Raw genomic sequence first — 63,988 nt, forward strand, 5'->3', positions numbered from 1 at the left:
GGGATGGGGAGACGAATCGAACCCAGACAGGTTCGTTGGAAAATGTGAGACCCAGACAGGCCGCACATTTTCTGGTTCGTCCTCTTAAAAAAGGATCTCAATTTTAGGAGACACATGGTCAAAAATTCCCCTTTATCTAACCACTAGGTGACTGCCTTAGACCAGGATTAAACTCCGTGATTCGATCCTCACCACAGGCCAAAATACTTAACCATTGGGGGGTTTTGCGATGCTGGGTCAGGATTATCGAGCTTCGGCCTGATTCGCTGATCCAGAGCAAGTTCAGACCGGAAACTTCGCAATTCCTAAAAACCAGAAAGGGAAACAAAAATAATCATAAAATTATCAGTAAAGGTTAGCCATGACCCCACTAAAACTTACTCATCGAACTAACCCAACCGAACGAAACGGATAACAAAAACCACACCTACTTTTATAACCTTCCACCTAACTGAATAAGACAAAAAACCACAGAAGTTTCATAAATGAACAAAAGGATATATATATATTTAAAAAATTATACGCCACCCACCTGACCCAAAAGCCCAAAAAAGGCACTGCTCCTAACGGGAGCCAATCACAGGCGACAACAGTATAGTCTGGCATGCGCAACCAGAGTCATCAGACTAAGACATACTGTCCCATGCACATGATCCGGTACAAATGGGCCCACTAATTAGATAGAAGATCCTCATCCCCTCCGGTTTCTCTCCTGCCCTCCGTGGTTGGTAGAGAAACGGGATGGGGAGACGAATCGAACCCAGACAGGTTCATTGGAAAATGTGAGACCCAGACAGGCCGCACATTTTCTGGTTCGTCCTCTTAAAAAAGGATCTCAATTTTAGGAGACACATGGTCAAAAATTCCCCTTTATCTAACCACTAGGTGACTCCCTTAGACCAGGATTAAACTCCGTGATTCGATCCTCACCACAGGCCAAAATACTTAAACCATTGGGGGGTTTTGCGATGCTGGGTCAGGATTATCGAGCTTCGGCCTGATTCGCTGATCCAGAGCAAGTTCAGACCGGAAACTTCGCAATTCCTAAAAACCAGAAAGGGAAACAAAAATAATCATAAAATTATCAGTAAAGGTTAGCCATGACCCCACTAAAACTTACTCATCGAACTAACCCAACCGAACGAAACGGATAACAAAAACCACACCTACTTTTATAGCCTTCCACCTAACTGAATAAGACAAAAACCACAGAAGTTTCATAAATTAACAAAAGGATATATATATATATATATATTAAAAAAAAAAAAAAAAAAAAAAAAAAAAAAAAAAAAATTATACGCCACCCACCTGACCCAAAAGCCCCCAAAAAAGGCACTGCTCCTAACGGGAGCCAATCACAGGCGACAACAGTATAGTCTGGCATGCGCAACCAGAGTCATCAGACTAAGACATACTGTCCCATGCACATGATCCAATACAAATGGGCCCACAAATTAGATAGAAGATCCTCATCCCCTCCGGTTTTCTCTCCTGAACTTTCATAAATTAACAAAAGGATATAAAATAAATCAATACACCACCCACCTGACCCATAAGCTAAAAAAAGGCACTGCTCTTAACGGGAACCAATCACAGGCGACATGTGTAACCAGAGTCATCGGACTAGACATACTGTTCCATGCACATGATCCCTCTCAAATTTTAGGAAATACATGATCAAAAAATCCCCGTTCATTATTAAACTACCCCTTAACCTACCCACCCCACTCCACTCCACCCCTTAACCTATCCACCCCCCCACAACCTACCCCTTAATCTAAAAACTACCATCTTGCAAACCACACACTCTAAACACAAAACTACGGAAAACTTAGTTTACTGTTTCTTTAAGGGTACGATAAACGACATTCGTTGTCAAATTTCGATAAATGGCATTTGCCACCGTGATCCGAAAAATGACACTCATCGCCAACAATCCATGAGCCGACTTTTACCGTCAACCTTTCAGGAATCGTTTTTCGCTTAAAGACAATTCAGAGGTCGACCTTTACGATCGCCTTTTCATGAATTGTTCTTCAACCATCGACTTTCGTCGACAACAATTCATGGGTCAACTTTTACCGTCGACTTTTCATGAATCGTTATTCACGAACACATGTTCATGCAATTCATGTATTGACTTTTACCGTCAACCTTTCATGAATGTCGTAGTCATTATTTGAACTAAAAAACCAAGACAGAGTGACTCAGCGGAACACCTTTTCTATCCACGGTGACACAAAATGCCTTCTGGGAAATAACTTATAAAAACTTATCATCCTGAAAGTACACCTTCTAAAAATAAAAAATCAATCATCTTTTCTTTTAAAGAAGGGATAAACAGCGTTTACCGAAGAGATTTGTTCACCATTTAGGGCCTTTTTTAATGATATGCGAAATCCACAAATACAGGAGTTGTTTTTTACCTTTAAACTTTCAAAAATCGTTTTTCGTTTATCAAAGATGATTCAGGGATTGACGCTTACCATCAACCCTTCATGAATCATTCTTCGATCATCGACTTTCATCGACAAACAATTCATGAGTCAACTTTTACCGTCAACCAATCATAAATCATTATTCACGAATAAACGTTTGTGAGTATTTCATGGATTGACTTTTACCGTCAACTTTCATGAATCTCGGGATTTAAACTTAAAAACCGCAGTACAGCGATTCAACGGAACACCTTTTCTATCCGCGGTGACACAAGATGCCTTATGGGTAATAACCTATAAAACTTACCCTCTTGCAAACAACACGCTCTATACATGACACTGCGGAAAACTTAACCGCCTTTTTTTAGGGTTCAGGCTCCCAACGGTTGTCCTTGGTAAGGATGATGTCGGTTTGGTTCTAGCTTGCGCCTTAGGGGGAAAGGCTGGTAGAAGCTTGATGGGCTCTTCGGGGCTCATTCGCCAGTCTGACCCTCGACCTGGCCCCTTAAAAATCCATTCATTTATTATGGTGAATGGGGAGGTCAGGGTTGCCCCATTCGGGGGGCTCCCTGGGCCGTTGAGCTCGGCGGCCGGGGGTGGTGGCGGTTGACTTCGCTATCTGCCCCAGGGCCGTGGTGTCTCTGTGGCTTTCGGGGGGTCCTTTGAAGGGTCTCCCGGCACTCTGGGGGTCTGGAGACCTGGGGAGGCTGAAAGTAAGTTTTGGCTATCCCTGGGTGGAAGGGCCTTCGGGGTCTTGGGGCCGAGAGGATTTGGAATCTCTCGACCCTGGGGACTCCCGGGTTCCTATCGGTTCACGAGGATGGGAATCTCGTGTCCGGTGGGGGCCTTGGGTTTCGGCTTGGGTGATCTTTAGGGGCTAAATCAGCAAGGGGGAGTTGGGCGGCGGTGATCCGTTCGCTGTCTGCCTTTTTTTCCCCCTGGGTCCCACGGGACCCAGCTGATTTGGGCAAGGGACCCCTTGGTGCCCTTCTGGAGGCCCTGCCTCTGGGGGGCACGGGGGGGTTCCTACTCCCCGGATTAGCCGGGGAAGGCCCCACCAAAATCAGCAGGGGCTAAGGGGGAAGGACGATCTGATCGTCGCGGACCCTGGATCCCTAAGTTCCCTAAGAACTTGGCTGATTTGGGCACAGGACCCGGGGGAGACCGGTTAGTCCATTCGGCTGTAACATGGTTGCGGCCGGTGGGCTCTCTCGGTGCCCTTGGATCCAGCTCTGGGAAATCGGAGAGTGTTCCCTGTGGGGCTCTTAACGAGCATTGCGGGACCTCTTCCGATGGATCGGAGCTAGCCCCAAGAAGAGACCTTTTAGTCACAGACTCTTCTCGGGTGACCTGGGCAACCTAACGGTGATAACAAAGGGTCACTTGGGGGAGTGGTAAGTATCCAGCCTTCCCGGGGTAACACCCGGTTGGGTGGCCTAGGGCGATGGGCCTTAATTGGAGCCCAATTTTTTACGGTGACTATTGCCACTCACGCAACAGCACATTGTGCAACCAACATCCAACACACTGACATGTTTCTTCCCAGCTACTTTTTGCTTGTCTTCATTGCTGGACTTTGAGTTGTTCAACTCAAAAAATACATTCTTACTTGACTCGTGGAGTCCACTTCCCGATACACATAGATTTCCTCTGACCCATACCCCTTCCTCCGACCCTGACCCCCCACCCCATCCCAACCCCAACCAACACACTAACCTTGGCCTACCAAAAAAAATACTACAAACAAACCACTGACATCTACCTAAAAGATCAGGATTAGTTCACCATACATTAGAACCCAAAAAACAATTGTGGTTCTTTTTAGAAAAAACATAGCAATTGGGCTGGAGACACACGTTTGGGACTGATCCCCCAGACGGGCCGCCTCAGAGGAGGGTGTCTAGTGTTTAAAGAGCCGAAACACCCGATGATACTGAGGTACGCTACTGAAGATGTGTCTCAAACATTTCCCTCAGACATCTCACTTGAGGGAGTAAGAATCTCAAAGCAATACACTATCATTACCCACACTCCCACACTAACTCTAGCCATCACAAATCCACTCGCATCAACCCTACCAAACCCATTTTTTACACCAAAAAAACTTACCCACTAAGGCATCTTTTGACCAGAAAACGCTTTTCAAAAAACCATAAAATATAGAACTACCCCCACTCCTACACTAACCCTACCCATCACAAAACCTATTGGCATTAACCCTATCGACTAAAACCCTAATGTGAAACTCCACAAAACAAAAATAGATATTTTAACATAACCCTTATTCCAACCCTAACCCTACCCATCACAGACCTACTTGTATCAACCCCATCCACTAAAACCCTAATTTTGACAAAAGTAGATACTAATGTAACCCTTACTCCTACCCTAATCCTACCCATCACAAACCCACTCGCATTAACCCTAATTTCAAACTTCATTGGACAAAAAATAGAGGCTAACCTAACCCTTACTCCTACCCTAACCCTACCCATCACAGACCCACTCGCATCAACCCTATCGACAAAAACCTTAACTCCAAACTTCACTAGACAAAAAAATAGATACTAACGTAGTCCCTACTCCTACCCTAATCCTACCCATCACAAACCAGTTTGCATTAACCCTAATTTGAAAACCCATCAGACAAAAAAATAGATATTAACCTAGCCCTTACTCCTACCCTAATCCTACCCGTCACAAACCCACTGGCATCAACCTTATTGACAAAAACCTTAATAGACACTAACGTAGCTCCTACTCCTACCCTAAACCTACCCATCACAAACCTACTCGCATCAACCCTAATTAGAAAATCCATTAGACAAAAAAATTAGATACTAACCTAGCCCTTGCTCCTACCCTAATCCTACCCAACACAAACCCACTGGCATCAACCCTATTGACAAAAACCTTAATTCAAAACTCCATAGACACTAACGTAGCTCCTACTCCTACCCTAAACCTACCCATCACAAACCTACTCGCATCAACCCTAATTAGAAAATCCATTAGACAAAAAATTAGGTACTAACCTAGCCCTTACTCCTTCCCTAATCCTACCCGACACAAACCCACTCGCATCAACCCTATCGACCAAAACCCTAAATTCAAAATTCCATTAGACAAAAAAATAGATACCAATATAAGCCCTACTCTTACAATACCCATTGTAAAAAACCATATAGGCTATACTTGCGCGTCAAGTAACCAATTAACCAAAAAAATCCCAAAAGCAAACTCCTAATTCAACCCATACAACTAATATTATCTAGGACAGGGTGACTAACAACCCACACACAAACTCCACCCACAAACCCAATTCTTGACCAAGATTTTAACCCTTAAAGCCAGACAGGAAGTTGTCGTATTTCATTAACGAAAGATATTACCGTATCGGGACAAAGACCAAAAGTACCGTCCTAATCACCACTCCTGACCACCCCAAACCCAATCAACTCGGACCTTTCCTTCAAAATATGCGTCCGTTTTTATAAGAGCACTTTTTCTATTAAAACGCCTATATCTCGGAAAAGAAAGCACGCACCAAGGCCAAACTCAACCTCATAACATCTCTCTGTAATACCTGTCACACCATAAAACCCTGAACTTCTGGGACCTTTCCTTACTAAATGCACCATTTCCTATCAAGCCACACATCGCGGCCTAAGGGGGCGCTAGAGTCTCACACGGGGGCACGTTCAATAGGCCCTATCCTCACCCTTCTTTGACACGAATATCAACACTATAGCCCAACTCAACACAGAGATATAGTCCATCTAAGTGGACACCTCGATAATCACCCTTTCAATCATTTAATCACCTTTTACGTAGACTTCAAATTCCCTGACCTGTTACATAGACTTCAAATTCCCTGACCTTTTACCACATACCAAAATACTCCACCTATGGGAGGATTGCAATGCTGGATCAGGATTATCGGGCTTCGGCTTGGTTCGCTGGTCCAGAGCAAGTTCAGATTGGAAACTTTGCAATTCCTAAAAACCAGGAAAGGAAACAAGAACAATCACTTCCCTCAGTAAAACTTACCCATCAGACTAACCAAACCGAAAAGAACGGATTATAACAAACTTTACCCCAGTGTTCATAATTGATGGAAACATAAAGACAGAAGTTTCTTAAAACAACAAAACCAAAAGATAAAATAAGCTACTCACCTTGCCCATAAGCCAAAAAAGGCATTGCTCCTAGACGGGAGCCAATCACAGGCGACACAGTATAGTCTGACAGGCGTCGGCCAGTGCCCCTCCTCATTCTCCCTACTTCAAACCTTTCCAGACGAGTTCTGGCTTGGGGGGAGATGTTGTAATTTTCCCTAACCTAACCTTGGCCAGAGCCATCGGACTAGACATACTGTTCTATGCACAGGATCCTGAACAAATGGGCCCACAAATTAGATAAGATCCTCATCCCCTCCGGTTTCTCTCCTGCCCTCCGTGGTCGGTGGAGAAACGGGATGGGGAGACGAATCGAACCCAGACAGGTTCGTTGGAAAATGTGAGACCCAGACAGGCCGCACATTTTCTGGTTCGTCCTCTTAAAAAAGGATCTCAATTTTAGGAGACACATGGTCAAAAATTCCCCTTTATCTAACCACTAGGTGACTGCCTTAGACCAGGATTAAACTCCGTGATTCGATCCTCACCACAGGCCAAAATACTTAACCATTGGGGGGTTTTGCGATGCTGGGTCAGGATTATCGAGCTTCGGCCTGATTCGCTGATCCAGAGCAAGTTCAGACCGGAAACTTCGCAATTCCTAAAAACCAGAAAGGGAAACAAAAATAATCATAAAATTATCAGTAAAGGTTAGCCATGACCCCACTAAAACTTACTCATCGAACTAACCCAACCGAACGAAACGGATAACAAAAACCACACCTACTTTTATAACCTTCCACCTAACTGAATAAGACAAAAAACCACAGAAGTTTCATAAATGAACAAAAGGATATATATATATTTAAAAAATTATACGCCACCCACCTGACCCAAAAGCCCAAAAAAGGCACTGCTCCTAACGGGAGCCAATCACAGGCGACAACAGTATAGTCTGGCATGCGCAACCAGAGTCATCAGACTAAGACATACTGTCCCATGCACATGATCCGGTACAAATGGGCCCACTAATTAGATAGAAGATCCTCATCCCCTCCGGTTTCTCTCCTGCCCTCCGTGGTTGGTAGAGAAACGGGATGGGGAGACGAATCGAACCCAGACAGGTTCATTGGAAAATGTGAGACCCAGACAGGCCGCACATTTTCTGGTTCGTCCTCTTAAAAAAGGATCTCAATTTTAGGAGACACATGGTCAAAAATTCCCCTTTATCTAACCACTAGGTGACTCCCTTAGACCAGGATTAAACTCCGTGATTCGATCCTCACCACAGGCCAAAATACTTAAACCATTGGGGGGTTTTGCGATGCTGGGTCAGGATTATCGAGCTTCGGCCTGATTCGCTGATCCAGAGCAAGTTCAGACCGGAAACTTCGCAATTCCTAAAAACCAGAAAGGGAAACAAAAATAATCATAAAATTATCAGTAAAGGTTAGCCATGACCCCACTAAAACTTACTCATCGAACTAACCCAACCGAACGAAACGGATAACAAAAACCACACCTACTTTTATAGCCTTCCACCTAACTGAATAAGACAAAAACCACAGAAGTTTCATAAATTAACAAAAGGATATATATTTATATATATATATTAAAAAAAAAAAAAAAAAAAAAAAAAAAAAAAAAAAAAAAAAATTATACGCCACCCACCTGACCCAAAAGCCCCCAAAAAAGGCACTGCTCCTAACGGGAGCCAATCACAGGCGACAACAGTATAGTCTGGCATGCGCAACCAGAGTCATCAGACTAAGACATACTGTCCCATGCACATGATCCAATACAAATGGGCCCACAAATTAGATAGAAGATCCTCATCCCCTCCGGTTTTCTCTCCTGAACTTTCATAAATTAACAAAAGGATATAAAATAAATCAATACACCACCCACCTGACCCATAAGCTAAAAAAAGGCACTGCTCTTAACGGGAACCAATCACAGGCGACATGTGTAACCAGAGTCATCGGACTAGACATACTGTTCCATGCACATGATCCCTCTCAAATTTTAGGAAATACATGATCAAAAAATCCCCGTTCATTATTAAACTACCCCTTAACCTACCCACCCCACTCCACTCCACCCCTTAACCTATCCACCCCCCCACAACCTACCCCTTAATCTAAAAACTACCATCTTGCAAACCACACACTCTAAACACAAAACTACGGAAAACTTAGTTTACTGTTTCTTTAAGGGTACGATAAACGACATTCGTTGTCAAATTTCGATAAATGGCATTTGCCACCGTGATCCGAAAAATGACACTCATCGCCAACAATCCATGAGCCGACTTTTACCGTCAACCTTTCAGGAATCGTTTTTCGCTTAAAGACAATTCAGAGGTCGACCTTTACGATCGCCTTTTCATGAATTGTTCTTCAACCATCGACTTTCGTCGACAACAATTCATGGGTCAACTTTTACCGTCGACTTTTCATGAATCGTTATTCACGAACACATGTTCATGCAATTCATGTATTGACTTTTACCGTCAACCTTTCATGAATGTCGTAGTCATTATTTGAACTAAAAAACCAAGACAGAGTGACTCAGCGGAACACCTTTTCTATCCACGGTGACACAAAATGCCTTCTGGGAAATAACTTATAAAAACTTATCATCCTGAAAGTACACCTTCTAAAAATAAAAAATCAATCATCTTTTCTTTTAAAGAAGGGATAAACAGCGTTTACCGAAGAGATTTGTTCACCATTTAGGGCCTTTTTTAATGATATGCGAAATCCACAAATACAGGAGTTGTTTTTTACCTTTAAACTTTCAAAAATCGTTTTTCGTTTATCAAAGATGATTCAGGGATTGACGCTTACCATCAACCCTTCATGAATCATTCTTCGATCATCGACTTTCATCGACAAACAATTCATGAGTCAACTTTTACCGTCAACCAATCATAAATCATTATTCACGAATAAACGTTTGTGAGTATTTCATGGATTGACTTTTACCGTCAACTTTCATGAATCTCGGGATTTAAACTTAAAAACCGCAGTACAGCGATTCAACGGAACACCTTTTCTATCCGCGGTGACACAAGATGCCTTATGGGTAATAACCTATAAAACTTACCCTCTTGCAAACAACACGCTCTATACATGACACTGCGGAAAACTTAACCGCCTTTTTTTAGGGTTCAGGCTCCCAACGGTTGTCCTTGGTAAGGATGATGTCGGTTTGGTTCTAGCTTGCGCCTTAGGGGGAAAGGCTGGTAGAAGCTTGATGGGCTCTTCGGGGCTCATTCGCCAGTCTGACCCTCGACCTGGCCCCTTAAAAATCCATTCATTTATTATGGTGAATGGGGAGGTCAGGGTTGCCCCATTCGGGGGGCTCCCTGGGCCGTTGAGCTCGGCGGCCGGGGGTGGTGGCGGTTGACTTCGCTATCTGCCCCAGGGCCGTGGTGTCTCTGTGGCTTTCGGGGGGTCCTTTGAAGGGTCTCCCGGCACTCTGGGGGTCTGGAGACCTGGGGAGGCTGAAAGTAAGTTTTGGCTATCCCTGGGTGGAAGGGCCTTCGGGGTCTTGGGGCCGAGAGGATTTGGAATCTCTCGACCCTGGGGACTCCCGGGTTCCTATCGGTTCACGAGGATGGGAATCTCGTGTCCGGTGGGGGCCTTGGGTTTCGGCTTGGGTGATCTTTAGGGGCTAAATCAGCAAGGGGGAGTTGGGCGGCGGTGATCCGTTCGCTGTCTGCCTTTTTTTCCCCCTGGGTCCCACGGGACCCAGCTGATTTGGGCAAGGGACCCCTTGGTGCCCTTCTGGAGGCCCTGCCTCTGGGGGGCACGGGGGGGTTCCTACTCCCCGGATTAGCCGGGGAAGGCCCCACCAAAATCAGCAGGGGCTAAGGGGGAAGGACGATCTGATCGTCGCGGACCCTGGATCCCTAAGTTCCCTAAGAACTTGGCTGATTTGGGCACAGGACCCGGGGGAGACCGGTTAGTCCATTCGGCTGTAACATGGTTGCGGCCGGTGGGCTCTCTCGGTGCCCTTGGATCCAGCTCTGGGAAATCGGAGAGTGTTCCCTGTGGGGCTCTTAACGAGCATTGCGGGACCTCTTCCGATGGATCGGAGCTAGCCCCAAGAAGAGACCTTTTAGTCACAGACTCTTCTCGGGTGACCTGGGCAACCTAACGGTGATAACAAAGGGTCACTTGGGGGAGTGGTAAGTATCCAGCCTTCCCGGGGTAACACCCGGTTGGGTGGCCTAGGGCGATGGGCCTTAATTGGAGCCCAATTTTTTACGGTGACTATTGCCACTCACGCAACAGCACATTGTGCAACCAACATCCAACACACTGACATGTTTCTTCCCAGCTACTTTTTGCTTGTCTTCATTGCTGGACTTTGAGTTGTTCAACTCAAAAAATACATTCTTACTTGACTCGTGGAGTCCACTTCCCGATACACATAGATTTCCTCTGACCCATACCCCTTCCTCCGACCCTGACCCCCCACCCCATCCCAACCCCAACCAACACACTAACCTTGGCCTACCAAAAAAAATACTACAAACAAACCACTGACATCTACCTAAAAGATCAGGATTAGTTCACCATACATTAGAACCCAAAAAACAATTGTGGTTCTTTTTAGAAAAAACATAGCAATTGGGCTGGAGACACACGTTTGGGACTGATCCCCCAGACGGGCCGCCTCAGAGGAGGGTGTCTAGTGTTTAAAGAGCCGAAACACCCGATGATACTGAGGTACGCTACTGAAGATGTGTCTCAAACATTTCCCTCAGACATCTCACTTGAGGGAGTAAGAATCTCAAAGCAATACACTATCATTACCCACACTCCCACACTAACTCTAGCCATCACAAATCCACTCGCATCAACCCTACCAAACCCATTTTTTACACCAAAAAAACTTACCCACTAAGGCATCTTTTGACCAGAAAACGCTTTTCAAAAAACCATAAAATATAGAACTACCCCCACTCCTACACTAACCCTACCCATCACAAAACCTATTGGCATTAACCCTATCGACTAAAACCCTAATGTGAAACTCCACAAAACAAAAATAGATATTTTAACATAACCCTTATTCCAACCCTAACCCTACCCATCACAGACCTACTTGTATCAACCCCATCCACTAAAACCCTAATTTTGACAAAAGTAGATACTAATGTAACCCTTACTCCTACCCTAATCCTACCCATCACAAACCCACTCGCATTAACCCTAATTTCAAACTTCATTGGACAAAAAATAGAGGCTAACCTAACCCTTACTCCTACCCTAACCCTACCCATCACAGACCCACTCGCATCAACCCTATCGACAAAAACCTTAACTCCAAACTTCACTAGACAAAAAAATAGATACTAACGTAGTCCCTACTCCTACCCTAATCCTACCCATCACAAACCAGTTTGCATTAACCCTAATTTGAAAACCCATCAGACAAAAAAATAGATATTAACCTAGCCCTTACTCCTACCCTAATCCTACCCGTCACAAACCCACTGGCATCAACCTTATTGACAAAAACCTTAATAGACACTAACGTAGCTCCTACTCCTACCCTAAACCTACCCATCACAAACCTACTCGCATCAACCCTAATTAGAAAATCCATTAGACAAAAAAATTAGATACTAACCTAGCCCTTGCTCCTACCCTAATCCTACCCAACACAAACCCACTGGCATCAACCCTATTGACAAAAACCTTAATTCAAAACTCCATAGACACTAACGTAGCTCCTACTCCTACCCTAAACCTACCCATCACAAACCTACTCGCATCAACCCTAATTAGAAAATCCATTAGACAAAAAATTAGGTACTAACCTAGCCCTTACTCCTTCCCTAATCCTACCCGACACAAACCCACTCGCATCAACCCTATCGACCAAAACCCTAAATTCAAAATTCCATTAGACAAAAAAATAGATACCAATATAAGCCCTACTCTTACAATACCCATTGTAAAAAACCATATAGGCTATACTTGCGCGTCAAGTAACCAATTAACCAAAAAAATCCCAAAAGCAAACTCCTAATTCAACCCATACAACTAATATTATCTAGGACAGGGTGACTAACAACCCACACACAAACTCCACCCACAAACCCAATTCTTGACCAAGATTTTAACCCTTAAAGCCAGACAGGAAGTTGTCGTATTTCATTAACGAAAGATATTACCGTATCGGGACAAAGACCAAAAGTACCGTCCTAATCACCACTCCTGACCACCCCAAACCCAATCAACTCGGACCTTTCCTTCAAAATATGCGTCCGTTTTTATAAGAGCACTTTTTCTATTAAAACGCCTATATCTCGGAAAAGAAAGCACGCACCAAGGCCAAACTCAACCTCATAACATCTCTCTGTAATACCTGTCACACCATAAAACCCTGAACTTCTGGGACCTTTCCTTACTAAATGCACCATTTCCTATCAAGCCACACATCGCGGCCTAAGGGGGCGCTAGAGTCTCACACGGGGGCACGTTCAATAGGCCCTATCCTCACCCTTCTTTGACACGAATATCAACACTATAGCCCAACTCAACACAGAGATATAGTCCATCTAAGTGGACACCTCGATAATCACCCTTTCAATCATTTAATCACCTTTTACGTAGACTTCAAATTCCCTGACCTGTTACATAGACTTCAAATTCCCTGACCTTTTACCACATACCAAAATACTCCACCTATGGGAGGATTGCAATGCTGGATCAGGATTATCGGGCTTCGGCTTGGTTCGCTGGTCCAGAGCAAGTTCAGATTGGAAACTTTGCAATTCCTAAAAACCAGGAAAGGAAACAAGAACAATCACTTCCCTCAGTAAAACTTACCCATCAGACTAACCAAACCGAAAAGAACGGATTATAACAAACTTTACCCCAGTGTTCATAATTGATGGAAACATAAAGACAGAAGTTTCTTAAAACAACAAAACCAAAAGATAAAATAAGCTACTCACCTTGCCCATAAGCCAAAAAAGGCATTGCTCCTAGACGGGAGCCAATCACAGGCGACACAGTATAGTCTGACAGGCGTCGGCCAGTGCCCCTCCTCATTCTCCCTACTTCAAACCTTTCCAGACGAGTTCTGGCTTGGGGGGAGATGTTGTAATTTTCCCTAACCTAACCCTAACCCTAACCCTAACCCTAACCCTAACCCTAACCCTAACCCTAACCCTAACCCTAACCCTTACTTGACTCGTGGAGTCCACTTCCCGATACACATAGATTTCCTCGAACCCATACCCCTTCCTCCGACCCTGACCCCCCACCCCATCCCAACCCCAACCAACACACTAACCTTGGCCTACCAAAAAAATACTACAAACAAACCACTGACATCTACCTAAAAGATCAGGATTAGTTCACCATACATTAGAACCCAAAAAACAATTGTGGTTCTTTTTAGAAAAAACATAGCAATTGGGCTGGAGACACACGTTTGGGACTGATCCCCCAGACGGGCCGCCTCAGAGGAGGGTGTCTAGTGTTTAAAGAGCCGAAACACCCGATGATACTGAGGTACGCTACTGAAGATGTGTCTCAAACATTTCCCTCAGACATCTCACTTGAGGGAGTAAGAATCTCAAAGCAATACACTATCATTACCCACACTCCCACACTAACTCTAGCCATCACAAATCCACTCGCATCAACCCTACCAAACCCATTTTTTACACCAAAAAAACTTACCCACTAAGGCATCTTTTGACCAGAAAACGCTTTTCAAAAAACCATAAAATATAGAACTACCCCCACTCCTACACTAACCCTACCCATCACAAAACCTATTGGCATTAACCCTATCGACTAAAACCCTAATGTGAAACTCCACAAAACAAAAATAGATATTTTAACGTAACCCTTATTCCAACCCTAACCCTACCCATCACAGACCCACTTGTATCAACCCCATCCACTAAAACCCCAATTTTGACAAAAATAGATACTAATGTAACCCTTACTCCTACCCTAATCCTACCCATCAAAAACCCACTCGCATTAACCCTAATTTCAAACTTCATTGGACAAAAAATAGAGGCTAACCTAACCCTTACTCCTACCCTAACCCTACCCATCACAGACCCACTCGCATCAACCCTATCGACAAAAACCTTAACTCCAAACTTCACTAGACAAAAAAATAGATACTAACGTAGTCCCTACTCCTACCCTAATCCTACCCATCACAAACCAGTTTGCATTAACCCTAATTTGAAAATCCTTTAGACAAAAAAATAGATATTAACCTAGCCCTTACTCCTACCCTAATCCTACCCGTCACAAACCCACTGGCATCAACCTTATTGACAAAAACCTTAATAGACACTAACGTAGCTCCTACTCCTACCCTATACCTACCCATCACAAACCTACTCGCATCAACCCTAATTAGAAAATCCATTAGACAAAAAAATTAGATACTAACCTAGCCCTTGCTCCTACCCTAATCCTACCCAACACAAACCCACTGGCATCAACCCTATTGACAAAAACCTTAATTCAAAACTCCATAGACACTAACGTAGATCCTACTCCTACCCTAAACCTACCCATCACAAACCTACTCGCATCAACCCTAATTAGAAAATCCATTAGACAAAAAATTAGGTACTAACCTAGCCCTTACTCCTTCCCTAATCCTACCCGACACAAACCCACTCGCATCAACCCTATCGACCAAAACCCTAAATTCAAAATTCCATTAGACAAAAAAATAGATACCAATATAAGCCCTACTCTTACAATACCCATTGTAAAAAACCATATAGGCTATACTTGCGCGTCAAGTAACCAATTAACCAAAAAAATCCCAAAAGCAAACTCCTAATTCAACCTATACAACTAATATTATCTAGGACAGGGTGACTAACAACCCACACACAAACTCCACCCACAAACCCAATTCTTGACCAAGATTTTAACCCTTAAAGCCAGACAGGAAGTTGTCGTATTTCATTAACGAAAGATATTACCGTATCGGGACAAAGACCAAAAGTACCGTCCTAATCACCACTCCTGACCACCCCAAACCCAATCAACTCGGACCTTTCCTTCAAAGTATGCGTCCGTTTTTATAAAAGCACTTTTTCTATTAAAACGCCTATATCTCGGAAAAGAAAGCACGCACCAAGGCCAAACTCAACCTCATAACATCTCTCTGCAATACCTGTCACACCATAAAACCCTGAACTTCTGGGACCTTTCCTTACTAAATGCACCATTTCCTATCAAGCCACACATCGCGGCCTAAGGGGGCGCTAGAGTCTCACACGGGGGCACGTTCAATAGGCCCTATCCTCACCCTTCTTTGACGTGAATATCAACACTATAGCCCAACTCAACACAGAGATATAGTCCATCTAAGTTGACACCTCGATAATCACCCTTTCAATCATTTAATCACCTTTTACGTAGACTTCAAATCCCCTGACCTGTTACATAGACTTCAAATTCCCTGACCTTTTACCACATACCGAAATACTCCACCTATGGGAGGATTGCAATGCTGGATCAGGATTATCGGGCTTCGGCTTGGTTCGCTGGTCCAGAGCAAGTTCAGATTGGAAACTTTGCAATTCCTAAAAACCAGGAAAGGAAACAAGAACAATCACTTTCATCAGTAAAACTTACCCATCAGACTAACCAAACCGAAAAGAACGGATTATAACAAACTTTACCCCAGTGTTCATAATTGATGGAAACATAAAGACAGAAGTTTCTTAAAACAACAAAACCAAAAGATAAAATAAGCTACTCACCTTGCCCATAAGCCAAAAAAGGCATTGCTCCTAGACGGGAGCCAATCACAGGCGACACAGTATAGTCTGACAGGCGTCGGCCAGTGCCCCTCCTCATTCTCCCTACTTCAAACCTTTCCAGACGAGTTCTGGCTTGGGGGGAGATGTTGTAATTTTCCCTAACCTAACCTTGGCCAGAGCCATCGGACTAGACATACTGTTCTATGCACAGGATCCTGAACAAATGGGCCCACAAATTAGATAAGATCCTCATCCCCTCCGGTTTCTCTCCTGCCCTCCGTGGTCGGTGGAGAAACGGGATGGGGAGACGAATCGAACCCAGACAGGTTCGTTGGAAAATGTGAGACCCAGACAGGCCGCACATTTTCTGGTTCGTCCTCTTAAAAAAGGATCTCAATTTTAGGAGACACATGGTCAAAAATTCCCCTTTATCTAACCACTAGGTGACTGCCTTAGACCAGGATTAAACTCCGTGATTCGATCCTCACCACAGGCCAAAATACTTAACCATTGGGGGGTTTTGCGATGCTGGGTCAGGATTATCGAGCTTCGGCCTGATTCGCTGATCCAGAGCAAGTTCAGACCGGAAACTTCGCAATTCCTAAAAACCAGAAAGGGAAACAAAAATAATCATAAAATTATCAGTAAAGGTTAGCCATGACCCCACTAAAACTTACTCATCGAACTAACCCAACCGAACGAAACGGATAACAAAAACCACACCTACTTTTATAACCTTCCACCTAACTGAATAAGACAAAAACCACAGAAGTTTCATAAATTAACAAAAGGATATATATATTAAAAAAATTATACGCCACCCACCTGACCCAAAAGCCCAAAAAAAGGCACTGCTCCCAACGGGAGCCAATCACAGGCGACAACAGTATAGTCTGGCATGCGCAACCAGAGTCATCAGACTAAGACATACTGTCCCATGCACATGATCCAGTACAAATGGGCCCACAAATTAGATAGAAGATCCTCATCCCCTCCGGTTTCTCTCCTGCCCTCCGTGGTTGGTAGAGAAACGGGATGGGGAGACGAATCGAACCCAGACAGGTTCATTGGAAAATGTGAGACCCAGACAGGCCGCACATTTTCTGGTTCGTCCTCTTAAAAAAGGATCTCAATTTTAGGAGACACATGGTCAAAAATTCCCCTTTATCTAACCACTAGGTGACTCCCTTAGACCAGGATTAAACTCCGTGATTCGATCCTCACCACAGGCCAAAATACTTAACCATTGGGGGGTTTTGCGATGCTGGGTCAGGATTATCGAGCTTCGGCCTGATTCGCTGATCCAGAGCAAGTTCAGACCGGAAACTTCGCAATTCCTAAAAACCAGAAAGGGAAACAAAAATAATCATAAAATTATCAGTAAAGGTTAGCCATGACCCCACTAAAACTTACTCATCGAACTAACCCAACCGAACGAAACGGATAACAAAAACCACACCTACTTTTATAGCCTTACACCTAACTGAATAAGGCAAAAACCACAGAAGTTTCATAAATTAACAAAAGGATATATATATATATATTAAAAAAATTATACGCCACCCACCTGACCCAAAAGCCCCCAAAAAAGGCACTGCTCCTAACGGGAGCCAATCACAGGCGACAACAGTATAGTCTGGCATGCGCAACCAGAGTCATCAGACTAAGACATACTGTCCCATGCACATGATCCAGTACAAATGGGCCCACAAATTAGATAGAAGATCCTCATCCCCTCCGGTTTTCTCTCCTGAACTTTCATAAATTAACAAAAGGATATAAAATAAATCAATACACCACCCACCTGACCCATAAGCTAAAAAAAGGCACTGCTCTTAACGGGAACCAATCACAGGCGACATGTGTAACCAGAGTCATCGGACTAGACATACTGTTCCATGCACATGATCCCTCTCAAATTTTAGGAGATACATGATCAAAAAAATCCCCGTTCACTATTAAACTACCCCTTAACCTACCCACCCCACTCCACTCCACCCCTTAACCTATCCACCCCCCCACAACCTACCCCTTAATCTAAATCCTACCATCTTGCAAACCACACACTCTAAACACAAAACTACGGAAAACTTAGTTTACTGTTTCTTTAAGGGTATGATAAACGACATTCGTTGTCAAATTTCGATAAATGGCATTCGCCATCGTGATCCGAAAAATGACACTCATCGCCAACAATCCATGAGCCGACTTTTACCGTCAACCTTTCAGGAATCGTTTTTCGCTTAAAGACAATTCAGAGGTCGACCTTTATGATCGCCTTTTCATGAATTGTTCTTCAACCATCGACTTTCGTCGACAACAATTCATGGGTCAACTTTTACCGTCGACTTTTCATGAATCGTTATTCACGAACACATGTTCATGCAATTCATGTATTGACTTTTACCGTCAACCTTTCATGAATGTCGTAGCCATTATTTGAACTAAAAAACCAAGACAGAGTGACTCAGCGGAACACCTTTTCTATCCACGGTGACACATAATGCCTTCTGGGAAATAACTTATAAAAACTTATCATCCTGAAAGTACACCTTCTAAAAATAAAAAATCAATCATCTTTTCTTTTAAAGAAGGGATAAACAGCGTTTACCGAAGAGATTTGTTCACCATTTAGAGCCTTTTTTAATGATATGCGAAATCCACAAATACAGGAGTTGTTTTTTACCTTTAAACTTTCAAAAATCGTTTTTCGTTTATCAAAGATGATTCAGGGATTGACGCTTACCATCAACCCTTCATGAATCATTCTTCGATCATCGACTTTCATCGACAAACAATTCATGAGTCAACTTTTACCGTCAACCAATCATGAATCATTATTCACGAATAAACGTTTGTGAGTATTTCATGGATTGACTTTTACCGTCAACTTTCATGAATCTCGTGATTTAAACCTAAAAACCACAATACAGCGACTCAACGGAACACCTTTTCTATCCGCGGTGACACAAGATGCCTTATGGGTAATAACCTATAAAACTTACCCTCTTGCAAACAACACGCTCTATACATGACACTGCGGAAAACTTAACCGCTTTTTTTAGGGTTCAGGCTCCCAACGGTTGTCCTTGGTAAGGATGATGTCGGTTTGGTTCTAGCTTGCGCCTTAGGGGGAAAGGCTGGTAGAAGCTTGATGGGCTCTTCGGGGCTCATCCGCCAGTCTGACCCTCGACCTGGCCCCTTAAAAATCCATTCATTTATTATGGTGAATGGGGAGGTCAGGTTTGCCCCATTCGGGGGGCTCCCTGGGCCGTTGAGCTCGGCTGCCGGGGGTGGTGGCGATTGACTTCGCTATCTGCCCCAGGGCTGTGGTGTCTCTGTGGCTTTCGGGGGGTCCTTTGAAGGGTCTCCCGGCACTCTGGGGGTCTGGAGACCTGGGGAGGCTGAAAGTAAGTTTTGGCTATCCCTGGGTGGAAGGGCCTTCGGGGTCTTGGGGCCGAGAGGATTGGGAATCTCTCGACCCTGGGGACTCCCGGGTACCTATCGGTTCACGAGGATGGGAATCTCGTGTCCGGTGGGGGCCTTGGGTTTCGGCTTGGGTGATCTTTAGGGGCTAAATCAGCAAGGGGGAGTTGGGCGGCGGTGATCCGTTCGCTGTCTGCCTTTTTTCCCCCTGGGTCCCACGGGACCCAGCTGATTTGGGCAAGGGATCCCTTGGTGCCCTTCTGGAGGCCCTGCCTCTGGGGGACACGGGGGGGTTCCCACTCCCCGGATTAGCCGGGGAAGGCCCCACCAAAATCAGCAGGGGCTAAGGGGGAAGGACGATCTGATCGTCGCGGACCCTGGATCCCTAAGTTCCCTAAGAACTTGGCTGATTTGGGCACAGGACCCGGGGGAGACCGGTTAGTCCATTCGGCTGTAACATGGTTGCGGCCGGTGGGCTCTCTCAGGTGCCCTTGGATCCAGCTCTGGGAAATCGGAGAGTGTTCCCTGTGGGGCTCTTAACGAGCATTGCGGGACCTCTTCCGATGGATCGGAGTTAGCCCCAAGAAGAGACCTTTTAGTCACAGACTCTTCTCGGGTGACCTGGGTAACCTAACGGTGATAACAAAGGGTCACTTGGGGGAGTGGTAAGTATCCAGCCTTCCCGGGGTAACACCCGGTTGGGTGGCCTAGGGCGATGGGCCTTAATTGGAGCCCAATTTTTTACGGTGACTATTGCCACTCACGCAACAGCACATTGTGCAACCAACATCCAACACACTGACATGTTTCTTCCCAGCTACTTTTTGCTTGTCTTCATTGCTGGACTTTGAGTTGTTCAACTCAAAAAAATACATTCTTACTTGACTCGTGGAGTCCACTTCCCGATACACATAGATTTCCTCGAACCCATACCCCTTCCTCCGACCCTGACCCCCCACCCCATCCCAACCCCAACCAACACACTAACCTTGGCCTACCAAAAAAATACTACAAACAAACCACTGACATCTACCTAAAAGATCAGGATTAGTTCACCATACATTAGAACCCAAAAAACAATTGTGGTTCTTTTTAGAAAAAACATAGCAATTGGGCTGGAGACACACGTTTGGGACTGATCCCCCAGACGGGCCGCCTCAGAGGAGGGTGTCTAGTGTTTAAAGAGCCGAAACACCCGATGATACTGAGGTACGCTACTGAAGATGTGTCTCAAACATTTCCCTCAGACATCTCACTTGAGGGAGTAAGAATCTCAAAGCAATACACTATCATTACCCACACTCCCACACTAACTCTAGCCATCACAAATCCACTCGCATCAACCCTACCAAACCCATTTTTTACACCAAAAAAACTTACCCACTAAGGCATCTTTTGACCAGAAAACGCTTTTCAAAAAACCATAAAATATAGAACTACCCCCACTCCTACACTAACCCTACCCATCACAAAACCTATTGGCATTAACCCTATCGACTAAAACCCTAATGTGAAACTCCACAAAACAAAAATAGATATTTTAACGTAACCCTTATTCCAACCCTAACCCTACCCATCACAGACCCACTTGTATCAACCCCATCCACTAAAACCCCAATTTTGACAAAAATAGATACTAATGTAACCCTTACTCCTACCCTAATCCTACCCATCAAAAACCCACTCGCATTAACCCTAATTTCAAACTTCATTGGACAAAAAATAGAGGCTAACCTAACCCTTACTCCTACCCTAACCCTACCCATCACAGACCCACTCGCATCAACCCTATCGACAAAAACCTTAACTCCAAACTTCACTAGACAAAAAAATAGATACTAACGTAGTCCCTACTCCTACCCTAATCCTACCCATCACAAACCAGTTTGCATTAACCCTAATTTGAAAATCCTTTAGACAAAAAAATAGATATTAACCTAGCCCTTACTCCTACCCTAATCCTACCCGTCACAAACCCACTGGCATCAACCTTATTGACAAAAACCTTAATAGACACTAACGTAGCTCCTACTCCTACCCTATACCTACCCATCACAAACCTACTCGCATCAACCCTAATTAGAAAATCCATTAGACAAAAAAATTAGATACTAACCTAGCCCTTGCTCCTACCCTAATCCTACCCAACACAAACCCACTGGCATCAACCCTATTGACAAAAACCTTAATTCAAAACTCCATAGACACTAACGTAGATCCTACTCCTACCCTAAACCTACCCATCACAAACCTACTCGCATCAACCCTAATTAGAAAATCCATTAGACAAAAAATTAGGTACTAACCTAGCCCTTACTCCTTCCCTAATCCTACCCGACACAAACCCACTCGCATCAACCCTATCGACCAAAACCCTAAATTCAAAATTCCATTAGACAAAAAAATAGATACCAATATAAGCCCTACTCTTACAATACCCATTGTAAAAAACCATATAGGCTATACTTGCGCGTCAAGTAACCAATTAACCAAAAAAATCCCAAAAGCAAACTCCTAATTCAACCTATACAACTAATATTATCTAGGACAGGGTGACTAACAACCCACACACAAACTCCACCCACAAACCCAATTCTTGACCAAGATTTTAACCCTTAAAGCCAGACAGGAAGTTGTCGTATTTCATTAACGAAAGATATTACCGTATCGGGACAAAGACCAAAAGTACCGTCCTAATCACCACTCCTGACCACCCCAAACCCAATCAACTCGGACCTTTCCTTCAAAGTATGCGTCCGTTTTTATAAAAGCACTTTTTCTATTAAAACGCCTATATCTCGGAAAAGAAAGCACGCACCAAGGCCAAACTCAACCTCATAACATCTCTCTGCAATACCTGTCACACCATAAAACCCTGAACTTCTGGGACCTTTCCTTACTAAATGCACCATTTCCTATCAAGCCACACATCGCGGCCTAAGGGGGCGCTAGAGTCTCACACGGGGGCACGTTCAATAGGCCCTATCCTCACCCTTCTTTGACGTGAATATCAACACTATAGCCCAACTCAACACAGAGATATAGTCCATCTAAGTTGACACCTCGATAATCACCCTTTCAATCATTTAATCACCTTTTACGTAGACTTCAAATCCCCTGACCTGTTACATAGACTTCAAATTCCCTGACCTTTTACCACATACCGAAATACTCCACCTATGGGAGGATTGCAATGCTGGATCAGGATTATCGGGCTTCGGCTTGGTTCGCTGGTCCAGAGCAAGTTCAGATTGGAAACTTTGCAATTCCTAAAAACCAGGAAAGGAAACAAGAACAATCACTTTCATCAGTAAAACTTACCCATCAGACTAACCAAACCGAAAAGAACGGATTATAACAAACTTTACCCCAGTGTTCATAATTGATGGAAACATAAAGACAGAAGTTTCTTAAAACAACAAAACCAAAAGATAAAATAAGCTACTCACCTTGCCCATAAGCCAAAAAAGGCATTGCTCCTAGACGGGAGCCAATCACAGGCGACACAGTATAGTCTGACAGGCGTCGGCCAGTGCCCCTCCTCATTCTCCCTACTTCAAACCTTTCCAGACGAGTTCTGGCTTGGGGGGAGATGTTGTAATTTTCCCTAACCTAACCCTAACCCTAACCCTAACCCTAACCCTAACCCTAACCCTAACCCTAACCCTAACCCTAACCCTAACCTAACCCTAACTAACCCTAACTAACCCTAACCCTAACCCTAACCCTAACCTAACCCTAACCCTAACCCTAACCCTAACCCTAACCCTAACCCTAACCCTAACCCTAACCCTAACCCTAACCTAACCTAACCCTAACCCTAACCCTAACCCTAACCCTAACCCTAACCCCCTAACCCTAACCCTAACCCTAACTAACCCTAACCCTAACCCTAACCCTAACCCTAACCCTAACCCTAACCCCCTAACCCTAACCCTAACTAACCCTAACCCTAACCCTAACCCTAACCCTAACCCTAACCCTAACCCTAACCTAACCCTAACCCTAACCCTAACCCTAACCCTAACCCTAACCCTAACCCCTAACCCTAACCCTAACCCTAACCCTAACCCTAACCCTAACCCTAACCCTAACCCTAATCAGTGGCTTATACCTAAACCTACCCATCACTGACCTGATGAATCAGTGGCTTATACCTAAACCTACCCGTCACAGGGGTAATGAGCAGTGACTTGGTTTTTGAGGATCTATCCCCATACCGATCCCTGCCTAAACCTACCCGTCACAGACCTGTGGTATTAGTGGGGGCTGATACCTAACCCTACCCATCACAGACCTGGGGTATGAGTTTAATAATCTACCTAACCCTACCCATCACAGACCGGGGGCATGGTTTGAACCCTAGCCGGTACAGCCCGGATGGATCGAATGGGGCTAGAGCATAACCCTACTGGTCACAGCCCTAAGGATGGGTTGATTTTGGAGGAGGTCTATCCCCATATCAATCCGTGTTTCACCGCTCTATGGAGTATTGTCAGGTTTATATTTCTCAGGAATCTTGATACCCTTGCCGGGTAGCCCTACTCATTGCAGCCCCGAGGGGGGGATGTTTGGGTTATCGTAAAGCTTACCCAGTAGCTTAACTGTTTAGTTCGGAGCGGTCTATGAAGCCGTGTCGTGGGGTTTTGTGTTTGGGGTGGGTGCGTGCGGTGGGTGGGGATTCGTTGGGGGGTTAGGTTTAGAGTTTGGGGAGATGCGTGGCCTAGCCCGGTCTAGCGTTTCCCCCGGGGGGGAGGTTTTTTTGTTCGTGGGTACCCAATGCCAAGTCGGCAGTCCCAAGAAAACAGGGACGACAGCAGAGTCTAACAAGCGTCGGCCAGTGCACTTCCTCAGTCTCCCTTCCGGCTTGGCCGAAGGCTAGGTTCGGGAGGGAGCTGTTGTAATTTCATAAACCTAACCCTAACCCTAACCCTAACCCTAACCCTAAGCCTAAACCTACCCAGATACCCCTGACTAATAAGTATATAGACATACCCACATCACACCTAAACCTACCCAGATACCCCTGGCTAATATATAAATATATAGACATACCCACCCCACACCTAAACCTACCCAGATACCCCTGGCTAATAAATATATAAACATACCCACATCACCCCTAAACCTACCCAGACACCCCTGGCAATGTCACCAAGGGGTCTACAGCCCTCTCATCATGCTAACCCCCACCACAAAACCCTACCTAAAACCTACCCCTCTTACCTGGGGTCCAGATGGGTCAACCCTCGACTCCGCACCCCGCGTGGATCCAGCCCGGCCTGGCGTACCCCTCGTGGACGTAGCCCTGGATTCCTGCAAAAAAACAGAGAAAAAAATGATGAGTGGCTATATAAAATATAGTGTGGGTTAAATAACATAAATGGTTAATATAGTAAATAAATAAATAAACTGATGTGATGATACATACTTATCTGGCTTATACAAAGATAAAATAAAAAAGAATGAAATTTATTATACATATAATGGCACTAGCAGGACATGGTAACGTTGTTGGCTATCTTTGGACCTGGGCCGCCTTTAGTGGTCAGTAGAAGGCTGGACCGTGCACAACCATTTCAGGGACCTTAGGGTCCCTGATCTTGGATTTTTCATTCCCCTAACCCTAACCCTAATTTGAAAATCCATCGGACAAAAAAAATAGATATTAACCTAGCCCTTACTCCTACCCTAATCCTACCCGTCACAAACCCACTGGCATCAACCCTATTGACAAAAACCTTAATAGACACTAACGTAGCTCCTACTCCTACCCTAAACCTACCCATCACAAACTTACTCGCATCAACCCTAATTAGAAAATCCATTAGACAAAAAATTAAATACTAACCTAGCCCTTACTCCTTCCCTAATCCTACCCGACACAAACCCACTCGCATCAACCCTATCGACCAAAACCCTAAATTCAAAATTCCATTAGACAAAAAAATAGATACCAATATAAGCCCTACTCTTACAATACCCATTGTAAAAAACCATATAGGCTATACTTGCGCGTCAAGTAACCAATTAACCCAAAAAATCCCAAAAGCAAACTCCTAATTCAACCCATACAACTAATATTATCTAGGACAGGGTGACTAACAACCCACACACAAACTCCACCCACATACCCAATTCCTGACCAAGATTTTAACCCTTAAAGCCAGACAGGAAGTTGTCGTATTTCATTAACGAAAGATATTACCGTATCGGGACAAAGACCAAAAGTACCGTCATAATCACCACTCCTGACCACCCCAAACCCAATCAACTCGGACCTTTCCTTCAAACTATGCGTCCGTTTTTATAAAAGCACTTTTTCTATTAAAACGCCTATATCTCGGAAAAGAAAGCACGCACCAAGGCCAAACTCAACCTCATAACATCTCTCTGTAATACCTGTCACACCATAAAACCCTGAACTTCTGGGACCTTTCCTTACTAAATGCACCATTTCCTATCAAGCCACACATCGCGGCCTAAGGGGGCGCTAGAGTCTCACACGGGGGCACGTTCAATAGGCCCTATCCTCACCCTTCTTTGACGCGAATATCAACACTATAGCCCAACTCAACACAGAGATATAGTCCATCTAAGTTGACACCTCGATAATCACCCTTTCAATCATTTAATCACCTTTTACGTAGACTTCAAATTCCCTGACCTGTTACATAGACTTCAAATTCCCTGACCTTTACCACATACCAAAATAATCCACCTATGGGAGGATTGCAATGCTGGATCAGGATTATCGGGCTTCGGCTTGGTTCGCTGGTCCAGAGCAAGTTCAGATTGGAAACTTTGCAATTCCTAAAAACCAGGAAAGGAAACAAGAACAATCACTTTCATCAGTAAAACTTACCCATCAGACTAACCAAACCGAAAAGAACGGATTATAACAAACTTTACCCCAGTGTTCATAATTGATGGAAACATAAAGACAGAAGTTTCTTAAAACAACAAAACCAAAAGATAAAATAAGCTACTCACCTTGCCCATAAGCCAAAAAAGGCATTGCTCCTAGACGGGAGCCAATCACAGGCGACACAGTATAGTCTGACATGCGTCGGCCAGTGCCCCTCCTCACTCTCCCTACTTCAAACCTTTTCAGACGAGTTCTGGCTTGGGGGGAGATGTTGTAATTTTCCCTAACCTAACCCTAACCTAACCCTAACCCTAACCCCTAACCCCTAACCCATGTTGACAGGTGACAGGAGGGTGAGGGAAAGATGGAAGGAGTACTTTGAGGAACTGATGAATGAGAAAAATGACAGAGATGAGTTGTAAAGGCAAATATTGTTGACCAGGAAATACAAAGTATTAGCAAAGGTGAAGTTAGGAGAGCTTTGAAAAGGATAAAGAGAGAAAGGCTAAGGGGAGAAGTGGACATTTGTGAGCAGCAGTATGGTTTTATGCCAAGAAAGAGCACTACAGATGCATTATTTGCTTTGAGAAAGTTAATGGAGAAGTACAGAGAGGGTCATAAAGAGCTCCATTGTGTCTTTGTAGATTTAGAGAAAGCATATGACAGAGTGCCAAGAGAGGAGCTGTTTTAATTGTATGAGGTCTGGAGTGGCGGAGAAGTATGTTAGAGTGGTACAGGATATGTATGAGAGCAGTATGAAAGTGGTAAGATGTGCCATAGGTGAGACAGAGGACATCCCTGTAAAGGTGGGACTGCATCAAGGATCGGCTCTGAGCCCCTTCTTGTTTGCGGTGGTGATGGACAGGCTGACAGATGAGGTCAGATAGGAATCTCCATGGACTATGATGTTTGCGGATGACATTGTGATCTGTAGTGAGAGCAGGGAGCAGGTGGAGGAAAGTCTAGAGAGGTGGAGGTTTGCTCTGGAGAGAAGAGGAATGAAGGTTATTCACAGCAAGACAGAATACATGTGTGTGAATGAGAGAGAAACAAGTGGAACAGTGAGGTTTCAGGGAAAAGAGGTAACGAAGGTGCATTTTAAGTACTTAGGGTCAACAGTCCAGAGCAATGGGGAGCGTGGAAAAGAGGTGAAGTGTGCAGGCAGGTTGGAATGGGTGGAGAAAAGTGTTAGGTCTGTTGTGTGATAAAAGAGTACCAGCAAGAATGAAAGGTGTACTGATACTGAAAGGTGTAGTGAGACCAGCGATGTTGTATGGTTTGGAGACCGTTGCACTGAGGAAAAGCTAGAGGTAGCAGAGCTGAACATGCGGAGGTTCTCTTTGGGAGTGATGAGAATGGATAGGATCAGGAATGAGTACATCAGAGGGACAGCACATGCGAGATGTTTTGGAGACAACGTTAGAGAGGCCAGGCTGAGATGGTTTGGACATGTTGATAGGAGGGAGAGTGAATATATTGGTAAAAGGATGCTGAGGTTAGAGCTGACAGGTAGGAGGTCGAGAAGAAGACCAAAGAGGAGTTTTATGGATACAGTGAAGGAGGACATGAAGGTAGTCAGTCTGAGAGAAGAGGATAGGACTAGATGGAGGTAGGTGAGTCGCTGTGGCGACCCCTGAAGGGAACAGCTGAAAGAAGAGCATATCCTCACTAACTAAAACAGAAACAGATAAAGGTGCACAAACACAAGTAGATCATAGTTGCATAAATGTATAGAAAAGAGCCTTATTAGGTAAATTAATGCAAATTATGCAACCATCCCTAAAGCTTTAGTACACACATTGATAAATACATCTCTGCTCCCCAATTCTCCCTGAGTGCGGGATACCCCTATTTATTTGAGCTGAAGTGGCGTTGGATATGCAGCAGCAGATGAATAACTACACCCGGTTCTGCTGTTATAGCAGAATAACTCACATTGGTTAACCATAGTCGGCATTGAAGGATGGCCAAACTCTCCACCATAAAGCTGGTGGCGAACATTGCTCAACAATGTGCACATAAGAGTTACATTTGTTGACAACTAAAAAGTTCTTCACATTTCCAGAAGGTCAAAGCAAATAAATTAAGTTCCCAATTAACACAACTGGCCATTTTAATCAAGGCATACATTTTTCTGCATTTCTTTGTTTATTTTACATTTGTAACATTTTTAAATATTAAAACATCAGGTACAAATACAAATGGGCAAAAAGCCATAGAAAATAAAGCAGAAATAAGAGTCACAATACAAAAAGGCATTAAAAACAAAAATACAAATGTATACACAATGCAGTCAGAGAGAAAGAAAAATGCATAAAAAGGGAAATAAATAAATAACATCAGTAAGTTTATACAGTACCTTAAAGCAAAGGTTTAACAGTAAAAATAGGAAGGGGCTTTAAAATAGTAAAGTCAATGGAGACAGGATCATAAAAACACTTTTTTTAAGAAAAGCACATTTTCTAATAAATGAAAGGAGCATAAATAAAAAGACATTAAATAAAATTAGAAAGTGTAAAAAATGTAGTGAATTTTTTACACTTTGTAAAAAATTAGACAAAAAGTGCTAGAGATGAAAACACAAAAACAACAAAGTCAAACAAGTCTTAAATGGATACCAGAGGTGATAAAACACAAAAAGAAACCCTTTCATATGGATGGTGTTAAGACAAAATAATTAATGCAGTGAAAGATTTTTTGGGAAGCTGTATGGGAAGATTTTACACAAGTTGCCAAAATAGCTTACAATTTACCTTTTGGGGAACCAACTCCGTTATTAATTCCTCTCCCTCACGTCATTCCAAACCCACAAGTAGTGATGGGACATCTGAAGCGAGGCTCCGGAGCTTGTGTCGAGCAAAAAGGGGCGTTCCAGATGAAGCCCCGATTCGAGGCTTGTATCGTTTCCGTGAAAATCACGTGACGATGACAAACGAGGCCTCGTTTTCTGTTGAATACGTCATTGCTTCATTCGGAGTATCGCTTTCGGATAAAAGTGGTTCGAAACCTCGCGCCTCTTGTGGGGTTTGCAGTAGGCATTTGCATTGGTATTGAGGTGTTGGTTGTATAGTAGCGATATCATTATATATCATAGCTTGTATTATATATTATATTACATTTTACTTAGTTTAGTAGATTATTAGAGTAAATTATACATAGTTCAGTAGATTAATAGAGTAAATTAGCCTATATCTAGTTGTATATCTAGTAGTGTGTATACTACGTAATTATAATTATAATATATATTATATATATTTTTAACATGAATGTATAACCCGGGGACATAAAAGTTCCCCCAATTGAAGAATCACCCATATAATATATATATATATATATATATATATATATATATATATATATATATATATATATTAGTAGGCCTAGTGTTATTATTATATATATATATATATATATATATATATATATATATATTATTGCTATTATTATTATTATTAATAATATTATTATAAGACTAGACTGTATTAGGGAAAGCTTTCCCATCCCTGTTGCAGTTTGCTGTTCCACAATTCCAGTCCCATAAGCACTGCACTCACAATAATTTATTTACAATCATTCTGGGCATTCACTCATCACTAACCCAAAGAACTACTGAATAGTTGAACACAAAGTTGTGTGTTTGTGTGAGTTGTGTGTGCATAGGTTAATACAAGCAGAGTAAAATACTTTATTAATACACAGGCAATAGAAAAAGGGTGTGCCCACACTATGACAATTTGGTTGCTCAGGATGAATAAATTTGTGTGCGATGCATTGCTTTGCACAGCAGGTGTCACTAGGGAGCACACTGTTTCATGAGGCTTCAGGTAGATGAACCTTTTGGTGAACCAATGGGCTGGAAAGCCTCAGTGGTTCAGGAAGCCTCATTTGGCCATCACTACCCACAAGCTACATAAATCTCAGGGGAAAAAAATGCACAAAGTGTAATGGATATCCACTGGAGGAGAGTTGCAGAACGCAAGTGCAGTCAAATTTTAAATATGAACATAAACAAAACAAAGGAAATCGAGAACTTGATTTGAACCATGAACAGACACTCACCAACAGCAGGTCACCTCTAACAACACTAGACCAGGGCTTAGAGAGGGCTTAAATACACAAGGACTAATAAACCAAGGAAAAAAATTTTGTTTAAACCAGACACACCTGTGAACAATGAACAAAACAATGAACCAATGAGAACACAGAGCACAAGAGCTAGAGAAGCACATGACATGATCACATGACGGCATAGGAACCACATGACAAACCAAGAAACATGACTGAGATCAACTTCAAAATAAAAGACAAGAAACGAACAGGAAAGAAAAACAAATCACACAATGACACAAAGGCATATATATATATATATATATGTGTGTGTGTGTGTGTGTGTGTGTGTGTGTGTGTGTGTGTGTGCAGCTTTGTCAAGTAAATGGGGACAAAAAACATTGGCTAATAAAAGGCTAAAAGTGTAAATATGAACAACAAGAAATAAAACTGATTGAAAACTACAAGCAGGACAAAAATTTGAAATGAAACAAAGAAGTGTAATTTTAGGATTTGTTAAATTTTTTGGTCTGTCTTAGATTAGTCTGAGAAAGGAATATAAGAGATGAAGACATGAATCCAAAAGCAAACACTTATATGAGTGTGATGTCACCGGTCTTATAATACTCCAGGGAGAAAATGCAGATGACCTGATCAAGAAAAACCTTGCCAGTTTTATCTTCAGAAATGTCAGCATATTCCACATCAGATACAGAGGCGTGGAACTGCCTGTGTTGGTTATTAAAAAGGGTCCAGGATAGCGCACAATATCTGAGCAGCATTAAAAGCTACTCAGGGTGTGGCGATATACCGGCATTGGCGATAACCGTGATATTCAAAGCACGAAATATGGACATTGTGTTAATTTCGAAATGGAAGATACATTTCGATTTTGCAATTATTTCTTCTATTCATAACTTTATTCCGAGAGCTATTTACAATTGCACTTTAACCAGGGCAGTTTGAAGCGCGCTGTAGGCAATTGTCAGCCGTTATCAAACAATAATTGTAGGCTTTTAGCACAGGTAGTGAGTGATAGTTTGGTTTTGATTTGAGTCATTGGCAGCCTGTTGCGTTGATTAATCTTTGGGATAATTATAAAAGTGTCCACACCTGTTCTCACTCAAGTAGTGATCAGTGTGTATTTAATAAGCGTGTCAGCGCTGTCGCGGCAGCGTCAGCGGGAGCGTTCAGCCCTTGTGTTCAGCCGCCTCGTGTGAAGACCGACGAGTGTAAAGACATCTTTTTCGACTCTACCTACGATCGACTCCACTGTAGAACGAACACCGAGAACGCACTTAAGTATTTATTCCTCTATCCTCTTTTTCCTTCTCTCTACTCTCACAATGTGCTTTCAATACATACCCACTATTTCTAACCTACACTCCACTATGAGACGCAGACAGCAGCAAAACTGCTAATCTGCGTCCTATTCCTTCCTATACTAATATTCCTCCCTCCTTTTCTCTGGGTCTATGGAATTGTCATTTGAACTTGCCTTTGAATCTTTGAAAAATTTGTTGTGCAATGCTCCTGTTTTAACTGCTCCAGACTTCTCTAGACCTTTTAAACTTGAAGTGGATGCCAGTGGTACGGGTGCCGGAGCTGTCCTACTACAGGAAGATGTCCAAGGAATTGACCATCCTGTATGTTTCTATTCTAAGAAATTCAATCGCCATCAACTCAATTATAGTACCATAGAAAAATAAGCACTAGCTCTTTTGTTAGCTCTACAACATTTTGAAGTTTATGTTGGCTCCAGTTCTCAACCTGTTGATGTATTCACTGATCATAATCCACTTATCTTTCTGCAGCGTATGTGTAACAAAAACCAGACACTTATGCGCTGGGCACTCATTTGTCAGGGCTTTAATTTGCAAATTAAGTACAAGAAAGGTGTTGACAATGTTATTGCAGACTCTTTGTCCAGATGTCATTTGTAAACTTGTAACCATGTTTACTCTTATGTGTGGGGGTGTTACAACCCTATGTTTTTTATTTTGTGACCTCTCTGTTTTGTGAGTCTCTCTGTCTGACCAGGAAGTTCATCTGATTGGTTCCTGCAGGCTGATTGCTGTCATGTCCTGATTGGTCCACAGTCTTTTAAAAAGATTGTCATCACTTCCTGTAGGGAGATTGATTGATTGAGAGATCTTGTGTTTTGAGAGAGAGTTTGACCTGTGTATGCAGAGTTTGTTTGTGTGTTATAAAAGTTTGACTGTGCTAGGAATATTAGACACTGTGAGTATTGTTTGTTTGTTTAAAACTGACACTGTTTGTATCAGTGGAACGTATTGGTATATCTGACCCTTTGCTTGTTTTCGACACTGATTTGGACTGCCCTTTTCAGTTTGTTTGCCCCGTTGTACAAATATTGTAAATAATGAGTTTGGGAAAGTAGGGAGTCTGACGCCATTTTTGTTTATTGTAAACTATTTTGATCTATGTTTTGGTTAGGGAGTTAGGTTTATATACTGTATTTTCTTTTTCTTTCTTTTTGGTTTAGGGTTTAAGAAAGAGGTTTAAAACAAGGAAGTTTTGTTTGTTATTTTGGCCCAGTCAGCTCTTGAATCTTCGGTCCCAATTCAAATCAATAAATTCATCTTTATTTCATTACACCGGTTTCAGAGTTTTCATGTTGCACCCTTTTCCCCTAGACGGGGCGTAACAAGCTGTAAACAAAGCTGACTTCATTCCAGCCTTTGCCACTCATTCCAATCTGAATATCTTGACCTTGACACCTGGATCCGTCCAGAAGACTCAGCAACCCCTGCTGCTCTCTCTAACAATTTCTCTTTCTCACACACCCCTCGCCACACTGGCAGAGGTGGAGGCACAGGTTTTCTTATCACAAACAATTGGAAATACTCAACCCTAGGGGTGTGCATTGGCACTTCCTTCACGATTCGATTCGATTACGATTCACCAGGTAACGATTCGATTCTACGATGCATTGTGATGCATCAAAATTCTACTGCACACAAAGCAAATTTTTCATCAGTCATGAGGGAATACAAGCAGATATTAAACAACAGATTGTATTGGCTCATTTCAACCAGATGATCCCACAGTAGCTGCACGAATCTCAAGCTGTCTGGCGGACATCTCGGCATGGATGAAAAAACATCACCTGCAGCTCAATCTAGCAAAGACTGAGCTGCTTGTTTTCCCTGCTAATCCAACCATACAACACGATTTTACCATCCAGCTAGGTTCATCTTTGATTACTCCTTCAGGGTCGGTCAGAAATCTTGGAGTAATCTTTGATGACCAGCTGTCCTTCAAAGACCACATCTCAAAGACAGCTCGGTCATGCAGGTTTGCATTGCACAATATCAGGAAAATCAGACCGTTCCTTACGGAGCATGCAACACAGCTTCTTGTCCAAGCCCTGGTCATTTCTAGACTTGACTATTGCAATGCGCTTCTGGCTGGACTTCCATCTTGTGCAATTAAACCGCTGCAAATGATCCAGAACGCTGCGGCATGTCTTGTCTTCAATGAGCCCAAAATGGCTCATGTCACACCTCTATTCATCTCTCTGCATTGGCTACCACTCGCTGCCCGGATCAAATTCAAAGCCCTGACTCTTGCTCATGGATCTTCCACAAGCGCAGCACCCGCATACTTCGACTCACTCCTACGAGTCTACACCCCCACCAGAAGCCTTCGACTCACTCCTACGAGTCTACACACCCACCAGAAGCCTTCGCTCAGCTAATGAGCGAAGGCTTGTGGTACCATTACAGAGAGGCATGAAATCCCTCTCTAGAACTTTTTCTTTCATTGTTCCTGGTTGGTGGAACGATCTTCCGTCCTCCATACGCACGACAGAATCACTCGCTTCATTCAAAAGACGGGTAAAAACTCATCTCTTCCATGAGTACTTAATCTTACATTTAAAAAAAAAAACAACAACAAAAAAAAAGCTTTCCTTCTCTATCTCTCCTTTCTTCTTCCCTTTTCGGGTTTTTGCTACTCTGAGTGGTATACAAATCTCTGTATTTTGGCCACTTTTTGTGTTTCGTTGCCTCTTCTTGACGGATCGCTTCCTGTTCTCCTTCCTAAGTCGCTTTGGATAAAAGCGTCTGCTAAATGCATAAATGTAAATGTAATTTAGGGTGTGGCGATATAACGGCATTGACGATAACCGTGATATTCAAAGCACAACATATGGACCTAGACAAAAAAGAACTGGAGCGCTGCTGGAATCCCTTGAACCCTCTGGTGCTCTTGGAAGGGTTTAATGTTACTATGCCCATAACATTTTTCTTCTGTTGTTTTAGAACTATCTTGACAATAAATTCAGAAGTAAGATGGGTAACTAGCCTATTCACATTTATTGACTTTAGGGACATAATTGTATGGAGTACACAAGATGTTTGTATTGGTGTCACTCCTATTTTTTCCACTTGGAGATCTCTTATTTTACCTTGTATTTGTATGGTTTAACTTTTGGCATTAGCCATTTACTGAACTATTGCCACTAGTGGCCAAAAGTTGTGTTGCAAATGCCAGAGTGTCACACCTGAAACCAATGCAACTATAAGTAGTGCTTAATCCTGTCTGTGGCTGTGTCCCAATTTAGGGGCTGCATCCTCCTAAGGCCGCATTTGAAGGCCGATTGCGCCACCGCAGAGCGACGAGGCTGTCCCAATTCGAAGGAGCCTTCTAATGCGGCCTGCCGTCAGTGTTGCCAAGTCCGCGGTATTCACGCCGAATTGGGCTACTTTTATGTTGTTGTTGCGGGTAAATAAATATTTCCACGGGTTGATTTTCAACCCTGTAAGTACGATTTTGGCGCTCCACCATTCCCAAACGCACAAATTCAGGGGAGAATTTAGCTGCTCAATGGAGAAAATTGCATTGGGAGTTTTGGGTTAGTTTTGTTGCAGAGACCTGGCAACCCTTTCTCCCCGGAACGCGAAGGATAGAACGGATTCTTCGCAGCCTAGCCCATCCCACGGCAGAGGAATACAAATATAAATTTAAGTATTGTGCTTTAATTTACTCAAATAACCAACGAAACGTGTTAAAAACCTGGGGTCTTTATTTCTTAACGTGAACTTGAAGCCTGCGTTACCACTGTGGCTTTATCCTTAGGTTTGTTTTGTTTTATGGAGCAGTTATAGAAGACAGCTTTATTAAAATAAGGGCAGCAAATTAGTATTTATTTACCCGGCCGAAAAACCCGGCCAGTGTGGATTGACACTGATCACTCTGTCAAGGTTTATTCTGCGATAACAACAGGCTGGGTGTACATTATCCCTTACTTATACCCCTCCTTATCCAGTTGATAACAATAGTCTCATAAAAGCTGTGTCTACAAATGTTTTAACCTAATTTGAGTATCTAGAAATATGATTTCTGGAGTATTTTGTATACATGTATAATACATACAAAATGTATAGCTGCATCATATATTTAAAATTCCACCCCTGCCTTGCAGGTATACAAAAAAAAAATTGGGACAACTAAAAAAAATACATGTATGCAAGTTAATAGACACATCTTTGCTGACATGTATTGCTGTTGTGTTTGTTGTTTTTAACAGGAATGTTTATTTTCTCTGCATTAGGATTGCAAGTGTCCTGGGACAGGTGAGGGAGTGGAAAACTTGGCCATGGTTTGTCCTCATGGATGAGGTGTTGGGACAGGCATTCTAACCCTCCTGTCCTCATGGCCTTCACCCCTGAGGACCATGGGCGTCGCTAGGCCCATTTCAGAGCGACTTCAGCTTTTATTTGTAAATAAAAAGTTATTTCTCTGCATTGTTTATTTTTGTAATGCAAATTATTTTTTTTAATGAAACCAATAAATTGTTTAAATATTTGTCATACAAGTTTTGTAAATGAAATCAATTATTCTGTTGGCTACATTTATTTTTGTCATGTCAATTAATTTGTAAATGAAACAATAAATTGTTCTAAAAAAATATTTACAGTACTTGTATTTACAAGATAAGTTACGTTTAAGATGGGAAAAACTAAATAAAATGTTAAATGAACTGTACATAAAAAATAATGGAAGAAAGGGTTTTATGAAGACTTTTAATGAGCTGGGTGGAGACCCTGGATGGGCTGCACAACAGAGACCCTGGTATAGCCTCTGTCAGCGGGACATCATCTGGGATCAGCGCATATTTCCACCTGTCCAACAGGTTTGCAGTGCTGACTCAGTCGACTGCTGCCATGCCGCTAAGATGTTTTCAGAAAGAGTGATGAATAAATTAAATGAACTTACATCCTCAAAATCAAACCATAACATATTTTTAACATGCATAACTGTTCTATGAGCTGAACTCTGCAGGACAGCGGCCCTCCAGGACCAATGGTATTTTATTTTTGAATTCTATTATGTTCATATGTTTTAAACAATGTCAAAATCTAATATCCATGTATAAAAAGTCACTTTTTCATACAATGAGATGAAGCCTCTGAGATGAAGTTTAAACTCAAATACAGAGTAAATATATTTTGTTGCAGCATTTGTAATGTTTAGCAACTGTGACAGCTGCCGTTGAAGAGTAGCAGTTACAAACTGAACTGCCTAACAACAAAACAACTTAAAGATGTTCACTTCCGTCCATTTATCTACATAATAAAGAGTATAAACTATATAAACTCGCATGTTGGTTACATATTAGTTGACATTTGAATATGTCTTGCATTTTTTATTTATTTATCATTAGATAAGGCTACTGGAGTAAATTGAATCCCAATGCTTACGTAACATTTATGTGTAATCTGGCTTTCTTAAAAAAAAAAAAATCTGACGTCGCGTTGCGCAATGAATTCTGGGGTTGGCAAGGCTGCGAAGCATCCATCCGAGTATCCTTCGTTTCACGGGAAAAGAAGGACGCATTTGCAGGCGTTATTTTGAAGGAGCCTTCGAAGGACCTTTGAATTGGGACAGCCTTCGTCGCGCCGCGGTGACGCAATCTGCTATACCTTCCACTGTAAACAATTCTCGGTGCGTCCTTTGAAGGCCGCGTCGGCCGCGCACTTCGAAGGACACAGCCTTCAGAGGACACAGCCCTTGAATTGGGACACAGCTTGTTTGTTACCAACACCCTGATGAAGGCCAATGGGTCAATACGAAAATGGGTTTACTTCACCTAGTGTGCACTACCTTGTGTACTTCACCTAGTGCGCACTACCTAGTGCACTACCAAGTATACACTACCTAGTGTACTTCACCTAGTGCACTACCAAGTATACACTACCTAGTGTACTTCACCTAGTTTACTTCACCTAGTGTGTACTACCTTGTGTGCTTCACCTGGTGTACACTACCTAGTGTACTTCATCTAGTGTGCACTACCTAGTGTACACTACCTAGTGTACTTCACCTAGTTTACTTCACCTAGTGTGTACTACCTTGTGTACTTCACCTGGTGTACACTACCTAGTGTACATCATCTAGTGTGCACTACCTAGTGTACTTCACCTAGTGCGCACTACTTAGTGTACACTACCTAGTGTGCACCACCTAGTGTGCACCACCTAGTGTGCACTACCTAGTGTGCACTACTTAGTGTGCACTACCTAGTGGACTTCACCTAGTGCGCACTACCTAGTGCACTATCAAGTATACACTACCTAGTGTACTTCACCTAGTGCACACTACCTTGTGTACTTCACCTAGTGTGCACTACGTAGTGCACTACCAAGTGTACACTACCTAGTGTACTTCACCTAGTGCACTACCAAGTGTACACTACCTAGTGTACTTCACCTAGTTTACTTCACCTAGTGTGTACTACCTTGTGTACTTCACCTGGTGTACACTACCTAGTGTACTTCATCTAGTGTGCACTACCTAGTGTACTTCACCTAGTGCGCACTACTTAGTGTACACTACCTAGTGTGCACCACCTAGTGTGCACTACCTAGTGTGCACTACCTAGTGTGCACTACTTAGTGTGCACTACCTAGTGGACTTCACCTAGTGCGCACTACCTAGTGCACTATCAAGTATACACTACCTAGTGTACTTCACCTAGTGCACACTACCTAGTGGACTTCACCTAGTGCGCACTACCTAGTGCACTATCAAGTATACACTACCTAGTTTACTTCACCTAGTGTGTACTACCTTGTGTACTTCACCTGGTGTACACTACCTAGTGTACTTCATCTAGTGTGCACTAGCTAGTGTGCACTACCTAGTGTACTTCACCTAGTGTGTACTACCTAGTGTGCACTACCTAGTGTGCACTACCAAGTGTGCACTACTTAGTGTGCACTACCTAGTGTACTTCATCTAGTGTGCACTACCTAGTGGACTTCAACTAGTGTGCACTACCTAGTGTGCACTACCTAGTGTGCACTACCAAGTGTGCACTACCTAGTGTACTTCATCTAGTGTGCACTACCTAGTGGACTTCAACTAGTGTGCACTACCTAGTGGACTTCACCTAGTGTGCACTACCTAGTGGACTTCACCTAGTGTGCACTACTTAGTGTGCACTACCTAGTGGACTTCAACTAGTGTGCACTACCTAGTATACTTCACCATCTAGAGTACTTCACACTACAGTGTACACTAGGGGAAGCACACTAGGGAGTGTACAGTAGATAGAAAATACTTAGAAAATACATTACTGGTGTGAATCCTGAAACAAAACAATGGAACTGACATTTTAAAATATGTTAAAACAGCACAAACATGCATTTTAGTCTGAGACTAGGCTTAAGCCTTGTCAGTGAAACTGAGAAATGGACAGATTTATCACTCACTAATTCCACACTTCAGAAACTTAAAGTCCATTCTGTGCAAGTTCAGTGTGTGGGCATTTATACTCATGGGCACAACCACTGACAGACATGCAAACAACCAAATCTCAGTATAGTAAGGTTTTTGTTCATGCCCTAATCCTACAGTTATTTAACAGCCATTTATACACATTTCCTCATTTAAAAACGGTTTAGATATAAAATAAAAAAACAACCCCCTTCATCTACCACACTTGGTGTCTCCCACCTCTCATGATGCACCACAGCAAAGATATAAAAGTTTATTCCAGCAGATGTTCTGGTCTTTCAGCAGGATCTAGCTCTTTCTGTTTGTAAGGGCTGTTTTTATTAGTAATGGGCTTCGTGAAACACTGAAAGAGTTGAAGCAAATGTGCCATATTTTGTCGAAGCATTTGCAGAAGCTCAATCATCATCGCCCCATAGCGGTGAACATTTAACACAGTGATCTGCACACTTTGTAATTGTCCTAAACAGATAGCAAATTATCCTTCATTTCATACAAATTTCAAATCAAAAGCATAATTTTCTCAAAACACTGTGCACAAAACTCCCTAATGTTATCACAGCAGTTCATACACCAACCAAATCTTTAATATATCAGAAAAATGATGTGGCATATAAAAGAGGCTTAATTGTAGCATGTTTCTGTAGTTGTTTTTGAAATGCAACCCCTCCTTGTGAAAGATCTGTAATGGGACCACTTTGGTCATTTCCCCAAGATGCATGATTTCCTTAGCCTAGAAATCTAGACGCACCCTAGCGGCAGCAAATTTAATCTGCCTGTGAGTGTCGTCTAGCAACTCACAATACCCTTCTGAGCTGTATTCGCCTAACACTTGCCGGGCCAATCACATCGTGTATAGAGTCGGCGGGCGGGGCCATAATGACAACGGCCGGGTTGCGTTTGCATGCTTCTAGTAAACACAGAAACTGGCGAACGGCGGTCTGTCGAATCAGCTCTGACCGCGACTCTGGAAGACTTGAGTTAAGCTTTTATCTGAGAAAAGAACAAAGAACGGCACTGAAGTCATTCTGAAGAAGGGAAGATGTGTTCGGAGTTTAGCCGACCAGATACGGTGAAAGTTAAATCTATCAGCTAGCTCTCCTTCACCTTCGTTGCTCTGGTTGGTGGTAGCGCTATCCTATCGCGTGCAGAGGGAGTTTGACAGACAGCCGTTTATCCCGCCCCTCGGATTGAGCTGCCAATGGTGAGTTTCCAGACCAAACATCTTAATGTGGGTCTGGCTTGTCGGGCTACGATTTCCTGGCATTTGGTGCCGATCATGCGCAGATCAATGCCAACTAGGGCTGAAACGATTTATCGAGTTACTCGAATTAAAAAAATCCTTAATGCAAAATCATCTGCCTCGACGCTTCGTTTAGTCCATTTAACTACACACGGATGTTGCAGAAAGAAATGTTTTGTGTAAGGACTCGGAGTATGAGCAGATTGAGGTTATATCCACTGTTCAGGTGGGTAAACATCCCAAAAATTGCAGGTGGATGAGAGTTAAATAATTAATGTGTTTATTTTAAACTCGGAACTCTCATTTCACGGTAAAGCGCAATGAATGTGTCGTTCTTTAACTTTCGTTTTCAGCTCATGTCGAGATCAAAGACCACAATGCGAGAGAGAGCGGCATCAACACTTTTAATATCATTTAGTCTCGCTATTTTTAAATGAAGACAACTGTGTGTTGAGCTTCAGTGTGCCACACTGAACATTTAAGTTTAGGTTTAGATCGTCCTGTCGGTCTCCGTCTCCCGCTGCTCTCATCTCGTCTGTCCATACTGATTGGGCCCCCCCAGGGGGGTAAGCACAGTCTCCGGTGTACCGGCCTGCGAGAGGCGATGGGGGTATGTGGCGAGGTGAACGAGCGAGAGACATGGGAGGAGCGAGTGAGACCGGGGACGTGATTGCAAAAGAGCGCCACCTGCGAGCCACACCGGTCTCGAGTCCTCTCATGAGGGAGCTCGGAGGCATTTAAGGACGAGCGACACCAGTCACGGACGAGAGAGAACCTGGAGGTAAAAGAGTGTAAAACACGCAGATACATTACAGATTACCTGATGTGATCTGTGGAACACTGTATTTTACAACAATTAAGGCTTAGAAATAATGGTGAAGAAAAAATCTATTTCGACATAGACTAATCTATTTATATGAATAAAATGTGTTTTTTCTGGTGGTATTTAATGATTGAATAACAATAATAATAAACATATGTGACCCCATCTGTGAAACCATGGCTAAAGTCGCAAAATTTAATTATGAGATAATGATTGTCAAAGTGCCATAGCCATAAAAATGACGAAAATAGGTAAATTGTGTTTATTGCTGTAAATGATAAATTATACCAAGGGATTTGAGATACAATACTCAATTTTTAATTCATAACATTATAAATACTGAAATTAGTGAGTTTATTGACACTACACTTTATATACTTATACACAAAAATCATCTTAGGGGGTTTTCATCACAACAAGACCAGCTGATTCGTATGTTATTCGTTTCAGGAACTTCTTTTTTTACCATTAGGAAGAGAAAGACATTAATATCAATCGGCACGACCAGCAATCAGGTCATTGCGACTTAAGCCGGGATCAGATGTCTATGGAGATATTTTCGTGTCATCGCCAATATTTTAATATTTTCTTCTTTGTTTGGTAGCTCAACAGTGTGCCAATAATAACCATCTTAATTTAAAGTCATATTAGGCATGCTATGTGTCAATGTAAAACATGTTGTGGATAGTGGTGCATCAGATTAATGCAGTGTTTCCCAACCGGAGTGCCGCGTAAAAGGTTTCAGCACGCACTTGCATCGAAAAATACTTCATTACCTAGTGTACACTATGAAGTGCACTTACATACTTCTTCACTACTACCTAGTATACATAATTTTCTAGTATAGTTCTAGTTCTAGAAAGTGAAGTACACTAGATAGTGTACACTAGATAGGGAAGTACACTAGGTAGTGTACACTAGAAAGTGAAGTACACTAGTTTGAGACTCACTGTATGTGATGTCCATGTCCTGAACTCTTATTTTTCATTCTATGGCACCTTTAATAATAGCCAACTTAAAAGTTTTTGGTACGTACCCTAATGTCAAGGATGAATTAATGATTATTAAGCAGAGGATCTCTGACCTCTGGAAGTATCTCTTTTTATAGCCTAGTCGGTATAGGGTCAAGAATACATGTTGATTTTGATGATTTAACAAGTTTAGCCAATTCTTCTCCTCCTATAGTAGTGAATGAGTGTGTGTGTGTGTGTGTGTGTGTGTTTGTGTGTGTGTGTGTGTGTGTGTGTGTGTGTGTGTGTGTGTGTGTGTGTGTGTGTGTGTGTGTGTGTGTGTTCTCCTATAGCAGTGAATGAGTGTAATTTTTCCTCAGTGACTCTACAGCGCTCTGTCTGAAGTGATACTGTAGTAGACGGCTGCATGGTTATAATTTTATTCCTAATATTATCAATCTTACTAGTAAAGAAGTTCATAAAGTCATTACTGCTGTGCTGTTTACAAACGTCAGAAGCTGAAGCTTTATTTTTTGTTAATTTAGCCACTGTATCGAATAAATACCTAGGGTTGTGTTTGTTTTCTTCTAAAAGAGTTGAGAAATAAGCAGATCTAGCAGTTTTTATGGCCTTTCTGTATGCCATCATGCTCTCTTTCCACAAGTTGCGAAAAACCTCCAGTTCTGCGCTCCATTTTTCTGGCTGCTGTTTTAAGGGCCCGTGTGTGCTCGTTGTACCACGGCACTGGATTATTTGCTTTAATCTTCTTTAAGCGTCGAGGAGGAACTATGTCTAGTGCTAGCGGCCAGTGTTGGGCAGTAGCGTCGCTACAAGTAGTGACGCTACTAGCTTAACTACATTTTTCAGTAGCGTGGTGGTAGCATCGCTGTTTTCTCAATGAAATAGCTTTTCAGTAGCTAAGCTCTTCTGTTGATCAAGTAGTGCGGTAGCGTCCACACAAGCTAACGTTACATTTTCCCAAGCCTTTCTGAGGATCAAGCTCAAATTGGAAAACAACTGATAAGAACGCGGATATACTTCACTTTCTAAAAAATATTGTTTAGTAATTGTTCTGCTTTGGGCATTAACATTTAGGGGCGAGGATGTAGGAGCCATATCTGGAATTCTGTGCACTACCAGAGGAAAAAAGATTTATTTAATTAATTTATTTTATATTGTATATATGTTTAATAATTGGACTAACCTGTTCGCATGATTTGACTTGCTCCTCCTCCTTGACTCGTGCGTCACTACGGTGCGAAAGTGCAGGTCTAAATAGTAAATTAGAATTGTTGAGTAGAAAGGTTAGAGTGTGGAGAGCAACAGTTTCTTCAATCGCATGTTTGTTCACACGAATGTTTAGTTTTCTTTGAAAGTTGAATGTTGTATTTTGTTGGAAAGTAAACCGGAGATTGTAATCAATAAACCGCGGCCTTTTGTTGTTATGAATGCCTCTCCGTGCGTGCTTTATGGATGTGTGTATTGGGAGAGACTCCACCACTAACCTCAAAGGGCTAAAGAAAATTGAAAAACAAGATTACCCTTAACAGATACATACACTTAGTACTTTATAACCTCGAATACTGTATGTGTATTATACACTAATATCTCTATACTTCTCACAGTGTATGGATCACACACACACACACACACACACACACACACACACACACACACACACACACACACACACAATGCCCTTCCTGAGCACGGACACATTCACACAACATTTTTACATTTACGTACGTAAACACACAAACACGTGTATGTATGTTCATACACACACATACGTGTGTATGTTGTTTGTATGTATGTACCCACACGTGTACAGGTCCTTCTCAAAAAATTTGCATATTGTGATAAAGTTCATTATTTTCCATAATGTAATGATAAAAATTAAAATTTCATATATTATAGATTCATTGCACTCCAACTGAAATATTTCAGGTCTTTAATTGTTTTAATTCTGATGATTTTGGCACACAGCTCATGAAAACCCAAAATTCCTGTCTCAAAAAATTAGCATATCATGAAAAGGTTCTCTAAACGAGCTATTAACCTAATCATCTGAATCAACTAATTAACTCTAAACACCTGCAAAAGATTCATGAGGCTTTTAAAAACTCCCAGCCTGGTTCATTACTCAAAACCGCGATCATGGGTAAGACTGCTGACCTGACTGCTGTCCAGAAGGCCATCATTGACACCCTCAAGCGAGAGGGGAAGACACAGAAATACATTTCTGAACGAATAGGCTGTTCCCAGAGTGCTGTATCAAGGCACCTCAGTGGGAAGTCTGTGGGAAGGAAAAAGTGTGGCAAAAAAAGCTGCACAACGAGAAGAGGTGAGCGGACCCTGAGGAAGATTGTGGAGAAGGACCAATTCCAGACCTTGGGGGACCTGCGGAAGCAGTGGACTGAGTCTGGAGTAGAAACATCCAGAGCCACCGTGCACAGGTGTGTGCAGGAAATGGGCTACAGGTGCCGCATTCCCCAGGGCAAGCCACTTTTGGGCTACAGAGAAGCAGCACTGGACTGTTGCTCAGTGGTACAAAGTACTTTTTTGGACGAAAGCAAATTTTGCATGTCATTAGGAAATCAAGGTGCCAGAGTCTGGAGGAAGACTGGGGAGAAGGAAATGCCAAAATGCCTGAAGTCCAGTGTCAAGTCCCCACAGTCAGTGATGGTCTGGGGTGCCATGTCAGCTGCTGGTGTTGGTCCACTGTGTTTTATCAAGGGCAGGGTCAATGCAGCTCGCTATCAGGAGATTGTGGAGCACTTCATGCTTCCATCTGCTGAAAATGGATCGCCTCCATGCCACGCCGCAGTGAAGCAGTCATTTCTGCAAAAGGATTCCCCACCAAGTATTGAGTGCATAACTGAACATAATTATTTGAAGGTTGACTTTTTTTGTATTAAAAACACTTTTCTTTTATTGGTTGGATGAAATATGCTAATTTTTTGAGATAGGAATTTTGGGTTTTCATGAGCTGTATGCTAAAATCATCAGTATTAAAATATTAATCTAAAATATATGAAAGTTACATTTTTATCATTACATTATGGAAAATAATTAACGTTATCACAAAATGCTAATTTTTGGGGAGGACCTGTGCGTGTGCGTGCGTGCGTGCGTGCGTGCGTGTGTGTGTGTGTGTGCGCATGCCAAACTACCAATATGAGCACAACTAGACTGCTACTAAACTAACACAACTAGTTGGCCAGTAGCCATGTCAACCTGTAGCCCAAGACTGGTTTCCCACTGAAGCTAAGCAGGGCTGAGCCTGGCCATTACCTGGATGGGAGACCAACTGGGAACACCAGGCTTCTGCTGGTAGAGGTGTTAGTGAGGCTCACCCTGTGGTCTGTGTGGGTCCTAACACCCCAGTATAGTGATGGGGACACTATACTGACAAAGAGCACCGTCCTTCGGATGAGTCGTTAAACCGAGGTCCCGACTCTCTGTGGTCGTTAAAAATCCCAGGATGTCCTTTGGAAAAAGAGCAGCTGTGTAACCCCGGCCTCCTGTCCAATTTTGCCCAATGGCCCCTGTCCATTATGGCCTCCTAATCACCCCCCTTTCCTGATTGGCTTAATCACTCGGTCTCCTCTCCACCAATCAGCTGGTGTGTGGTGAGCGTTCTGGCGCAATATGTCTGCCGTCGCATCATCAGGTGGTGCTGCACATTGGTGGTGGTTGAGGAGATTCCCCCTTCTATATGTAAAGTGCTTTGAGTGCCTTGAAAAGTACTATATAAAAGTAAAAAAATGATTTGATTGTTATGATTAATTTATTATTATTATTAGACAGGTTAGTTAATTACTAGGGGTGTGCATTGGCACTTCCTTCACGATTCGATTCGATTACGATTCACCAGGTAACGATTCGATTCGATTCGATTCGATTCGATTCTACGATGCATTGTGATGCATCAAAATTCTACTGCACACAAAGCAAATTTTTCATCAGTCATGAGGGAATACAAGCAGATATTAAACAACAGATTGTATTGGCTGCTATGTGTCTCCTGATCTTTGACATAAAAGTTATTAAATAAAATAAAATGTAATTAAATAAAATGCAATTAGCCCTTAAATGCATGACTGTTTCACCAAACATTCTTACATATTCAGGTCGTTAGCGACCCAGATCTATATTTAACATGGATAGACCTCTACCTGTCGTGATAATATATAAAACTCCTGATTTTAGAGTAGCAGCTACAGAAGAATAAAATAAAACCTATTTCGTTACCTTTTGGAGCTTGGAAGGATTCAGTTTGAGCAGATGTTTAATACCATCATCATATGACCTCGTCAGAGCTCGTTTACCAGTTTACCAGCATCTGCCTCATATTCGCGATCTCCAGCATATTCTCAAAACTAATTTTCAATGTCTTCAAAATCAATATTTTGATCACTGACAGCTTCTTGACCACATCCATCATCAAGAGACAGTGACACTAACATATGATTGTGTTTAGTACTTGCTCTCTGCGGTAAATCACTGAGTCCTTTCAAGTTTTGCAGATTATTGTTTCGTTTTCTGTCAGAGGTAACGTTAACTATGAGTGAAACGTCACTTCATCATTGCGTATCAGACATTGCCACCTTGTGGAATAAAGGTGAATTGCGGCGTTTTTCGTCATTATAGATTCATTGATTATTGTGCAAAAAAAAATATACGTACAATCCTACACACCTCGGGTCGTTAGCGCGTTTTTAATAACCCGTCTATCGCGGTCATCTCCCTCCGCCTCAGCCATCTTCCTTGTTGTTGTTGTTATTCTCTCGGAACCGGAAGTATTTGAAACTTCACAACTTTATCGTTTTATAATCGATTCTGGCACTTTGCCGCATCGATGCTGAATCGTTCATGCCCCGCATCGCGATGCATCGCCGAATCGATTATTGTTGACACCCCTATTAATTACTATAATTGCCCATGATTTTGCAGCAATTTTATGTTTTACTATGGAAGTGTACTGTCTATATCTATGGACTATAAAAATATAAGGCTATATACAAACAAGATATAAAACCTTACACAATTTCATGTTATTTAAAACAATCAAATCAACAAACTACGCTCACACAACTGCATGTTATAGACGTGTGAGGAGAAAAGACAAAAAAACAGTATCAGTACTTGCAGGAGGAGGAGTAGAAGAATTTATATACAGTAATTCCCATCCACTCTGACAAAATGGTCATCTGATGTTTCCTTAAACATGTATCCTTGGCACCTCAAAGCTTGAAAATAATGAATTGATATTAAACTTAGTATACACTGAGAAAACTGAACATCATTTACTGATACTGACGTGTTTATAACCTTTAATAACCATGCATCTGGAACGGAGAAAAATGTATACCACTTAGCGCCTCTGGTGGACGTTTCCATGGGAAAACTGATCTGAGTCAGGTTATTGCTAAAAAATTAAAATACATTGGCAAGTGATTGCTTGTCATAACAAGAAATCAGTACACAATATAACACATTTAATGTAAAAAGATAAATTACTAATTATAGTATACTGTATTAGCTTAATATAGTATTTAGTTATTTTTGGAAAGTGTACATTTTTTTTTGAATTGTTTGGGTTGCATCTTTAACTAGAACTGACAAATGTACAATTGACTAAATGTACAAAATTCTTCATCCGTTCACAATAATATATTGCATTCCCTCTATAGTATATTTTATTATTCCAGAAAGAGTTTCAAAAAGAGAACAAATACATTTATTTTCTGTTTTATTAACCCTGGAACAGTATGCATTCAAAAAAATGCATTATTTAATTAAATTAAAACTTCTACAAACGAGGGCTTTGGCTGGATTGGAACCCGTGTGTTGGTGAGTAGCTGCAATAGGAAACAGTGTAAGATAAATGCTCAATTATCCAGCACATATAAACTTACATCACTAAGCAAACATTAGGAAAGAAGAATCTCTGAAGTCATTTCCCTTCTTTTTTTTCTCTTATCTCCCTCTATCTTTTTCATTTGCCCCCCTTTTCTTCCCTTCTAACTGAGTAACTGCGGTGGCTCTGGTCAGGTTTAAAGTGTTTACAGTTTAATATAGGCTTGTTGAGTCTTTCACCTGAGGGTCTTTTTACGGAGTTCATTGGAACTGTAATTATATTGCACACAAAGGACTCTTATTTTGAAAGAGTGATAGCCTGACCTCATTTTTGAGGAAGTGCTCCGTCCGCAGTTCAATGACATGAGACACCGGGGACTGTATGTGCATGTATTCCTGCTAGGTATTTTTAAAATTGCTCAATAATGGCACAGATATTAACATGTGAGTTATTTATTTATTTTTTTGGTTTATAAATAATACTTATTTATTTATTTAAAAATGAATGGAACTACGAAGCGAGGAGGTTGCACACTCACTCTTGCATTAACTGTGTGCTCTGCAGCCATTGGAGGCACTTTTCAATATGGCTACAATATTTCAATCATTAATGCACCCACATCTTATGTGCAGAAGTTCATTAATGAGACCTGTATGGAGAGATGGGGTGCAGCTCTTGAGCCGAGTCAGCTGACACTGATATGGTCCTTTATTGTTTCCACTTACTCCATCGGAGGACTTTTGGGCTCTCTGCTGGCTGGCCCAATGGCTATAAAGTGTGGCCGTAAGGGTGCCCTGCTGCTGAACAACGGCTTCCTCTTTCTGAGTGCAGTGCTGGCTCTGAGCAGTCGATCTGCCGGCTCCTTTGAGATGATCATCCTCGCCCGTCTGCTTGTGGGCATCAATGCTGGTGTTAGTATGAATGTCCAGCCCATGTACTTCGGAGAGAGCGCACCTAAGGACCTGAGAGGCGCTGTTGCCTTTTCTTCGGCTGTTTTCACCGCTTTAGGGATCCTGATCGGCCAGATTACAGGTCTGACTGAAGTTTTGGGGAGTGAGTCTCTCTGGCCTTATCTATTGGCCAGCAATGCTGTCCCAGGACTAGTGCAGCTGATCACCTTGCCCTGGTTTCCCGAGAGCCCGCGTTATTTACTGATTGACCGAGGGGACAGAGAGGCGTGCGGCCAGGCCCTGAAGCGCCTCCGAGCGAGCAGCGTTAGCCCGGATGAGATGGAAGAGATCCTCCAGGAGAGAGCTGAAGCTGGGGAAGCTCATGCCAAGAGTCTGTGGGATCTGCTCCAGGACCGCAGTCTCCGCAGGCCGCTCTGCACTGTAATGGCTGCCAGCAGTGCCATGATGCTGTGTGGAAATGATTCCATTTACTTCTACGCCTCGTATATCTTTCAGGAAGCCGGTATTCCAGGGAATAAGATTCAGTATGTGACCATCGGCACAGGAGCGTGTGAGTTCGGTGCGGCTTTGGCCTGTAATCTGCTCATCGAGCGTGTTGGCCGCAGGCTTCTCCTCGCAGGCGGCTATCTGTGCATGGCCTGCTGGGCGTTAGTCTTCACTGCTGCTCTTTCTCTGGAGGGCCGAGTGGCCGGCATGCCTTATCTGAGTATGGTCTGTGTGTTCTGCTACATCTTCAGCTTTGGTATCGGCCCCGCAGGAGTCACCGGCATCCTTCCTGCCGAGCTGTTTGACCAGCTGGCCCGGCCTGCAGCCTACATGGCCGCCGGCTCCATGATGTGGCTAAACCTCTTCCTCGTTGGAATGGCGTTTCCATTCATAGTTAATGGATTGGGACAGTTCTGCTTTATCCCCTTCTGTGGTGTTTGTGTGGCTGCGTGTCTTTTCATCAGTTTCACTTTACCTGAAACCAAAGGGAGGACATTAGCAGAGATCAATGAGGAGTGGAATAAGAAAGGCACAGCTAAAGGACATCCTAAATATAGTCAACAATCTCAAAGTCTGACTGATCCGTCAGAAAGCCAAGAGACGGAGAAGATCTGAGAGAAGTCTGGCTGCCTTCTGCGTTTACTTTTATCGGTTTACTCTGTTATTGTTTTTCCTATATTTTGACACTCACTTGACACGTCTATTAATGTATTATTTGTAATTTATTTAAAATTATTGATTCTCTTTTTTATTGTTTTTAATTTCCGACTTTTGGTCCTTGATCAAACAAGGCAACAAAGTTAGATTTTATATTAGTTTAACATTTATTACTTGAAATGCAGCTAGGAAATATAATGTGCAATTATAAAAAATAAAAATAAAAAAGAAGAAGAAGAAGAAGAAGAAACACTGGTGCATGTTGACCTGCTATTTGAATCGTATCAGGGATGCAGTTTTTGTTGTTTGGTAGTTTTTATTTTTACTATTTCCAAAATACTTGAATCTTCGTGCCTGCACTTATGTATTTTTCCTCATTCAGTGTCTCATATTGAGATGTTGTTCATTATTTATGCAAGAGTTGCTTATTTTGAAAGCAGCACCCGAAGAGTAATGCAGTATATTAGCCTGCCGTCTGCACGTCCCGGAGATCTGTCCTTCGCCTGCTGTGCCAGCAGATGGCACTATCTCACCAGCATTGTTTTCTTCTGTCTGCACTGTTTGTCTACCCTATGAATCAAAACAAGAACAGTCACAGAATGCCATTGCGTTTATGTGACTTATAATCACAGATGGAAAAGAAGACAATCACTAAATAACCTTCATTTGTGCCTTAGTTTACATATTTTCTGCCTGCTAACCTGCCTGTGTACTCTCTAAAGTAGCAAATATATTCAACCAAATGAAATGTAATATTCTATCCAAATGTATTGAATTGTATGATGATTAGACATTTGTCCTGATTCTTATAATGCAGTGAGTAAGAACTTTCTGTTAATCTATCAAATGTGTTACGAAGCTGTGACTTCTACTTCTACTGTAGAGCGTGACGGCTCCGATCTTTCGAATTATCTTATGAATATCTATTGATCTAATATGATTTCTGACCTGTAAGGTTGCCAGAATCATTCACTGTCTGTTCGTCGGCCAGAGGAGAACCGGTCTGGTTTCTTCTTCCATTCTGGCCCTGGAGGAGTTTTGGTTCCTTGCCACTTGCTCAGTTGGGGACACTAAAATTTCAACTATATTACCGATCTGCCCACATTGACACTGTGATAAATTGAAATTAGCTGGATAACATTACTGTTTTCTCCAGAATGACTATACAACCGAATCAAATTCTGTTGCATTATCTTCCTGTTAACACTGTGAAGCTGCTTTGAAACAACTGGACTTGTATAAACCGTTATATCAATAAATGGGATTTGATTCATGTAAGAAGTGAGAAGAATTCACTTGTGTTTGTGTTTATTGATACACCATTTACTGTTTAATGAAACTATATAAGTTAATGAAGCCCAAGTGTCACCTGCACCTATTATGTGATGTGTAGGCTGGCGAAATGGTGACTTGAAAGCACTTTATTATATTACCATTTTTGATAATTATGTAGCATTATGAAAGAGTATCTTATGCTCCTCAGGCCTGCATTTATGTGAACAAAAACAGCAATATTGCGAAATATTATTGAAATAAAGGGTTTCTATTTTAATATACTTTAAAATGTAAAGTATTCCTGTGATCAAAGCTGAGTTTATCATCATTACTCCAGTCTTCAGAGTCACATGATCCTTCACTAATCATTCTCAGAGGAGGATCTGATGTCAATGTTGGAAACAGTCGTGCAGAACCTGCTGTGATTCTCTGTTCAAGATTCTTTGATTAATAAAATGTTGAAAAGAACATTATGTAATAACATTTCACAATATTAGGCTACTGCTTTTTCTGTATTATTGATTAAATAAATGCAGGCTTGATGAGCATAAGAGACTTCCTTGCAAAAACATAAAATAGTTTCCAAACTATTCTCACATACACACACACACACACACATACACACACACACACACACACACACACACACACACACACACACACACACACACACACACACACACACACACACACACACACGTTTTTATTTATTTTACATATTGTCCCTTTTTTGCATTTGAGCCCCTGCCCCTGAAGAACTCTCTGCACGTCTCTGCGAGTCCATCTGACACTTAACACAGACTTCATTTCCATAAATTGAAAGTGTAGCAGCCCAGCTTAATGAGATTCTCAAGTGGCTTACAAAGTCTTTTCAAATTCAGCGAGGTTGAGCAGAAAGAGCAGGCTTCTCAGGAAAAAGGACTTGAATGGTCTGTTTTTCTCCTTGTTAGTCTGGGCTGTGGCTTCATCGCTTCAAGAAGAGAAAGCAAGCTGATGGGATCTCAGAAGAACAGCATGCATTTACTGAATCAAAGAAAGGGACAATGAGCTTCCCCAATCAGACAAAAGCCCTTTATAATGACAGAATCTATACTGTGAACACTGTGATCGAAGTAAAAAAATTATGCATATATACACACATATAAATATATGGTGTGTTTTGCATATCTAAAAAAAATGTTGCCTGTAGTGTCTCGTCTTTTGAAAAATGTGTGTTTGAAAGTCTGAGGTGATCATGTAGTGTCCCTTACACACACACACACACACACACACACACACACACACACACACACACACACACACACACACACACACACACACACACACACACACACACACACACACACACACACACACACACACACACACACACACACGTTCTCTCAGGTCAGCTGATCAACAGAAACATCATCCTCTGTATATGTGTCCATATATTAATGTGACAGCATAACAGCGTTAATCATGACATGCAGCCGGTTTTTATTTTATGGTTTTATTCTGGTTTAATTTTATTAAATTATTATTTCCTTTTTCCGGAAATTATTAAATGAAATCATACCCATTTCACACAAAAAATCATTGATTTGCTATGAAAAAATAATACTATTAAACATTTGCATTTAAATTACAACATTTTAATGAATAGAAACAGCATACATTTTTTAAAATCTGAACAACATAATAGAATACATATTAAAGAAAAATAAATAACTAAAAGGGTTAAACTGGTCCCTCTTTTTCTCTCTTCTTTATTGCCATGTTATAAACAGTATGAACTATCTCACTAGTTAAGTTATGTATAACTAGCACACACACATATACATGCACACACACACACACACACACGCGCGCGCGCATGTATGCATGTGTGTGTGTGTGTGTGTGTGTGAGAGAGAGAGAGAGAGAGAGAGAGAGAGAGAGAGAGAGAGAGAGAGAGAGAGAGAGAGAGAGAGAGAGAGAGAGAGAGAGAGAGAGAGAGAATATTAGCTTGGCCCTCCCTCATGCAGTAAAATTGGTTGAATCCGTGTGATTGACAGGAACAGAAAGTGAGGCCGATCAGACGAATGTGTGTGTCATGAGTTAGGTTTGGCTCTCTTCTCTTTCTCAGCTGTTTGCTATCGCATCAGCGTACTCTCTGATTGAGAGCGCACCTGTTCCTCTTTGCATGCTTCTCTCTGGCTATTGAGTGACTCCTGTTTGTGGCTTCTTTGCCAGATTATTATTGAATGCATCTCGCTCAAGTTCACGTCTCTCGTTTGCCTCGTTTGTCTGGTGGGATCGTCCCGTGTTGTTGGTGTTGGTCTCACCTGTGTTTCTGTCCAGTCTCCTGCTGTACGTGAGTACTCTCTGGACGCTGTCTGTGGTGCTGAGTGCGTTGCCTGGGGCTGCTTCGCTCGCCACTGCCTTCCCGCTACGAGCTCAAGACATCGGCCCGTTTCTAAGGTTGATCCCTGTGTTATGCTCCAGATCTGCATCACCCTTTGCTGTGATCGGCTATCTGCCCGAGTTCCTTTTGTGAGTTAATAAACATTTCTGTTCTGCACCTTTGCATTTGGGTCCTCTCTACAATCTCTGACAGAGTGTGCAGTGTGCGTCTTTAGGCCTATATAATTCTTTGAATTAGTCTAATATTTTAAATAAAATTTAATTCATTCATTATTAAATTAATGATTTAATTTCTATAGGCCATATTTTTTTTAATAGAGTCGACCCTTCAGATATGCGAGCCTAACCCTAACCTATAAGAGTCGGCTCCTGGAGAACGACCCATCGCTAACTCAAAATGAAAACATTTCTCCATTTCCTAAACTTCAGGCCCGAGGCTCTAAACTGGGAATTTAGAGGGCCATGATATTCAAATCAGCTGCCCATTTATTAACGTGCGATCATTTGTACGAAGGGATTGCCGGCATATGAATGTTTCATGAATCACATGTGAACCCCGTCATAAGATGATTTTTGCACGTGGATCTGCTCTCGTTTCTATGTTAGATTGATGAATGAGGCTGATAGATAGATACTGGTGCGCAGGTCCGCATGACCAATGTTTCATACGAACTGTGCCCTGTTCTGAAATAAACTGCCAGTGTAAAAACTTACTTTATTTATATTCTTAAAATGAGAGAAATCACTGCTTGTTCTGATTTTTTAAGCCTAGGCTTAAACCTTCTGCTTGTGTTTTTCCCAGCATGCTTTGCTTTCCTTCCCACAGGCAGTGCACATGTTGTTTTGAGCATACGGCTCCGAGGCCCAACATGACTGCCTCTTATATTAAAACAACCAGCTAATGCATTAAACAAGTAATGCTAGCCAAAATTATACTTTCAGTTGATTCATCGGATTTTAAATTTTGGTGTTCCTTAAATAATGAAAAAAAGTGAGATCAGTTTATTATTCTGGGTTTATATGATTTTCAGACGTCGAGGACAATCAGAGGTACTGCAAATTTTGGCCAAAACAAATACATCCAGTGAACCCTGGTGCTATGGACTGAAGCAAAATACATACAGTCTGAGCATGTCGTCTCAAAGACTGCTCAAGAATGATGAGATCTTACTCCTAATTCACATAAAAGCCTGATTTGCGACCTGTATCTGCCAACACCTGCTTCTCTGCTCAATCATAACATATTGAATTAATAAACATTCTTCCATAAATGCACCAGAAACGTTAGGGATGGAATAGGAAGTTTAAAAATACGGCACAATAGGGAAGTATAAAGCCATGGCTCTGAAAGCGGTGGATTTTAGGGATGGAGGAGCCGACGCTGAGCCGTAATGCTTTATAGCCCATTGTTGAGAGCGGTTCAGCCATCAGGATTTGACAGTTTGTCACAGTATAGAGACAAAAGGACAATTAAACCATGAGCAATCGTGAACAAATGCCGAGGCCTCTTATTATGCGTCTCCTAAAAAATGAGATGCACAGCGGATGAATCTGCAGAGCGACTGTAATAAAGCATCTGCAGGTCGATTTCTCTGAAACGAAACACTGGTTCTGTGAGGCTGTCGTTCATTACTGTTCGTTTCGAGCGTCGACATTAGCTCAACCAATGGCTTGAGTCTGGGGGCAGGACTATCCGCTGCTCGGCCAATCACAGATGAGGTGAATGTTGGAGGAAACCTGATTTTTGTTGATGCTTGTGACACAGATATGACTGGTCTCATAACCAGTGTTGGGGAAAGTTACTTTGAAAAGTAATCCATTACAATATTGCATTACTCTCTTAAAAAGTGGCTAATTGAGTTACTTAGTTTCTTGTTAAGAAAAGTAATGAGTTACATTACTTTTGCTTTACTGTTTCTCACATGGGCTGGGCTTGTTTTTTATAATAAAACAGTTCTATATTTGTGCAAAGGTAAAGACCTCTTCATACCAAAATTTAAATAATAATAAATAATAAGCCTCAGGCTAAGGTAAAAATGCAAATTAACGCATGAACATTAGAGGGCGCAGCTCTGCTATTCTGGATAATGGAAGAATAGGACGCAGGAGAAAAAGTTTTTAACAATAAAAACAAAAAATCTAGTAATTTTTGCTCATGGTTTAACTGAACCATTAAGGGTAAGCGGCAAGATATTGGTCAATAAAGTGGGATTATCTTAAGATATATGTTTTATTTAAGGAGGTTTGCATAGTATTCTTATTTTGCTTTTGGCTGATTTTATTCATTTTGAGGAGTACTGAATCTTTATTGTGCAACTGAGATGAATAAATGCTCGCATTTAGTCTAAAACTACAATAACGCCTCTGCACTGCGGGATTTTTCTCAACATGGGGACAGGAGAGCTGTCAGGAGAGCTCAAGTTACCTGTAATGCGTTACCCCCACACTGCTCATAACTTGGGATTGTTCTCATAGGCTTTCATTGAAGACGCTTTTCACAGTTAATTCTTATTTTTATCTAATAAAATGAATCCTGCCTATTATATAAGGGTAGTTTCCTGTAAGAGTTCACTGCACAATGTGTAGCTAACCATCTGAATGGCCATAATTCAAACATAATTCGAACACGCATAGTATGCAGAATAAAACAAACATATAGTTATATATATATATGATGATGATAACACATGATAGTTTAGACATGTTTAACTATATATATATATATAGTTTATCATGTGTGTAATCATGTGTTTCGTTGTATGTAAAATAGCCTTATACAAAACCTACAAGAGATGAGTGTGCAAAAAAAATATTAAAAAACTAAACTAAGGTAAGCTTTTCAATTCCAGCTAATGGCGGAGGTCTATGAAAACAATAACCGACACTAATAGGGGTCAGAGCGCCTGCAGATGTGCCATTGTGTTCTGACAGTGATAATGACAGCCTATCTGTAATGTTGTATAAGCAGCGAGAGCCAATGTGAGAGCATGTGATACCTGCAGGTATAATGGAAGGCTGCATATGTTATATGATGGCTAATGTGGGAAAACTGATATACATAGTGTCACTTATGATGGAGGAAGCATTCAGGTCACATTGCAGCATAAAATTAGAAGAAATAAAGTATACATTTCCCCACATATTGTTATTGCGTTGTGTTTTCTGTGAGGTTTTTATCATTATAATAAATACATGTACTTGTATTTTGTGTCAGTACTATTCATTATTCATTACTTTTCATCATCTGAATTGCATATCATCGTATTAAATATCGAAGTGTATTTTGCATTACAGTAATGAGAGCTGTGGTGGGGGGATCGAGTGTTTTAAGGCAAGAACCAGGAAAGCACACAGTATCAAAAACACAAGTGTGCAATAATGAAATCTGAGCCGGTGGTGAATTGCTTTTACATTCAGTGGATTGAAATGCAATGTGTTGCTTTACTGATTCAAGGAAATGTCTTCAGAAGTATGGGGGCTCACCTAAAATCCTTTTAATCTTATTTGCTTATTGTGGCTCTGCTAGAGGCTAGACTGACTCTTCTTCAGTTCAACTGGCCTGTGGCAGATGAGATCAGGAGAAGCATAAGGCAAGCTCAATCCGGCAGCTCCATATATGAGGAGACGGAGGGCTGATGCTGAGGCTGGACTAATGGGATCTGTGCACTTACTCATGAAAACTGGCCAATCATTACACCAGCCCGGCTGTATGCTGTATACAGCATGCTCATGTATTTATGGGAGAACACGACATATATGTCCTTGTCAGGACATATGCAAGGGGGCAGAGGTAAGTAAATCCAAATACAGTGTTTATTAAAGATAAAAAGGAAAATTCTCTCATTAATTACTTACCCAAATGTTGTTCGACACCTTCAGAACACAAATTAAGATATTTTTGTTGAAATCTGATGGCTCAAACAGGCCTTAATTGACACCAATGTCATTTTCTCTCTCAAGACCCATAAAGGCACTAAAGATGTCATTACACCAAAGCCCATCTCACTACAGCGGCTCTACAATCATTTTATGAAGCGACAAGAATAGTTTTTGTGTGCAAAAAAACAAAACAAAATTAAAGCTGCAAGCAGCATTTAGCGGGGTTCAAGCTTTTAAGGCCTTTTAAGCACAGAGGCATTAAAGACATTAAGTTTATTTATACTGAAATAATAGATGGAAAAGTCCATTTACAGCCAATATAGGCAATTTACCATACACTGATAAAAATGACTTTGTGGCATGGTAAAATCTATTACATTAATTCATGTAATTATTACATTGTAAAATCAAGTTTAAGTTGGAACTATATATCTTAGGTAAAATGTACAGTCTATTCATGTAATAACTTAACTGAGAAAAAAGAGTGAATTTTATCATATATTTACAAATAATATTTAATGTTTTATAGTCACAGCACATGCACCTACAATATTAAGTGAAGTTAAATCTGAAAAGCAAAGTGCATTTGAAAATGCACACAGATTTTTCGCAAAGATCCCACTTGTTCAGTGGTGGCAGAGATGGTCATTTCGGGATGTTGCTTTTTATGTGGCTGACTTATTCTCAATAAGTTTTGACTTTTAACTGAACGTGAGTTGTAATCACAATAACGATAGCTAAAGCTACATAAGCTCCTATTGAGAATTAAGAGAGTTTTTTATGTCACCATTATGGCGATTAGTGTTTTCTTTAGTTGGGCAGTTTGATGACTTTTTAATGTTAATGTTTCTCTCATTGCTGTATCTGGGTTTGTTATGGCAAGAAAAGCAGAGAAAACACGATCAGATGCTTTTGGCCGCTTGATGATCAGAATATGATCATTGTGTAGTGGCTTAATTCACCAATCTTATACCTGAGTATGAGCAATATACTATTAACCTTGTTTTATTCTAGAAAAGATCCATCACAGTTTTAACCAGAAAAGTTAAATACGTTTTATAACAGGCTTTACACTAAGCACTTTGAACTCCTGCAAGCTTTTCTCACACACAGATATAAAGATTCAGCCTAAGAATCTCAACAATGGTGACATGCTTCCTGCCATAATGCATTCTGGGGGCATCATGCAAAACTCAGAAATATTAACAATGTTCACTTGGGTTTGTAATTGGATGCAATGGTAATCTGAGTGAAACTTACAATCTATAGATGAGTATTGACAGTACAATATACTTGTGTATTTTACATAAAAAATAAGTGGTTCTAGTAAGTAAATATTACTTAGAATACCCCGAGTAAATATTACAAGCACTTTTTGTGTGGAAAAAGTTGCCTAGCTTTTTTTAAGTAAATGTCACTCCAAATTTTTTTCAGTGTAGGAAATGTATGGTTTTTAAAGCTTTTTCACAGTTATAGTGCTACCTATTGTCCGATCTCTTTAAAAACATTGCATGCTTCATCAGCATGTTATGCCACATGTACCCAACAATTTTCGTGAAGTTTTGAGTTTCCCCTTAGGATTTATAGGCTTTTGAGTGTATTTTGCCACGCCTCTTTTTGAAATGGCCCTGTTATAGCCATTCAAATGCAAAATTTCAACTTTTTTTGATAGTTATTGATCTAAAGAGTCCAAAAAAATGTCCTAGACTGGTTTGGTTCTGATCGGGCAAAAAACCAGGGACAAGTTCACAAAAGTAGGTTTTTAACATAATTACAAATATTTAATTAACGATTTGATTGACAGCAATGGCCCCAGAGGCAAAGTTGTTGACCATGAGGAGATCTGTTATATGATATGCAATATTTTGCGGATGTGTGCAACACCACCTGATTACAGAGCCATAAACATAATAGGTGCTCAAATTTCATTGGCCTATGGTGGTCATGTTTTTTGAGATACGCCAATGTCCTCATAGACCTAAATGGTAGCTTGGGCCAAGACACCGCACACCAATTTTCAAGTAAATCGGACTAGTGGTCGTGTGGTTATAGCCGTTTTTGTGGTTTTTTCATGTTATAGCGCCACCAAGTGGACGATCATCGCAATTTTTTTCAAGTGACCGAAATATGAGCTCATAGACATGTGACCCAACTTTTGCGAAAATATCTCTTTCCATGCACAAGTTATAGTCATTTTCGTAAAAGTGGCCCCCGACCAGTTGAACATTTTGGTTCCACTTAGCGACCAAGAATTGGAAAATTGAATTTTTTTCATAATTATTAAAAGTCTCCCTCCAAAGAACATTTCTACAGTGGTTTGGTTCCAATCAGGGAAAAGATGTGGGAGAAGTTTACAAAAGTAGGTTTTTCCAAAAAAACAAAATATCTCGAAATTGGTGCCCGAAGGGCAAGGCAATCCGAGGCATGCGTTTTGTCCGTCCCGAGCCAAGGATTCCAACGATATAAGACACTTGAGCCCACGCCTAACGGTTAAGGAGTTATGAGCCGTTTCGTACTTTTGCTCGCTGTAGCGCCCCCGTCAGGCCGATCGGGGCGTGCCTCGGTGGCGTAGGTAGTCGGTGTGAGTACCACCAGCCCTGAAAGTTTCAAGTCTCTGCGACTTACGGTTTGGTCTGCCCGATCAGTTTTAGATGGAGAATGATGCATCATGGGAAAATTAACAATAACAATAGGGTTTCAGCCCTTCAGGCTTGAACCCCTAATAAAAAGGGCATAAAAAGAGCCTTAAAAGGCCTATAAAAAAACAACGATAGGGTCTGAGAACTTGATTTTCGGGCTGCTGGTTACAAAAACTTTATCAAGCGTTTTGACATGCCCATCGGGGGGGGAAAATGTCGATTTTCATATTTTCAGCTCATTTATCATGCGAATGTGGTGCTTTTTTTAACCTTTAAAACTGTAAAACCTCTACCGATGGCCCGATCTCCGTAAAAGTTTGCACGCTTCTTTGGGATAATATGGCGCACGTCCTCAGCCGATTTGGTGAAGTTTTGCGCAGAGCAGACCCTTTTTCGGTCATTTAAAGGTCGTTTTGCACAGAATAATATGGAGCATTTTTCCCCTTTATAAGAGTTGAAGCACCATTAAAGTCTGCCAGCTTCTTTAGCATCATGTGACGCATGCGCACGCTTGATTTGGTGACGCTGTATGCAAATCAGGCAGGAAGAGGGCCGCTTTCAGCCATTGAATGGGATTTTCCATAGAAATGCATCATTTTGACAGCTTTTTAGTTGCTATAGCGCCACCGAGTGGCGGTCCGCCGTGTCCTTTTTCACGCAGCCACAGAGTGAGCTCTTACATAGGCGTGCTGAGTTTGGTGAAAATATCTCGTTCCGTTGACGAGTAATAGCCAATTGAGTAAAAGGGGTCCCTCCCACCTCAAACGTTTTGGGGGCCCTTAGGGACCGTGAACCCAAATTTGCACTTTTTTTTAATAATTATTGACATTCAGACTCCAGAGAATCTGGCTGCGCTGGTTTGGTTCCGGTCGGGCCAAAAACCTAGGACTAGTTCGCAAAAGTAGGTTTTTGGAAAATGCCAAAATTCCCGAAATTTTTCCCAGGGTGACGAGGCAATCCGAGGCATGCGTTTTGTCCGTCCCGAGCCAAGGATTCCAACGATATAAGACACTTGAGCCCACGCCTAACGGTTAAGGAGTTATGAGCCGTTTCGTACTTTTGCTCGCTGTAGCGCCCCCGTCAGGCCGATCGGGGCGTGCCTCGGTGGCGTAGGTAGTCGGTGTGAGTACCACCAGCCCTGAAAGTTTCAAGTCTCTGCGACTTACGGTTTGGTCTGCCCGATCAGTTTTAGATGGAGAATGATGCATCATGGGAAAATTAACAATAACAATAGGGTTTCAGCCCTTCAGGCTTGAACCCCTAATAAAAAGGGCATAAAAAGAGCCTTAAAAGGCCTATAAAAAAACAACGATAGGGTCTGAGAACTTGATTTTCGGGCTGCTGGTTACAAAAACTTTATCAAGCGTTTTGACATGCCCATCGGGGGGGGAAAATGTCGATTTTCATATTTTCAGCTCATTTATCATGCGAATGTGGTGCTTTTTTTAACCTTTAAAACTGTAAAACCTCTACCGATGGCCCGATCTCCGTAAAAGTTTGCACGCTTCTTTGGGATAATATGGCGCACGTCCTCAGCCGATTTGGTGAAGTTTTGCGCAGAGCAGACCCTTTTTCGGTCATTTAAAGGTCGTTTTGCACAGAATAATATGGAGCATTTTTCCCCTTTATAAGAGTTGAAGCACCATTAAAGTCTGCCAGCTTCTTTAGCATCATGTGACGCATGCGCACGCTTGATTTGGTGACGCTGTATGCAAATCAGGCAGGAAGAGGGCCGCTTTCAGCCATTGAATGGGATTTTCCATAGAAATGCATCATTTTGACAGCTTTTTAGTTGCTATAGCGCCACCGAGTGGCGGTCCGCCGTGTCCTTTTTCACGCAGCCACAGAGTGAGCTCTTACATAGGCGTGCTGAGTTTGGTGAAAATATCTCGTTCCGTTGACGAGTAATAGCCAATTGAGTAAAAGGGGTCCCTCCCACCTCAAACGTTTTGGGGGCCCTTAGGGACCGTGAACCCAAATTTGCACTTTTTTTTAATAATTATTGACATTCAGACTCCAGAGAATCTGGCTGCGCTGGTTTGGTTCCGGTCGGGCCAAAAACCTAGGACTAGTTCGCAAAAGTAGGTTTTTGGAAAATGCCAAAATTCCCGAAATTTTTCCCAGGGTGACGAGGCAATCCGAGGCATGCGTTTTGTCCGTCCCGAGCCAAGGATTCCAACGATATAAGACACTTGAGCCCACGCCTAACGGTTAAGGAGTTATGAGCCGTTTCGTACTTTTGCTCGCTGTAGCGCCCCCGTCAGGCCGATCGGGGCGTGCCTCGGTGGCGTAGGTAGTCGGTGTGAGTACCACCAGCCCTGAAAGTTTCAAGTCTCTGCGACTTACGGTTTGGTCTGCCCGATCAGTTTTAGATGGAGAATGATGCATCATGGGAAAATTAACAATAACAATAGGGTTTCAGCCCTTCAGGCTTGAACCCCTAATAAAAAGGGCATAAAAAGAGCCTTAAAAGGCCTATAAAAAAACAACGATAGGGTCTGAGAACTTGATTTTCGGGCTGCTGGTTACAAAAACTTTATCAAGCGTTTTGACATGCCCATCGGGGGGGGAAAATGTCGATTTTCATATTTTCAGCTCATTTATCATGCGAATGTGGTGCTTTTTTTAACCTTTAAAACTGTAAAACCTCTACCGATGGCCCGATCTCCGTAAAAGTTTGCACGCTTCTTTGGGATAATATGGCGCACGTCCTCAGCCGATTTGGTGAAGTTTTGCGCAGAGCAGACCCTTTTTCGGTCATTTAAAGGTCGTTTTGCACAGAATAATATGGAGCATTTTTCCCCTTTATAAGAGTTGAAGCACCATTAAAGTCTGCCAGCTTCTTTAGCATCATGTGACGCATGCGCACGCTTGATTTGGTGACGCTGTATGCAAATCAGGCAGGAAGAGGGCCGCTTTCAGCCATTGAATGGGATTTTCCATAGAAATGCATCATTTTGACAGCTTTTTAGTTGCTATAGCGCCACCGAGTGGCGGTCCGCCGTGTCCTTTTTCACGCAGCCACAGAGTGAGCTCTTACATAGGCGTGCTGAGTTTGGTGAAAATATCTCGTTCCGTTGACGAGTAATAGCCAATTGAGTAAAAGGGGTCCCTCCCACCTCAAACGTTTTGGGGGCCCTTAGGGACCGTGAACCCAAATTTGCACTTTTTTTTAATAATTATTGACATTCAGACTCCAGAGAATCTGGCTGCGCTGGTTTGGTTCCGGTCGGGCCAAAAACCTAGGACTAGTTCGCAAAAGTAGGTTTTTGGAAAATGCCAAAATTCCCGAAATTTTTCCCAGGGTGACGAGGCAATCCGAGGCATGCGTTTTGTCCGTCCCGAGCCAAGGATTCCAACGATATAAGACACTTGAGCCCACGCCTAACGGTTAAGGAGTTATGAGCCGTTTCGTACTTTTGCTCGCTGTAGCGCC

The 63,988-nt window shown here is 42.1% G+C and overlaps 1 protein-coding gene across 1 annotated transcript; it reads left to right on the forward strand.

Moving 5' to 3' along the window:
* Window positions 1–48,682: 48,682 nt before the first annotated feature.
* LOC137055675 (solute carrier family 2, facilitated glucose transporter member 11) lies at window positions 48,683–51,652 on the forward strand. Its single transcript, XM_067429544.1, has one exon. It carries the CDS (start codon window positions 48,821–48,823, stop codon window positions 50,330–50,332), a length of 1,512 nt encoding a protein of 503 aa, XP_067285645.1. The 5' UTR covers window positions 48,683–48,820; the 3' UTR covers window positions 50,333–51,652.
* Window positions 51,653–63,988: the final 12,336 nt, after the last annotated feature.

This window comes from Pseudorasbora parva, chromosome 21 (genome assembly GCF_024679245.1).
Source record: "Pseudorasbora parva isolate DD20220531a chromosome 21, ASM2467924v1, whole genome shotgun sequence".
Taxonomy (NCBI): Eukaryota; Metazoa; Chordata; class Actinopteri; order Cypriniformes; family Gobionidae; genus Pseudorasbora; species Pseudorasbora parva.

Bases quoted from the DNA above. Each gene is read 5' to 3' on its own strand.
- LOC137055675 (XM_067429544.1), top strand. From the start codon at position 48,821: ATGAATGGAACTACGAAGCGAGGAGGTTGCACACTCACTCTTGCATTA.